The following is a 67807-nucleotide window of genomic DNA, read 5'->3' on the forward strand; positions in this document are numbered from 1 at the left end:
CTCCGCTCCGGCCAGCTGTGTCGGCGTCACCTGTGGCCGTGGAAGCCACACGTGCCCAGGCCTCCCCGGAGGTGCCAGGTGCAGGGAGGGACTCCGCTGTGTCACGTTCCCCAAGCCACTCTGCCGTGAGCCCGGGCAGAGAGCCCCTGGCCTGTGGGGCGGAGCTCGCCAGAAGCAGACTCCCTCACCAGCAGTTCATTTGGGAGGCAACCCCCGGCACATGGACAGAGGTCGGGGGGGAAGGAGGCGGGGAAGGGGAGGGAGCCCATGCAGGGTGCGCGGGCCGCCAAGAGCAGTCTTGCTGGGGAACAGTGGGAGGCGGCGAGGAACCCCCCTGAAGCGCCCCACCTGAGGGAGATGGAGACGAGAGTTTATTGGTTCCTTGAGGGCCGCTTCCAGGCCATTAGTTTCTTGGCACTTCCGCCTGGCCCCTGCGTGTCCGCGCATATTCCTGCTGCCAGAAACGGAAGCCTCAGGCACTGTCCCCCGTGTTCCCGGTCACCCGCCTTTGGCGTGCAGGGGTGAGCGCTCAGGGGACAGGGCAGGCGCCTACAGCGTCCGCTGCAAGTAGGCAAAACCGTGGTGAACCTCTGGTGCCACCCGTGAGGGCCCCGAGGTGCCGCATGTGTCACCGGGCTCATTTCTCCTGCAGCGCTGCCCGTCGGACTGCAGCCGGCCCGCTTTACAGCGGAGGACACGGAGGGGCAGAGGGGTCGTACCCAAGGCTGTGAGACACGGGGCCCACTGGGTTCCTCCCACGGTCCACCGCACATGGGGGCGAGAGCAGGTGGGCCGAGCCGTGTGGCGGCCGACAGGAGGCGGAGGAGAGGAACGGGCCTCGGGAAGGGAGAGGCTGTGGGGGCTGGGGGCGGGGGCGGGGTTCTGGCGCAGAAAGTGGCTTCCCTGTCCTCTGGGGCCTCCTGCTCGGCCTGAGGGTGCAGTTCGAGCCCCCACCCGCCCCGCCCACCTCAGTGCCCACTTCCAAGACTGCAAGGCCCAGAGGGTGTGGGTGGGGGACCCTCTCCCACCTTCGGAATTCTGGCTTCCAGCAGGGGGAAGGCCACACCGGACGCGGCCACACTTTGCCGGGGGGCGAGGGGGAGACCCTTCTCCCCTCCCCTTTGGCCTAAAATGCCAGCCAGCCAGGCACAAGTGCAGCCCCCTGAGCTGACAGGAGAGGGGTGCACAGTCAGAAGGGCCATTTCACCCCTTAGCGTAGAGGTGGCTTCTGCTGGGGTTATCACCACGGCATGCGGCAGGCATGGGCGCCCCGGCACCAGAGGTGTGCGGTTCAGAGCCGGGCAGACGCTCCCCCCCCCGCCCCCACCCCACTCTGGCAGTTCCTCAGCCAGCCTGCCCGAGACTCAGTTTCCCCACTGCCACCCGCCGCCCTCCCTCCCGGAGGTATATGGTCAGTGCGGCCTTGTTCATGCAAACCCGTTACCGCACTGGAGCGGCACGCCAGCCCGCCGGCACCGGTTCATCATCCGCTTCCCCACTTGCAGGGAGCGAGGCCGTGAGATCATGGGACACGGGACAGGAGGGTTTTGATGGAGAATACGCAGGGAAAGCTGGAGGGTGAGTCACAGCCGGTGGGAAACGGCTCAGAAGGGGGCTGGGAGGTGGGCTGGGCTAGGCCGGCCGCTAAGGGGCTGCGTGAGGGGACCTGGACCAGGGCGGGACGATCAGAGAACAAAAGCTTTCTCCTTGCCTAAGCCGGACTGTAGCATCATTGCCTGGGATGGAGAGACCCTCAGGGTCGCCGACGTCCTTTCACACTGGCTGGAGGCCGTGGGCTCTTCCCAGCCTGGGGCTTCCGAGTCTCCAGAAATGAGCAAGTGGAGGGGTGGGTGGGAGGAGGGCACGGCACACGGAGGGGGCTTTAGGGAGCTCCAGGTCCCTCTCGTTTCTTTGTGAAGAAACCGAGGCATGAGAATCCCCAGGACGTGCCCCCTCCTCCCCCGGTTATGGGAGGGTCCGAGACTAGATCTCAGGCCCACACCGTTCGAACTCAGATCAGTAAGCAAAGGCGGGCCGCAGCAGTTTCTGACCAGAGAGAGCCAGAGGACGGAGGAGGGTTGCACAGCGCAATCAGGGCGGGTGTGCCGGGGCCGGTGAAGGAGCCCACAGGGGCGACACCGGCAGAGGTGGGCGGGAAGGCCCTGGCAGCGGGCAGAAGGCACCTGAAAGCGGGGCCGGGTGACCCCGCCCCCTCTTCCCCAGCTTCTCGACCCCGGCCGGGAGAGTGCGCTGCTGGGCCTCCGCCAGGAGGTGGCGCCGACGCGCCGGGGAAGCGCGGCCGCGGTTCCACCGCCTCCTCCGAGGAAACAATGCGGCGCCTCCCCGCGTAGCGCAGCGCAGCGCGGCGCGGGCCGGACGCCGGACACCCGGGCGCACGGGAGGCAGGGCGGGCGCGGGGCGCCCTCGCTGGGAGCCATGGGCGCTGCACGGCGCCGCTGCGGGGCGCGGCGCGGCCCGGAGGCGCGGGGGGCCGGGGCGCGAGCCCGGGGCCGCCTCTAGCCGGCACCGAGGGCGCGGGCCCGGGGATGAGGGCGCCCGCGGCGGGGAGCCCGTCTGCGCGCCGCGGCGCCGTCCCGCCCAGCGAGCGAGCCCGAGCAGGCAGACGCGCGGCCGGCGGTCTGGGGGCGCGCCGCCTCCCGGCCCCCAAAATGTGAGGCGAGGAGGGCGGAGACGCAGAGACGGTCAGCCGGGCGCCCTCGCCGCCCTCCGGCAGCCGCGCCGCTTCCCGTTCCCCGCCCGGCGAGGCCGCGCCGACCCCGCGAGCCGCGCGGCCCGAGCAGCGAAGCCGCCGAGGCCCCGCGCTCCCCCGTCTTGCTCCGACTCGGCTTCTGCCCGGGGCCGGTTCGCGGCCCGGACGCGGCGGGACAGGGCCCCGGACGGCGCGTCCGGCCTCGCCCGTGGCTCCTCGCCCAGACAAGTTTGAACAATGATCACAGTGAGCCCCGATGGGAAGATAATGGTCAGAAGATGCCTGGTCACCCTGAGACCCTTTCGGTAAAGTTCTCTCCCGGTTGGCGCGGGGAGGTCGTTTTCCCGGAGGGGGCGCGGGGCAGGGGCGCACGAGGTCTGCCCTGGCAAGGGTGCGTGCCAGGGGGCGGAGCGGAGGGGGCGCTTCGTGCTCCCACCGGTGGGGCTGGGGAGAGGCATGGCGCTTGGGGTCGGCTTCGTGGGGGGGGGGGCGGCGGCGAGTAATCCTGGGACTTGTCCCGAGTTGGTCTAGTTTGGGGAGGACTCCGAGTGCGAAGGCGGGAACGAGGGCAGGTGGCACCCAGGTCGTGGTCCTGGGCTCGGAAGTCGCCCAGCCGGGGCGCGCCTTCCCTGCTCCCCGGGGTCCCGCCCCTCCTCGCAGAGGACCCCACGCTGGCGTCACACTTGGGGCGCCGCACCTCGGGGCCGGCCCGCCCACCCCGACCTGCTGTGCCGCCCCTTCCCTGCCCCCTTGGTCGAGCGCTCCATTTCTCGCCGCGGGGTGCAGGCTGTCTCCAACAGGGGGACCCCCGAGATTGGGGCAAGGAGCCTCTCTGATGGGGGTTCGACCTCCTCCCCGCCCATCTCGGTGGTGGAGAGGCGGGGGTAGGGGCAGGGGCGGCGCTGCGCTGCGGGGGCTGCGGGAGCCCGGAATGTGGCGGGAGCGCGGAGGCAGGATGGAAGTGGAGGCCGGTCCCTTCACCCAACCTCGGGCGGCCAAGGCCAGGCAGGGCTGGGGCTGGGCGGCGGGTCAGGCTCAGCGGGCCCCACCCCCGAGACCTGGGGAGTGGGGGACCGCGAGTGGGGGACGGAGGGCACAGAGGGAGCGGCCACAGGTGAAGGAAGGAGCCCTTGAGGCTCCCGAGGCTCGTGCTGTGGGGGGCGCTGAGTTGGAGCCCCTCCTCCCGAGGCCTCCCAGGGACCCCCTGATGTCCCGCCCTTCTCCAGACCAGGGGACGTTGGTTCACGTGGTGCCCGCCTCCCCAGCACGTCCAGCCCCTCCATTGGCCATGCCTGTCGTGTGGGGCTGGGGAGACAGCCCCCGGGCTGCAGGAGCCGCGCCGCGCCACCCCACCGCTGGCCGGAGGGTGCGGGAGGACCGCAGGGCCGGGCTACCCCGCAGGTGGGCCTTGACCGGCCCATGGGAGGGACTCGGAGCCCCAGACAGACACGAGGTTCCTGTGCGAGGCAGGCGAGTCTGGAAGGGGCCTTGCTCCTCCGGGAAGTCCTCCGATCTCCAGCTGGCCCGCACCGTGGAGACGGTCCTCACTCGTCTCATCTACCCCATGTCCGTCCCGCCGTTAGGCTGCAGAAGCCCAGCCTTGCACCGGAGCTTTAGCGGGACATTTCCTGGGGCAATGAGCGCGCCGGCGGGGCTCCAGCACCACGGACAGCGCCTGCGCCCCGTGTGCGTCCCTCTGGGCTCCTGCCCTGATTGGCAGGCTCTGGGGTCTCCCTAGGCCAGAGACCCACAGCCTGCGGTGGAGTCTTTGTGTCCCTTTCAGATGGGGGCAGGGGGCAGGCGACAGGCCCCCGACCGTATCGCGCCCGCTTGCCACGCTCCAGGGCAGTGGACTGGCAGGACTGGGGCGGGGCCGGGACAGGTGCCGCTGACACCGGCTGGGAACCCAGGCTCTGGGCTACAGGCTGAGGCGCCTTGTCACGGCAGGTCCAGTCGGGGTTTGCAGCTGCGAGTGCGACCCCAGCGCTGGGGAAGGGAGTGGGGCAAGGGAGGCACGAGCCACTGGAGGGGCCGCCCTCGTCCTCAGGCTGGGAGGACGCACAGCCGATGTCCTCGGGACCTTCCTGGGCCTGTGACCGCCTCTTCCCACACTGTCCCTCTGGCTGCTGTCCTGAGACCAGCCTGGCTTCACCTTGGGGACCCCTGGGCCTGGGCCCCACCCTGGGCTGGGTGGGATTCGATGAGGGGTCCTGGGAGAGGAGGGAGCGTTGTCCCCCGGTCCCCAGTCCTCCCCGTCACTTCCCGGAGGCAGCTCCCTGTCCCCTCCCTGCTCTTGGATTCCGCCCCTTCTCCGATTTCATCTCTAACAAGCTTCCTTTAAATACAAATACGGGCAGGGAATTTTGTTGTACTTTTATTTTCTTCCGCAATTATGTGTTTTCTTAATGGACCAGAGTTTAATTAAATACTGCTCTGCCAGTTTCAAATAATGAAGATTAAAATGCATGAGGCAAGTCCTGCAGGGAGAGAGACGGCCGGGGACTGGAGGCCGGGGTGGTGGTGAGGGGGCCGCAGGTCTCTGGTGTGACGGGGGGCTCCCTGCGAGGTGGGGTTCCTCTCCCTGATGGGGGTGGGCGAGGCATCCCCTGCCAGCGCTGCCGGCTCATCAAGGTCTCCGATCGATTTGAAGTCACAAAACAGCTGCCACCTCCGGCCACCCCAAGACTATGCCGGGGAGCTCAGTTGTCCTGTTTGGGGCCCGGGGTCTAGTACAGAAGCAGTGGAGTCTGGGGTTGGGGACATGAGGGGGGGTCCCTACCGTCCCCCCCCACCCCACCCCCCACCGGGGCTGCACGAGTGCCTGGCACCTGGTAGATGATCAGCAGCTACAGACTGAAGCCAGGTCTCCCGACCACAGTGACCCACGGCACCCACCGTGTGACACCCCACAGGCAGGCGCCGAGGCACCCTGACCGGTGCATGGCTCCGGCTGACCGCCTCCCGCGTGCCCGCCTGGTGAAGACGTGGGTCAGGGAGAGTCTGGGCACAGGAGGCGGCCACACGGCCCTGTCCTTCTAGATCTTACCATCTGTTAGTGACGGGGCGCACCCTGCCCCCCTGCCCATGCCAAGGAGGTGTCCCAGCACCCCATGACTGGAGGCTGCGGCCAAGGGCTGTGCACACAGGTGCCGGCAGGCCCGATGAGTGACAGGACTGGGCAGGCGGCATCTCGCCCTCTGCCTGGCACCGGGCTGGCACCGGGCTGGCACCGGGCCTGTCCTGCTGATTCCTTCCACACTGGCGCACCTGGAGAGCTCCTGAAAGTGCCCACTCTGGAGAGCTCCTGCCCCCAGAGTGTCCGATTCAGGAGCCCGGGGGTGGGGGCGGGGGCCCCAGAACCAACACCTCCAGCATTTCCGAGGGGGCGCCCGGGCTGCTGCTCGAGGGCCACCCTCGGGGGCCTCTGGTGGCGAGGCTCAGAGGCTCGGCCCTCACGCCCAGGTGCGTGTCCTTGTCCGTCACAGTCCGGGGCCGCTGCACCGCATCCCTGGGGGGTGGGGGTGGGGCTGTCTTTCTCCTGCGTGGATGAGAGACGTGCCCTGACCTGGGTTCTCTCACTCACCGCCCCGGTGGGTCCCACAGTCACTGTGCGGGCCCTCCCGGGGTGGGGGTGCGCCTGACCGCCCGCCCCGTTGCCCATCTCCGCAGGCTCTTCGTCCTGGGCATCGGCTTCTTCTCGCTCTGCTTCCTGATGACGTCCCTGGGAGGCCAGCTCTCGGCCCGGCGGCCCGGGGACTCGCCGTTCACCATCCGCACGGAAGGTATCTATCATCTCCCCGGGGACAGCAGCGGCGCCTGGAGTGGTGCAGGCGCATGTGGGGGAGGGTGGGGGGCCCTCGAGCCTCGTACAATCACGGCGTCCTGGCCACCTCGTCGCCGGACGTGTGAGTGGACAAGGGCCTTGGCCTGGGCTGCACGACCTTGCGTGGTCTTGGCCGTGGTCATCAGGGCCCCTCCCACCCGGGCTCCTGGGCCAGGGCCTCCCGGGCGTCGGAGAAGGCTGCCTGTGGGGCTGCTCTGGTGGGAGGGGCCTGACTGTGACACGGGTTTCTCTGGGATCCGAGTACTCTCTGCCTTTGGTCCGGGCTGTGGTCCCAGCAGGCTGTCCGTGGGCTCTCGTGCCTTATTTCTGGGCCCGTCTGGATCCTCACGGCCCTGCCCACGTGGTGCTTGCGAGGCCGTGGAACGGCGTGTCCGAGCAGGATGGTGGGGACCAGGGGGCCCCGGTTGGTGCCCTCACTCACTGTCTGCCGGCTGTGCACCGCTGGCCACGTCACTGCCCTTGCCCTCCAGGGAGGAAAGCCACGCCCGTCCTCAGGGGCTGGGTCTGGGTCGGCTGAGCTCACCTGGCGGGGCTGTGATGGGGCTGTGACCCCAGCGATGACCCTGCGCCCTGCCTCCTGGGAGGCCTCCGGCCCCGTGTCACTGGGCCTCGTCTGGTCGACCTCGGGGCAGGGGGGCAAGGGAGTGGGGAAACTGAGGCAAGTGGGGTTTCTGGAACTGTCCAGGGCTGGCTCGGTGGGCTTCCCCTGCCCCTCTGGGAGGTGTCAGCTGGCTGGCTCCCCCGTTTCAGGTGACGACCATACCCTCCCGTAGAAAGGTGGTCCTCCGTGGGGTGCTTGGGGGGCATCGCTGTGTCCCCCCGTGTCTCCTCATTAGAGTCACTCCGTCTCACACGCACCCCTGTCCACTCGCGAAGGCGAGCTCCCGCAGGAAGTGCACATCTGTTAGCCCGTCAGGCCGGAGTGCGAGCTAACCCAGGCCACCCCGCCTCGCGGAGGCCGCGCAGTCCCTGAGCCTCCGCGTTCCCCCCGCCCCCAACGGGGATAGCGGTGCCCGCGTCCCCAGCGCTGTCGTGAGGACGAGGACGCATTCAGAGAGCCCGTGCGCGCGGCCGCCAGCAAGCACCCGGCGACTAGACTGGGCTCCGTAAATCCTTCCTGGAGCGGCTGAGTGTGGGGTGGGGGCCACTGCGGGAAAGGGCGAAGGCCTGGGGGCCTGCCCGGACTTCCGAGAGGGGACACGTGAGGGCTGGGGCAGAAACGGCGGCTGCGCCCTGTGTGAGGGCGCCTGGAGGGGAATCTTGGGGGCGGCACCCTGGGGGTCCTGAGGGGTGGGGTGCGGGGAGTGATGCTCTAGCTCCCTGGGGGCCATCCCTGCGGAGGGGACATGTCTGTCTCTGGGGGATGCTACACATCAGGGGCTTGAGGAAGCTGGACCTCCGGAAAGGTCAGGGGCTGGGGCAGGAGGGGTGCACGGCTGGGCGTGTGGTTCTTCTGCTCACCGCCCTGAGGGGTTGGGGCCCGCACTAGGCCCAGAGTACAAGGGGCTTGCGGCGCCCCCCACCCAGCCCTGCACTCTGCAGTTTTGCCTGGTAGGTGGGGTGGGGTGAGGTGGGAGCCCGAGTCCAGCCTAAGCCTTGCGTCTCAGGGGTGGACGGAACCCCAGAGGGAGGAGGACTTGGCCGCAGCCGTGCAGCTAGACACGAGGCATTTGTGTGCGTGCCCGTGTGTGCTTGAACTCGCCGCTGGAGGGTAACAGGCGCGCGCGGAACCCGGCGGTGCAGCCGGCAGCCCGGATGGAGAAGGGGGCGCGCCCCGCCCCCAGAAGGCCCTCGTGACGTCAGGACGCTGCTCGGGTGGCGCCGGGAGCTTTGCCTGTTTGGGGACTCTGAGATCGGAGCCGTGCGGTGGTGTTCTCTGTGGGTGCCCTGCCCTCCGGGTATTCTCCGTCGCCGAGGTTCTCGGTCTCGGGTGGGGTTGGCATGGTTGTCACTGCTGTGCAGCGTTCTGTGGCGAGAACACGCCATGGCACGGGGTCGCCTGTAGGGGGCGCTCGGGGCGTCCCGGTGGGGCCTCTGGGAGTTGGTGCTGCTGGGCACGTTCTGGCGCGGAGTCAGGCGGGCGCGGGCGGACGGACGTGTCTGCCGGGTGCCCCGGGAGTGGGGTCGCCGGGGCTCCTGTTGGAAGCGAGATGCCAGCAACATGGAACCGGCAAAGGCTGGGGGGGGGGGCCCTCTGAGAACCCCGGAGAACTGACCCTGATTCGCTGCTTATCGCAGTTCTCACCGACTCCCAGTTTCTTTCACGACCTTGGGTTAAGTTGATTTGCTTGGAGAGGCACAAAGCAGGGACTTACTTGGAAAGAGCCCCAAGTTTATCTTGTGGGTTTGAAGTGTTGGTCCTGCAAGAGACACCCCGTCCCCTGCCTGTGGGGGCGGGCAGCTCTGGCCCGAACCTTGGAGCCCAGCAGGGAGGACTGGGGTTGGGGGCGGGGCGGGGGGGCGCTGGTGTGCAGGGGCCTGGGCGGGGATTCGGAGGGCATGGTCGCCAGGGTTTATTTAACGAGTCGGCGCTCAGCTCCAGGGAAAACTCCGGAGACAGAAACTCACATTTAGGAGATAAATCCTTGCATCGGTCAACAAAACCTTGTGAGCACAGATGGGGAAGCTCGCTCCCCTGCCTGTCGAGGCTGAGGGCGGTGGGGTCCCGCGGGGAGGCGCCGACGGCCGCCAGGACGGGGCCAGGAAGAACAGTGGCATCTGGAAGGGGAGGAGACCCCACCGCAGCCTCCGTGGCCCGAGGCCTCCCCGGGCAGGCTCCGGGTTCACCCGTGGGCGGTTTGTATTTCGTGGCAGATGCACTCGGTATTCTGAACGCTCGTCTCAAGACTCTCGGGGAGGAGGAGGAGGCGGCTGCGGGGAGGCGCAGAACTCGGAGGAGGTCTAACCCAGTTCTGTCTTGCAGCAGCCCGGCCCCCGGGGGTGGATTCCTGCGCGCTCCCTCTCTACCCCCGCCCCTCCCTGCTGCTTCTGCCTCTGCCGCCCTTTCCTGTCCTGGGGAGGACTCGCTTCCCCCTGCGACAGGGGATGTGAGACAGAGGATGTGACGTGTCTGAGGCCCCCTTTCCGCTGCTGCTGTGGCTCCTGGGGCACCTGAGGCTCTCTGTCTTTTAAAAAAAAAAAAAAAGATTTTATTTACTTACTTTTTAGAGAGGGAAGGGAGGGAGAGAGAGAGAAACACCAATGTGCAGTTGCTGGGGGCCGTGGCCTGCAACCCAGGCATGTGCCCTGACTGGGAATCGAACCTTCGATGCTTTGGTTTGCAGCCCGTGCTCAATCCACTGAGCTATGCCAGCGGGGGCTTCTCTGTCTTGTTGTGAAGAAGTAGAGGTCCCAGGCTGTATCTGGGGGAGGGGACACAGGTCCACAGGCTGCAGGTCCTTGGTTCAGCCGCATGCACTGCCCCGAGTGTCTGCTGGGGTGGACCTCCAGGCCCGGACCTCAGGCCACCGCTGGGCCTGAGCCTCAGCAGCAAAGGGCTCTGGGGCACTTGCCCTTGAGGCTGGCAGTGGAGGGACACGCCCGGGCCTGGGCCTGCCCCTGTGTCCCCCGTGGCCTCGGCTGGGTTCCGAGGTGGCCCTGTGCCAAGACAGAGGTGCTCACACCTCCAGCTGCACGGACAGCCCCACGTCCAGTGTGGGAGGTCGGCCTGCCTGTCTGTCTGCTCAGGTGCGGGCCTTGCAGCCTCCAGGACACAGGGGGAAAGGGCGGGGGTGGGGACAAGACAGGAGGAGGAGGGGGGTGGGAGAGACAGAAGCAGGGCACTCGTCTGGGGAGGGCGGGGCCTCGGCGGGCAGGACACACCCCCGTCTGTCAGCGTGAGGAGGAGCCATTAGTATCCCTGGCGCCCCAGCGGGCTTTGTTTACACCAAACGTGGAGGGAACTGGGGTGAGATCCGAGATGCCTGAGGCCTCACGTTAAGCACCTTCGGTTTTGCTGACTCCAGGAGCCCAGGAGCGGAGAGGTGACCCCGGGCGAGACAAGTCAGGAGCGTGCTCTGCAGACAGTCCCTCCGGCAGTGGCACCCAGGGGTGCGTCACCTGGGGAGAGTGGCGGGACTGGCTGTGTAAAGCCATCTTCCCTCCCAGGGACCCACCCCAGCCTTGTCCTGGGCAGAACATGCAGGGGGCTGCCTGCTGAGGCGTCAGAAGCTTCCGGAGTCTTGCGCTCCCTGCCGATGAGGGGAGCCGCCCCTGGGTCCCCGCAGCTGGGGAGGTGGCTGGGGTCTCGGTCCAGGCGGATGGAGGTGGCCTTGCAGGCTCATCTGCGGGCAAGGGGCCCTGCCGCCTCAGCCCACCCGCCCGTCAGCCCCCGCCTTCCGGAGCCGCTCCTTCCGTTGGTGTATTGAGGACCTGGCTTCCTCCCCCCGGTGCCGGGCCGTCCAGAACCTGGGCACCTCCGAGGGACTCTCAGGGGCTTACAGTCCCCGGCCACCTCTTGCTCCGGTCTGCTTCTGTTGAGTTATCCTGCTCCCCGTCTCCCTTCCTGCCTCCGCTGCCCCCTGACACTGACCGAGAGGGAAGGACACGGGCTTCCCTGTAGCGCCCCTGCCGTGCAGAGGTGGGGCGGAGGCCGGGGGCTCGCATCCCAGCTCAGCACCACGAGCAGATGAAAACCCCCTCTTGTGTCCTCTCCTTTCATAACCCCCCCCCCAGTCATCCCCACCCTGTCAGGCCCTCCGGCTGCCCGGCCACCTGTTCCTGTGCCCTGCTCTCTCTCCTGGTGTCCCAGGCCACCCCGGTCTTCCTGTCTTCTCTCGGCCTCCCCGCTCCGGGCAGCCGGCTCCGCGGGGGCCCAGCCAGGGTCTGAGCAGGACGGAGCGGGGCTCTGTCTCTTGGGGGTCCCGCCAGACCCTCAGGAACAGTCCTGTCCTGCCCCATCCCCCTGATCTCTGCAGGGGGTCAGGGAAGACACAAGCCTGCAGAGCCCAGCCCCCCATTGTACAGGAGGGGAAACTGAGGCCCAGGGGAGGCAAGTGACGTGCCCATCCTATCGGTGCCCGTTCTCTCCAACACCCAACCTCACCCTCCGTCAGTCTGTGTGTCTGTGGCCTGCCTGCCTGTCTGTCTCCCCTTCCCCGTCTCTCCCACCCCTGGCTCCTCCCCCAGTTCACGCCGGTTCTTGCTTCGGAGCCAGGACCCCGGCCCTTTAAGGAGATTTCGGCTCCTCCCCACTCCGGGTTTGGTGCCTGCGAGGGGGCGCCCTCGGCTCCCGTGGCCCCCTTCTGACCGCAGGCGGGCTCGGCGGGCCAGGGACCCGGCCGGGAGGCGACTGACTGGGTGTGAGAACCAGTGGTGCCTGCCGGGCTGGGCCCAGAACTGGGGGATGTGGGGGCAAGCGACGCAGAAGTGTCCCAGGGAGCCCTGTGACGGGGAGCCTCCCTGGGACCCCCCCTCCGTCCTCAGCCCAATCCCAGCCTCGGAGCAGAGGAGACCAGCCCCTCGGACTCCCCCATTCCCCTCATCTCTGCGCCCTGTCCCCAGGGGCCGGCTGTGCTCCCTCCTGACCCCCCACCCCCACGGCAGCACTGAGCCGCAGGTGGGGTCCGGTACGTCACCTCGCATGGGGACGCTGAGCTGGACAGTGTTTCCGTGACTCTCCCTCGGCCACACGGGGTGGGGGGTGCGGCAGAGGCAGGCAAGAGCCCGGGGGTCCATCTCCCCGCCTGTCCCAGCCTGCCAGGCCCTGCCCTTCCTTCACCCCGTCGCAGTCCGGTGGGTGTCACACCCCCGGGCCCTCCCCGTTCCCACGCCCACCTGTGGGCTGCCCTGGGGCTCTTTGTCCGGGGGCTCCCCCCCACCCTACAGCCCCAGAGCGCGGCTGTCCTGGGGGCGACCCTGAAACCATAACTGGCGGGAGATGGTGTCATGGGGTCCTGCTCCCTCACTCCACCCCCCCCCCCCAAGGACGTTACATCAGGTCCTCCACCTGCTGGTTTCCCAGCTTGGTGACACCCTCCACCCTCGGGGGGCGGGGAGCTGTCCCCCCTGTCCTGTGTGACTTCTGCCCCCAGCTGGGCTTTCCTTTGCCACCCAAACGAAGGACCTTTGTTTCGGGCTCTGCTTCTGAGGAGCCCACCCTCAGGCGCCCCCCTGCCCCTCCCTGGGAGCCCCGGAAACAAGCACTGGTGGGCGGGGGAGGGGGTCCATGGACTCAGCTCATTTGTTTTGAGAGGTTCAGCGCCCAGTCCTTGGGGGCCTTCGGGGAGCTGAGTGGGGGGCGGTGCTGGAAACCGAGCCCCCGGGCCCGTTTGGAGGGGCTGCAGAGACCCCTCCCGAGATGCCAGTACAGAGGTGTGTGCAGCGCGGACGGCAGGGAAGGGTTGCAAAGGAAACCTCGGAGCGTCTCCCGCTGGTTAATGGGATCTGGGGCGAAGCACCTCGTTTTCATTTTAATTTGATTCTTCACAAGGTCTCCCCCGCCTGTCAGCCCTGGCGCTGGTCTTTGGGAGCCGGAAGACCAGCCCGGGAGCCGGGGCAAACTCAGGGGGGTCTGCCACGGGGGTGGGGGGGTCTGGGGCGGGGGTGGGCTCGAGCCGGCAGGAGAACAGGGCCCCGGACCCCTCGGACACGGGTCTGCGGCCTCTGTGTGAGCGAGCCACGTGGGAGAGCAAGCAGTGCAGGGTCCGGGGTCCCGCACTCCAGAGGTCCGAACACACAGGTCGGGAGCAGGGCCCGGGAATCTGGATTTGAACAGTCCGCCCAGGCCATTCGGGGCGGGGTGCGTGGTTGACGGTTTTAGAGCCCCGTCCAGGAGTTCGGTCTGGAGCTTGGAGGGAGGGGCTTTGAGGCCCCTGCCCCACTCCTGGGCCCTCCCTGCCCCCTCGCAGACCTGAGAGTCCGTCTCAAGCTTGATTTCCTGGGCCGCCAAACCGGGGCCCAGAAAGGTGAAAGGGCTGTCCCGGGGCGCCCCGCCCGGAGGGCCAGGGCCGGCTCCTGCTCTCTGGATTCCTGTCCCGCAGGTGAGGGGTGGCCAGACTCCCTCTCCCGCCCCCTCCCCCTCTTCCCGGGAAGACAGGAGTGGGCGGGGGCCTGAGCTGCCCCAGCCTGGGGACCAGGTGGCCTCCGGCGGCCTCCCTCCGGGCTGCCTGCCAGGGCCTCACCTGATCGTGGCCCCGCTCTGCCCGCAGTGACCGGCGGGCTGGAGTCCCGGGGCGTCCTCCGCAAGATGAGCGACCTGCTGGAGCTGATGCTGAAGCGCATGGACGCGCTGGCCCGGCTGGAGAACCGCAGCGAGCTGCACAGGGCCGCCGGCCACGGGCTCTCCGCCCCGGACAGGTGAGGGGGCTCGGGGGGGGGGCGGGGGGGGAGACAGGGGTGGCACCCGGGGCCCAACGGGGGGGTGGGGTGTGGTCATCCCGTCCCTGCTGGTGGAGAAAACGGCAAGAATGCAGAGAGCCGCCCGGTAACTGGAGCTAGCCCACTGTTCTACCCCCAGGGTCAGAGCTATTAGCATCCTGTCCCTCTTCCTTTTCTTAACAAAGATTTTATGTATTTATTTTTAGAGAGGGAAGGGAGGGAGATACAGAGAGAGAGAGAAACATCAATGTGCGGTTGCTGGGGGCCGTGGCCTGCAACCCAGGCATGTGCCCTGACTGGGAATCGAACCTGCGACGCTTTGGTTTGCAGCCCACGCTCAATCCACTGAGCCACACCAGCCAGGCCTTTCTCGTCCTCTTTAATAACACATCACGGGTGAAAGCTGAAGGGTCCTTACCCGCTTCCCCCCGTGGAGACAGGCACCTTCCTGACACATTTCACCCATTCTGGGCGCTTTCACGCCTGCGTCTTGCACGCCTCTGTGTTGTGAGCGCACAGTGCGCGGTTTCCACACGTCCTCCGTGGGTGGCGTCGTGGTAGCCGGGAGCGCTGCCCGTTGCGAGGGGCATGCGTGAACGTCCATGCAGACTGGTGGCCACCTGTGCACCTGTGGACTGCATCATCTTTGCCGAAAGGGTTTCGGGTTTATTTGTTCTAAGTACCCCCCCACTGAGGCCAGAGTGCGCGGAGATTCCCCAGGCTGGCGTTGCTGTCCCGTGCGCCTCAGCGGCGCGCCCAGGAGCCTGATGGTGCACACCTGGCTGTTGTGATCGGTACGTCCGTGGCCTCCGGGCCCCAGAGGACGGAGTAGAGTGTCCTGGCCTCCCCACCCCCCTCGCCGATGTAGCTGTGGGGGAGGGCGCTTGGACCCCACTGTCCCTGGGAGACCTTTGGGGTCTCGGGGTCCTTTATGAGGGGGTTTGTGCGGTGTGTTCTGGCTGCTGAGGCATTAGTTGGAGACCCACCGGTTGACGACACCGTTTGGGAAGAGCTGTCCCTCCGCCAGTGTGATCTGCTGACAGCGTTCTCCCGCTAAATAATGTATCTGAAATCCGCACTCGGAGACAATTTGCCGGAAAGCTCCGTCTCCGCCAGTGCGGGCGATGTGCAAGCCAGGCCCCAGACGCTTCCGGAGGAAGAGGCCGCCACTCCCCAGGGGAAGGAGGCCAGCTGGAGGGGCGGGGAGCTTCCTGGGGAGGCTCGTCTTGGGTGGGGGCGACGAGAGTGGATCTCCCCCGCCCGCCGGAATCTCGGGCGGTCTCGGGGGGCCTTCACGGGCGTCAGTCACGTGCACCGTCCAGATGGTCCCGGCGAGACCGTGTTCCCCCGAGGCTGCACCCCGCAGGCAGCCCCCAGTGTGGGATCGGCAGGCCGGGCGTGCCTTCCAGGGGCGGGGGGTGGGGGTGGAGAGAGGCCGGGGCCAGCTCTCTCAGGCTGGACATGGCCTTGTCCTCCATGACCTCCTCCAATGAGGCGGAGACGGAGGCTCAGAGGAGTGCGGGCAGCCGCTGCCAGGTGCGCGGGCTGTGAAGGGGCTGGGCCTGGCTGGGCCCCGGCTAGCTGGCCCCAGAGGCCACCTGTCCAACCACGTGCTCAGCAAGTGTGCGGCTCGGGTGGGTTCGTCCCTAACCCTCTGGCAAGACTTTCTTTATCAGTTCGTGCACAACCCCGGGAGAAAGCCCTTTGTTCCACTTTGCTCTGGTTTTTTTGTTTGTTTGTTTGGAAAGTGTAGCCACCAACATGACAGCCAGCAGCCTGGGGTCCAACGTGTGACAGGGGTAGAGGGCCCAGCACAGTGCTGGCTCCTGGTGGGGGCTCGGTGCCCGCGGGAAATGGGGCCCCTGGCGGGCTCCACAGGGCCCTGTGCTGGGTCCCCGCTCCACGCTGCCCCACCCGCCAGGCCCGGGCGTCTGACCGAGTGAACTAAACAGATCCCCTCACGGCATACGTACCGGACCTACTAAGCGCAGGGCGCTGCTGCTACCGGTGCTGGGGACCAGTGAGGTGAAGTCAGACCCTGACCCCCACTCTGAAGGATTGGGGGGATGCCTGGGAAAGGGCTGTTCAAACAGGGGGTCTGGGAAGGCCCTTCTGAGTTGGGGATATGGGAGCTCGATGCGGAAGGAAGGGGGGAAGGAGGCAGCCACGGGGGCAGGGCGTTGAGGGAGAGCAGCGAGCGCAGGCGCCCTGGGGTGGGACCCCGGTTGGCACGTTGGAGGTAAAGGACCGGCGTTGGGGCCTGCACGGCAGACGGGGGCGCGGGCGGGCGGGAGAGGCCAGCAGGCAAGGGGCACAGGTGGTGGCGGCCCTGTCGGGACACCATTTTCAGAGCTGCGGGAGGTTGCAGGAGGGCTCGAAGCCAGGCACTGAGGGGATCTGCCTGCTTTGCTTTAAAAGACCCCGGCTGCTACGTGAGGAATGGCTCGAGGACTCGGGGAGGCAGGCGGAGGGGCCGGTAGCAGCGACAGGAGACAGCAGCGAAGGCCTTGGAGTCCCCTGGAATTTCCCTCTCTGGGGGCACGAGACCACTTTCTTCTCCGTGGCCACGGGTCAATTTGCTCTGATGCCGCCGCTGTCCCCTGCGACCCAGCCTCTCGCCCCCTCTCCCGTCTCTCCCGCTCCCCGGTGTGCCCCCAGCTGTGAGGCCACCTCTCCGGGCTGCTGACCCAGCCCTGCCCACCGATCTGTTCCCCGGGGCGAGGGCAGAGGACCCAGCTGGCTCCCTGCTGTGGGCAGAGAGCGAGGGTCAGGCGGCCCTGGGCTCCGGGCACTGTTGCCGGAACATTGCACGCATCTCGGATTTCTTCCCGTTCCGGCCTCTCCCTGTCCCGCCCTCCCCTGTCCTTCCTCTCCTTCGGGGGCAGCACACGCCACCTCCCAGCCCGACCAGTGGGGCCCGCCAAGCCCCCCCCACAGGCAGAGCCGAGCTGCCGCTCCGGCCTCAGAGACAGAAGCGGAGGGTGTGCCCAGGGCTGTGGGCCATGCCTGCGCGCCCCTCCCCACGTGGTTGCCGTGTGCCGCCTCTGGGGCTCTGGGCACCCTGGGCGCCGGCTGCAGTGGGTGCTGCATCGTGAACACGAACACGGTCACACCCATGACCTGGTCATCGAGCCCTGGGGACCCGCCTCAGGGAAAGAACCTTAGCTCCAGACACGGCTCTCTGACGCAGTGGTCGCTGTGGCCTCTGTAGAGGTGGGAGCAAGTTCAAGCGGCAGTTTCCAGGGCGGCCGGCGAGGAAGCACTGAGACTTGGCGCCTCTGCGCACGGGCTCAGGCCACCGTCAGGAAGTGGGTGGACGGGGGACCACGAGGATTTTCCCGTTCGGGGGGGAAATGCAAAAAAAAAAAGCAGGTATTTGATTATGCATAGGGTTGGACTGCACAGCGTGTAAAACTCAGTAAAAATAAAATACTGCAGCAAAGACGGCGGGACAGAGAGACACCAAAATTCTCGTCTGTGGGTAATGAGAGGAGGGGCTTCCCCTCCCCATAAAAAAATTCGTTTTAAAAAGCAGCTTTGTTTAAAAGTGCAGAAAGGCTTCCGGACACCCCAGCCTTGGGGGCCGCGGGGCCTGGAAGCGCAGTTTCCCTGGGGTGCGTGTTGTGTGGGTCGGGGCTGGAGGCAGGGCAGGGCACCCTCTGTCTGCTCGGGCGACTTCGGGCTCAGTTTTAAAGGACACACCGCATTTCCCGCCCCCCCCCCCACACCGGGCCCAGCCCAGCCCCGGGGGTGCCCCTTTGTAATGCGACAGCCTCATGCTGAGCTGCTGAGCCGTCATCTGGGTGCTCGTCCGCCTCCTGGGCCAGAGAGAGGCCAGGCTGCCGCTGGGAGGGTGGGCGGCTGGGCGAGGTCAGCCCGTCCTCCAGAGTGGACGCCCGTCACATGTGACAGTGACCGAGATTGGGTCACACGTCCCCGACAAAGACACGGGTCTGCCGCCCGTTGGGAAGACGGGCCCCAACCCAAACGATGCAGAAACCGACGGCGAAAGCAGAGGAAGGCGAGTCTGGGACACACGGGCGCGGGGAGGGCAGGCAGGGGCGTGGCCATCGGGCCAGAGGAATCGGAGGCGAAACGACGTTGAACGGGACAGAGGACGTGGGAACAGCGTCGGCCTCGCCGAGACCAAGAATTCCACTTCCAAGAAAGCAGTCGGACTGCTCCAGTTGGCACACACGTGTTAATCACACAACTTTGGTGGCTGCAAGCGCAGCCACGGAGACCCGACCGTGCGCACGCCACTGGGAAGACGGTGACCGGGAAGGGTCAGCACAGAGTGGACGCCCACGACACGATGCAGCGTAACCCCCGAAAACCGCATTAGAAACAGTTAATGAGCTGCCCCGGCTGGTGTGCCTCAGCTGGTCGGAGCGTCGTCCCGTAACCGAAAGGTTGAGGGTTCAATTCCCGCTCGGGGCACGTGCCTGGGTTGTGGCTTCCGTCCTCCATCCCCGACCCTGGTGCAGGTGTGCGCAGGAGGCAACCAGTCCATGCTTTCTTCTCGCTTCGCTGTTTCTCTCTCTCCTTCCTCTCTCTGAAAACAATGAAAGAAATGTCCTCGGGTGAGGATAAAAAAAATGTGTCAAAAGAGGCAAGATACAAGGCATATTCAGTGAGATCTCAGTAAACAAAATGCACATGGGACACGTTAAAGACATCCCCCAGGAGAAGGCCGGGCCCTGGGGTGGGGGTGGGTGGGGGTGGGCATTCTGTCCCCCGGCCCGGTTTCAAAACATTCTCGGGCACCGACCCCTTCCCCACGCAGTGAAATCCCACCCAAGGCGCCGCCGGCCCCACTCCTGTCAGTGGGGGTAAGGCGCCTGTTGTCTGCCGTCTGTCCATCATCAGCATTCACACGGGCACGGTTGCTGGCGCTCTGGCCTGGGGAGGGCTGGCCGGTCGCTGTCACCTGCTCAGAGCCCCCCCCCCCCCCCCCCCCGCGCTGGACGGCAGGGAAGGGGGGCTGAGAACGGAGCAGGGAGAGTGCAGGGAAGGCTGGCCGTGAGGGTGGGGGCTCCCCATGTCCCGTGTGCTGTGTGCGAGGGAAGACGGACAGACACTCGGACCGGGGAGAACACGCATCCCGCCTGCGGCGCTCCGTGTCTGGCTGTGCCCGCTTGTGCCTCCCGGTCCGTGTGTCCGTCTGCAGGCACCCGTGTGCGGGAGTCTCTGTGTTTTTAAAGCAGAGCTCCCAGCGTCGTAATAAAATAGCAGCTCCCAGCAAGCGCGCTGGCCAGCTGTGCGGAAATCGATGCCCCGTTAATTGAATGCAGCCCTCATAAATCATGGGAGGAGCTCGAACCCGACATCCAGCCTCCTTCCCCCGGCGTCCTGGACCACTCTCCCCCGGGCCAGGGGCGTGGGGGCCGGAATTGCTGATTGCCTCCAGGGGCCAGCAGGGCAGGCCGGAGCCTCAGGGGGCGTCTGGGAGCCGGTGCTGGGAGGGGAAGCGGCCACCGGCCTCGGGCAGGAGCCAGAGTTCCCTGCTCTGCCCTGGCCCCTGGCCCTGAGTGGGGAGCAGAGTGTCCTGTGGCTAGAGGGGGGCCCCGTGGTGTTGGCTGCCCCCAGGTGCTGGCTGCTCCAGGTCAGCCTTGGGGCCAGCCAGCAGCGGGGGGGGGGGGGGGGGGTGCTTGTGGCCTGTGGGGTGCTGGGGCAAGGGGTCTTTGAGTACCAGGGATACTGAGACCACACCCAGGCTGGCCCCCCGTGAGAGTGGGCGGCCCAGAGCCTGGCCTGGCCTTCTTTTACTTAGTTAAGCAGTGATGGTGGTGGTGGAATTTCTGGTGCTTAGGTGTGCAGAAAACACGAGGGCCTGGGGTTCACGCACCGGGTATGTCTGACTACTCTGCGGAGGCTGAGGGACCAGGCAGGGGCTGGCCCCGGGGGCCCTGGTTTCATCTTCCCCGGGGCGGGGCTGGCGGGCATGTGAGGCCCTGACTAGCTCAGGGGTCCCAGGCTTTGGGTGTGCTCACCCCTGAACCGGGCCGGTTCTGCAGGCCCCAGCACCCCCAAGGAGGGCAGTGTGCAGGGTGCAGCACACTGAGGGGTGGCTCCGCCAGCAGGGCAGGTAAGAGCCCCCCAGGGGGGCACCTGTCAGCCCCCTCCCATGGGGCAGGGGCTGCAGTGGCCTCCTCAGGAGGCGCCGGCCGATCCCAGCCCATCGCTCCCCTCTGCCCCTCCCCCCGCGCCCTGCCCAGGGCTGTCTGCAGATCCTGGTGTCCCAGGCTGTCCCACGTGGGCCACTGTGGGCGCCCCCCCTCCTCCCGGACCAGCCCTGGGGCTTCCTTCCCGCAGCCCCACCAGGAGCCCGCCAGTTCCCGCTCTTCTGCGCCGACCACCTTCCGCTTTCCTAACGCACCCCCCAAAGATAGAAAAGGGAAAAAATGACAATAAGCGACGAGCTGGGAGATCGAAGGGCCCTCCATCGTCTGCGCCGGCGGAAGGCAGACGGGAGGGGGGGGGGCGTGCTGGGAGGCGGGCGCAGGGCAGACGGCGCCCCCCCCGGTGCCCCCCCCGGGCAGACAGAGCTCCAGGTTTGCGCCCCGCTGACAGGCTCGGCGCGGTGAGGGCGGATGTTGCCAGGGAAACTCCTTCTGCCAGAACTTTTTCCGCCTGGACCATCTGCCGCTGGCTGCTGTCCCAGTGGGACCGGTGCGGAGGGTCCCACCCCGTGACGTCACTTCACGGGGGGCGGGGCCTGCGGCCTTCTGCTCAGTCTCGGCCTCGGTCCCGCCGTCCTGCCGCCCGGTGCCCCTGCAGGCACAGACGCCTTCCAGGGGCACTGCCTCACCCCGCCCGCTACGGGCACCGCCCACCCGGGACCGGCAGCCGGTTGACCTGGGATGACCCTGCTGCGCCCCAGGGCAGCCTTCCCTGACTGCTCGAGCTCAGGGGCGCCAGGCTGCTCCCCGGGCAGAGGTCACGGGACCGGGGCCCTTGTAGGGACTGTGACCTCTGCACGTGTGTCCAGGTGTCTGTCTGGGAGGCCGAGCCCCTGTCCCCCCGCCGCCATACCTGTGGCTCGGCCTCCCCCCAGGAGTGGCTTCTCCCACCCGCCCCTCCGCAGCACGGTGGCCGTCTCAGCAGGCACCCTCGCCCTGCTGGAACCCGGTTTCCCGCGTCATAGCTGTGTGACCCTGAGCGGGTAACTCGACCTTGCTGTGCCTTGGTTTCTGCGCCTGCGCAGTGGGGCCGTGAAAAGGGGTCCGGAGTCGGGAGAGGAACTGGGATGGACACGTGGGGAGTTTGGCCAGGGAGGGGCCCTGTGGCCATGTTAGTGTCGGCGTCATTTTCGGTGTGCCCCCCCCCCCCCCGCCCCGTCCTTCCCGGGACAAGCCCCGCCTCCCTGGGCCACCGCAGCACTTCAGGGAGCTTCCCCTGGGGAAAACGTCACACGTGGTCTGAGTGTCCCAGGGCTGCTGTGACGAAGCGCCCCGCCCCAGGCCTGGCCCCGCAGTTCCCGAGGCTGGGAGGCTGAGGTCGGGGATCCGCGGGGTGTCCGCAGGGCCGAGCTGTCCTCGAAGGCGTTGGGGAAGGCTCTGCTTCAGGCTCCTCCCGTGGCTCAGGGCAGCGGAAGGCCAGTCTCCACCCGCCCCACCCCCACCCCCGCCCTGCTCCCCGTGTGCGGGTCGGCGTCCAGCTCCCCCTTGTCACGAGGACCCCGGGGGCATGGGAACCGGGGCTTGCCCTGCTCCAGTGTGACCTCACATTCGCGTCCCTGATTCTATCAGAAATGGCCCTGTTTTCAAATAAGTTTGCTTAAAAATAATAAAAAAAATAGTTACTGATTTTAGAGAGAGGAAAGGGGAGAGGGACAAAGACATCGATGTGAGAGAGAAACACGGATTGGTTGTCTCTTGCACACACCCGACCGGGGCTCAAACCCACAACCCAGGTCTGTGCCCTGACCCGGGAATCGAACCCTCAACCTTTCAGTGTACAGGATGATGCTCCAACCCACTGAGCCACCCAGCTGGGGCCAAATATAAGGCTATCTTTTGAAGTGTCGGGGGTTAGGACGTATAAATTAGGAGGGCACAATTGAGCTAATAGCAAAATTATAGTTTATGACTGTGTTGCTAGAAAGACAAATATATTATTAACGTTACATTTAAAGCACGTCTTTGACCTTCACCTTTCCCCCTGACTTTTAAAGCAATGGAAACACTTCCATGAGCCCCTGAAAGCATTGCGGGTCCTGGTACCGCACCTCCTGGGCCTGCTGGAGAAGTCAACACTGCCGCCACCCTGACCCCACGGTGACCCCACCACGGCCCTGGGCTCCTGTGGGCCCCATCAGCGGGAGGCGGCTGCTGGCTGCCGCCCCAGTCCACACCCTGTTCTTCTCCTCCCAGGTCACAGATGTGCCATGGTTTGAGGTCTCACGGCGTCTCCTTTTATCATCATTAAAAAAAAACAAAAAACCTCCTCACGCCCTGGCTGGCGTAGCTCAGTGCATTGAGCGTGGGCTGCGAACCAAAGCATCGCAGGTTCAATTCCCAGTCAGGGCACATGCCTGGGTTGCAGGCCACGGCCCCCAGCAACCGCACATTGATGTTTCTCTCTCTCTCTCTCCTTCTTCCTCCCTTCCCTCTCTAAAAATAAATAAATAAAATCTTTAAAAATAACAATAAAATTATATATAAAGAAAAGCTCCTCAGAGAGAGAGGCCTAGTCGTGTATTATTTGCAGATAGAAAGCGGGTACCCGTGCTAGGTCCGGTGTGATAACAGGACACCGAGATTCTGTTCTGAACGAGTTGAACCGGCTCAGCCGGACAGATGCCACCTGCGCTATTCAAAGCCAGAGCTCACGCTCTGTTTGGTGCAAAAACGCTCGTCGTGTGAAAATTGCTGAATCCCCCCCACCCCAACAAGTAAAGTTCCTGGCTCTGTGATTAGACTTAGACCCTCCCTCTCGGGGATGAGGCGACAGCTGTCAGGGAGTGGCAGCGCCTCCGGCATTTATGGAGTGCCTACTATGTGCCGAACATTGTGCCTTCAGCCTGGGGTCTAATCCTTACAGCAGCTCTGTGAGGTGCTTGAGATGCTTCGGGTTTTGTAGGAGCCGACCCCCGAGTTCAGAGAGGTCAGGGAACTCGCCCGAGGTCCCGGCTGTCCAGGGGAATCGGGGTTCGAGTCCGGGGCCTCTGACTCCGAGGCCCCTGTTCTTCCCAAGACGCTGCCAAGTGACGTGGGGCCACTGTGGAGTGGGGTCACTGGCCAAGGCTGGGGAAGGGCAGCCCGCTGCACACCCCCCGCCCTGGCGGCTCTTCATCTCCGGCGAGGGGAGGACAGGTCGGAGGGAAGTTCAGGGGCGGGTAGAGGGGGCGGTAGGGGGGACCTGGGCTCGATTTCCGTGACCGATTAATAACCATCCCCTTTCACTTCGGCGGATGGTGATTGTGAGGGTGTCCTGGGGCCAGTAAGGACACACTCTGAGGTTCAGGGTGGCTGTGGATTTTGGGGGTCACTATTCAACCCAACACAGAGATGGAGCCCTGGGCACGAGGCCCGTGCCAGGCAGCGTCCAGCTCCCCTTACGAAAGGTCGTTCCCGTCCTTGAGGACTCGGGGTCCCCTGGAGGTTTAAGTCGGTCACTCACACTCACACCCCGAGGTGCAAGGGCTCAGAGACCGGGCCGGCTCCCTTGGGGTGGGTGGACCGGAGCCTGGGGAGGGGAGGCGCCTTCAGGAAGTGGGGTGCAGCCCCTTCCAGTGTCTCTGGGTCCCTGGCAGAAGCTCGGGCTGGTCCCTGGCTCCAGTTGGAAGTCAGGAAGGGCACCTGGCCCTTCCCTGCCCCAACCCTGACCCAGCAGCTGTCTGGCCCTCTGCCCTGGGGCCACCTCCTTCAGTCGGTCACCTAAGTAACCCTTCCTGCCAGAGCAGTGCCCATCCCGTCTCCCTCGGTGGGTGGGGACACAGCCCCACCGCCCTCGGACGTCAGGGTCGGCCCGCACCTTCACCGGCCTGACCCAGGTGTTGTCGGAAGGTGCGGATCAGCCCCGAGCGGGCGAACGTTGGTTCTCGGGGGGCAGGACTCTCGTACATACCACAATGGCCCGAGGTTCTCCGTGGGCCTGGCGTGTGAACAGACAAGCAGAATAACTATGGGGTTGATGTTCCAAGGGTCGGGGGGCCAGTGGGTGGGGGCGCAGCATGTCTACAAAGGGCAGCAACAATGCAGACAGGCTGGGAATGCCCAGTCAACTGAAATTCCTTTCCAGCCGCAGCCGCCACCAGCCAGTGCGGGCGAGCACATTCAGGGCTCGCTTCACGGGGCGCTGCGGGTCGGGGCTGTTCTCGCTCTGTTCCGAAAGAGGGGAACACCGAGGCCCAGAGAGGGTGGGCGACTTGCCCAGGGTCACACAGCCCGCGAGAGGCAGGCCTCCAGCTCTCCTCCTGGGGCGGGGCTGTGAGCCGAACACCCCCCGAATGCGCTCTCCCTGACGCGTCTGAAGACGCACCCGCGCTTCTTCCTGCCCGGGGGCCGCCTGAGCGGAAGCAGCATTTGTCTTTCAAGTCTCCTCGTCTGGAGTCTCGTGGGAGACCTTGAGGGCCCAGTTGTCTCCCAGGAAGGGATGTGGAAGCCCCCCCCCCCCCCCCGCCCCGTGCCTGCGAGCAGTGTCTTGTTTGGGAACAGGGTGTTTGCAGGTGCGACCCAGTTATGGTGAGCAGTGCCGGGTGTGGCCGTGTAGGAAGAGGGGGTCTGGGCACAGGGAGGCCCCGTGAAGACGGAGACGGAGGGGGGTGACATGGCCACAGCCAGGGAGCCCCAAGGACTGCGGCCCCACCAGGAGCTGGAGTGAGGCCTGGAACAGACCCTTCCCGGAGCCTGCAGGAGGGACCGGCCCTGCCCAACCTTGACCTCAGACTCCTGGCCTTCCTCGGTGGGCAAGGTCACCCGCCCAGAACAGGAGGGGAGGGGGTTTTCCAGCACCGAGAGCCCGAGTCGGAAAGAAAGATCCTTCTCCGAGTAATCCCAGGTCTGTGTGGCCAGGAAGACCCGGTTCTTGTAAAGGGATAAACGGAGATTAAACCGGGCCTCGAAGCCAGAGGACGACTCGAGAATCAAGGAAACGGAATTAACGTGCTCGGAACGGCAGGCGGCCTCTCCCGGGGAAAGGCCCCGGGGTCTTCCGGGCGCCGAGCCCCTGGGCCGGCAGAGAGCCAGCCGCCTCTCCGGGAGCCTTTGCGAGGAGATGAACGCCCGTGGGCGATGTCTCCTAAACCTCCGAGTTCAGGGCCAGCCCGTCCACACAAGGAAATAAATCCTCCCCAAACGCAGGCCGCGCGAGTGCTGGGGCAGGGGGAGGCCCTTGGTGTTCGTGGCAGAAAATACAGTTCAGACCCTGGGGGGATCCCTTCTCAGAACCCAGCGGCCATTGGCTGGAGGATTAACGGCCGGCGGGTCCCCAGGCTGCTTTGGGCGGCATTTATGTCGGTGTGATATCGTCCTTCCGGGGCAGCTGGCGGTGCCGGACGAGGGCCTCTGTCACCGGGAGGCCCCTGGAATTTCCCAGCTGCCTCAGCTTTGGGCTCTGCCCCTGGGCGCGGGCGCTCCGCCTGTGCACCGTGGGTGGTGGCCGCTGCAGCCGGTAGGGGTGGGCAGAGGGCTCCGCTTCCAGCCGGGCTGTATCCGTTGCTGTTGCCGCTCAGTGCAGGGGGGGTGGGCGGGATCCCTGCAGTCCTGATGCTGTCCTCGCTGGCCGAGACCCTCCTGGGAAGGCCCCCGGGGAGGCCCGGCCTCTCAGCCCCGGTTTCCCCGGTAGGTTGCCCCCTGGGGCCGGCCTCATGGAGCGGATCCAGGCCATCGCCCAGAACGTGTCGGACATCGCCGTGAAGGTGGACCAGATCCTGCGCCACAGCCTGCTCCTCCACAGCAAGGGTGGGCACCGGGGCCCCCTGCACCCCTGGGGCGCTGGGGCACTGGGTGGGACGTCCGGGGAGGGGCCCCGGCTGCTCCCACAGTAGCTCCCCAGGCTCTCAGCGGGGGGGCGACTCTGGGTTCGCTCACCCCGACTCGGCATGAGGAGCCGAGGACCTCGGAGACCCCCGGGGACTCAGGCGGCCCCCTCCACTCCCTGTGATGTGGGAGCGGCAGTCTGGGCTGCAGCCCGGCCTCGGCCCCCCTGAAAAGGCAGGGGTATGTTTGGGTGGGGGTGTGAGGCCTTCCCACCCAGGCTGCTGGTCCACAGTCATTCGAGCCAGCTCCTCACTGGGTCCGAGCCCCCTGAGGAGGGGGGGGGGGCAGCCCCAGCTTGGGGACACCCTGGCGAGTGCCCTTTCGGGTGAGAGAACTCCGGCCGCAGGCTGTGCCAGCCCCTGCCCACCCCTCCCACCCCAGCCAGCCGCTCCTCCGTCTTCCGGGCTCTGTCCCTGCCCCAGACCCAGGTGCTCAGCAAGGGGACCTTCTCCCCCCAGTGTCCGAAGGCCGGCGGGACCAGTGCGAGGCGCCCAGTGACCCCAAGTTCCCTGACTGCTCCGGGAAGGTGGAGGTGAGGCCTGGGGCGGCAGGGCGGGGGTAGCGGTGACCAGGAAGGGGGCTCCTCCTTGGGGGCTGTACCCCAGATGAACTCGGGGGTTCCACTGCTGGTGGGGCTGCCTGCCAGCTAGGGCCTCTCAGCCCAGGCCGCTGACCCTGACCTTGACCCCCGCGCCCGCTGGTGGAGGCCAGCCTCAGGGACACTGCTGCCCTGCCTGGCCCACCCACCATTCTCAGGACGTTTTTATAGCAAACAAGCTATCAAATATGCGCCACCAGTGGCCTCATTCCCAGCAAACTCAGACTCGGGCTGACTTAGTCACTCTGCTCGTCCCTTGTGGGCTGAGCAGCTGGACCGAGAGCCCCTCGGGCCCCACCTCCCTGGCCCCACGGCCGCTTGCAGCCTGTCCGCCAGGGGCCAGCGTGTGGCAGTGAAAGCCAGCTCCTCACTGGTTCTTTAACCCCCGGATGGGTGGGGTGGCGGCCCGGCAGACCACTTCCTATGTGACCACGAAGGGTCGCTGTGGGTGGGGCCTGCACCCGCCCCAGCCCTGGCCTCCTCGGAGGCTGCTCCTGACCTTGCTGCAGGCGAATCCAGCCGCCCCCGAGCCCCTGCACCTCCCCTGGTGTCCTGCCCTGGCCTTGTTTCCCCGGGGCCTCCTCCTCCTTCTGGGCCTGGAGGATGGTGGTCCAGCCGGCCTGCCCTGAGGTTCTCGGTGGCCAGGGCAGGGGGTGTCTCCAGGGTGGGCCCCAGAGGCCCCATCCTGGGGGACAGCGGGAGCCCCGGGGTCCCGCAGACAGGGGAAACACCAAGGGGGCGGGTGGCCGCATGGGCTCCCTGGCCCGGGCTGGTGTCTCTACAGTGGATGCGCGCACGCTGGACCTCGGACCCCTGCTACGCCTTCTTCGGGGTGGACGGCACCGAGTGCTCCTTCCTCATCTACCTCAGCGAGGTCGAGTGGTTCTGCCCCCCGCTGCCCTGGAGGAACCGGACGGCCACCCAGATGGCCCCCAAGGCCCTCCCCAAAGTCCAGGTAGGCCTGGGAGGTGGGGGGTCAGTGAGGGGTTGGTGGACGGCTCCAGGTGGACACCCCCTCGCCCCTGGTACAATGAGGTGGCCAGCTCTGCCTGGTGGGTGGGCCGGTCCCAGCCTGCCCTGCAGTGCCCGTCCACCTCCTGGGGACGCTGCAAAGCCGGACCTGCTTGAGGGATGGCAGGGGCCCTGCAGGTGCCCCCATTACAGACCAGAACACCAGCAGTAAGCGCTGGCACTTCTCGAAGACTCCTTGTGCCTGGCACTTTGTCCCTGAGCTCCCCACTGTCCTCACGAGACTGTGTTTAACAGGATCTCGAGAGCTGAGCTGGTTCGAGGCGTAGTTGCTCCGGCTCCCCTGGAAGGCGGCCCGGCCTCCCTGGCTTTCAAGCCACTTCCTTGACCACTAGCCTCCCAGCCTGCTTGCTGGGAGCCTCTGGGATCGCTGGGCGCTGCCGGGCACCTCCTTAGAGGGCTGGGGCCGGGCCGGCTGGGCTGCAGGGAGAGAGCAGGGCTCCCCACTGAGGGGGCCGGCCTCCTGCAAAGGGCGAGGAGGCTGCAGCGGACCCAGCCTCACGCGGAGGGCGCCAGCCCCTGTCCCCGGGGCCGCAGGTGCCGGCAGTGGCACAGCTGCTGGTCTCCGAGTTTGAGAGCCGGGGACGGGCCCTCCCTCCAGGCAGTGTTCCAGAGCAACCTGTCCCACCTCCTGGAGCTGATGGGCAGCGGGAAGGAGTCTCTGATATTCATGAAGAAGCGGACCAGGCAGCTCACGGCCCAGTGGGCGATGGCTGCCCAGCGCCTGGCGCGGAAGCTGGGCGGCGTCCCCCGGGACCAGAAGCAGGTACCGGGCCCTCTCTGTGCGTCCAGGGAGCTGAGCGCAGAGGGCTGAGGGAATGAGCCCAGAGCCCCGGGGTGTCCAGTGGACACCGGTCTGCCCTCGAAAGAGTTTCAGAGAATTTGTCTGAATTTGCGCCAGAAGGGGGAGGGGAGGCAAAGACAGGCTAGAGGCAGGTGGTGGCCCTGGGCCCTTGCGGATTTGGGAAGGAAAGACAAGCTCCGCCCCCTCCGTAGAGGCCCCGCCTCCTGCAGACGTGTCGTTCCCACTGGGCGGAAAGGTCATGGCGTTTGTCTGGGGTGCTGGGGATGATGTAGCCTGTTTCGGGAGGGCTCGTTGGTCCGTCCGTCCGTCCATCCACCCATCCAACAAGTACTTACCTGCCTCTCACATCGCCCTGTCTGTTTCTTTCAGAGCCCCTCTCATTTCATGAAATTCTCTCTTGTCTGTGTTCACTGTTGTCTCCTCTTCCATCCGGAACGTAAGCGCCACGAGGGCAGGACGTGACCGCCCTGCCCACCTGCGCCCGGCGCCGGCGCGGTCACCCCGCCTCTCGGTCCCCTGCGCTGTGGCCAGGGAGTGCCCGCCCCGGCCCAGCTGGGAGACAGTGTCCGCCACAGGCCGGGTCCCCCCTCCTCCCCCAGGGTGGCAGGGCCGCGTGAGGTCGCTCCTGTGTGCTGACGCCCGCCCGCGCCCCCGCAGATCCTCGTCCACATCGGCTTCCTGACGGAGGAGTCCGGGGACGTGTTCAGCCCGCGGGTGCTGAAGGGCGGGCCCCTGGGGGAGATGGTGCAGTGGGCGGACATCCTGGCCGCGCTGTACGTGCTGGGCCACGGCCTGCGGATCACCGTGTCCCTGAAGGAGCTGCAGAGGTGAGTGCCGGGGCGGGGAACCTCCCACCCCTCCCCTCCCCCGCGGGGACTCCGGGTTGCAGCTGGGATGCACTGAGGGAGTGCGTTTTCGTCGAGCTGCTCACGGCGTCCAAGTCTCCACCTCTGGGCTGACAGGTGCCTGGAGTTTGGGCTCGGGGGCTGACAAACACGGGCTTGTGGAGCTGAGCCACGTCGTGGGGGTGGGGTCCCCTCGGCCTGCCGTCCTGGTGGTCTTGGAGCAGCCTCAAGGTGCTCTGCTGGGACTGGGCTCCTGCCTGGGCCTGTCTGGGAGCCGGAGGCCAGTGAGCCCAGGACGGTGGGGGGGGGGAGCTGGCGATGCCTGTGCCCCTTTCTCCAGGGCCCATCTGAAGTTGCTGGAGGCGGGAGACCGACTGGTGCCTGGAGGGCGGGGCTGCATGTGCACGTGCATTACTGCAATTGGGTTTATTTCTAACTTCCAGATCTGTGAGATGTAGAAATATGCATGATTTTTCTTCTGTTATTTACTAATGTTTATAATTGGGTACCTCCAAAAACACATGTAACGTGTGAAGCACAAGGATAGAGGGGCATCCTTGGCTCCGCCACCCACCGTGGGGAAGAGTGTCACCGGGGCTGCGGGTGGCCTGGGGTCACCTGTTCTCGCCCATCTCTCTGCCTCCCCAGAGGGAACCTGCAACTTGGATTTTGTGTTTGTTTTCCCTTTGCTTTTTAGAAAAAGTTTTTTTTAGATTTTATTTATTTATTTTTAGAGAGGGAAGGGAGAAAGAAAGAGAGAAAGAGAGAGAAACATCAATGTGCAGTTGCTGGGGGCCGTGGCCTGCTTCCCAGGCATGTGCCCTGACTGGGAATCAAACCTGCGATGCTTTGGTTCACAGCCCGCAGTCAATCCACTGAGCTACGCCAGCCAGGGCATAAAGTTGGTTTTTTAACACACTCGTGTATCCATAAATAACACGTGGTTCGGCTGCATTCTGGTGTGGTCTGGGGCTTGGTCAGGATGGCGGCCACCGCAGGTCGTCTCTGAGACTTGCCTTCCTCGCCCAGTGCTGCGTCCCGTGGTGCATGTCGCAGGGAGCTCCCGGCGGCTCACGTCACTGCTGCGCAGAGCCCGTGGTGAGCCATCCGCCCTGCCTGGCTGCGGAGGGTTTGCCCTGGCTTCACGTGTCCTGTGGACGACCCTGTGGGGGACAGGCACTCTGGGACGCACTGTGCGGTGCACCTGAGTCAGTGTCGCTCTTGGACGTGGACTTAGGTGAATGTCTGTCCCGAGGCAGGCTGTGGGAAAACTCGGCTTTCCCCCCGGCGATCTCGCCAATTCAGTCCCACCCATGGGGCTCCCACCCGGTGGGCCACCCCTGGCCCACACTCAGTGTCACGAGGCTCCCTGACGGAGGGCCCCGGCCACAGAGGAGACCGGGCACCCACCGTCTGTGTGTCCGTGTTCCTTCCTCTTGAGGAGATGCCCGCGGGTGCCCCTCACCCACGCCCCCGCTGTGTTGCTGTGTCCTTATGGAGCCGTAGGAGTTCTTCGTGCATTCTGGGTTTAAGTCCTGTGTGAGCGACGTGTGTGGAAAACTATTCTCATCTGTGGATTGTCTCGGTGATTTCTTTATTTTATTTTGTTATCCTTCTCCAAGGACATGCCCATTGGTTGCAGGGAGAAGGGAGAGGAGGAAGAGAGAGAGGGAGAGAAACATCGATGTGAGAGAAAAACATTGGTTGGTTGCCCCTCGTATGCCCCCCGACTGGGGACTGAACCTGCAGCCCAGGCGTGTGCCCCGACTGGGAATCGAACCGGTGACCTTTCCCGTTTACCAGATGACACTCCCACCAACTAAGACACACCGGCCAGGGCAAGGCCTTCATTTAAAAAAAAATTATTTATTTATTTTTAGAGAGGGAAGGGAGAGAGAGAGAGAGAGAGAGAGAGAGAAACATCAATGTGCGGTTGCTGGGGCTCATGGCCTGCAACCCAGGCATGTGCCCTGACTGGGAATCGAACCTGCAATGCTTTGGTTCACAGCCCGCGCTCAATCCACTGAGCTACGCCAGCCAGGGCAAGGCTTTCATTTTAATATCACCAGAATTGTCCGTCTTCTCCTTTATGGCTGAGGAGTTTGTGTTTGGTGGATTTCTGTTCCCCTTTTATCGGCACCTGGCGGGGAGTGGTCCAGCCTTGCCCAGGGCACACTGAAGGATGTTGGGTGCTGTTGGCCTGGGGGTTGAAATCATCAGGCCACCAAGCTCCTCGTGGGTGGTCTTCAAGTGAAATGGGATTCCTTCCCAGAGCCTGCCCCCCCTCCCAACGGTCTGTTGGTTCTCGGTGCCTCCCTGTCTCTGGTCAGCATTTCTTTGCGGCTGCACAGCCGAGGCTCGGCAGCACAGGGTGTTGGGGAGGGGAGGCTGCTGCTCTGGGGACACAGCCATCAACAGTCTCCGGGCAGGAGTCTGCCAGTCCTCGGGCGACCTGCTCCTGACCTCAGTTGGGGGGGGGGGGCACTGGGACTAGCCCTGTGGAGCAGGGGCAGGAGGCGGAGACCGGGCTGTGCCGTGAGAGGCCACAGAGGGACCTGGTGATTTGAGGGTTTTCATGCCCGTGGCTTGAATTCACACCGTGGGAGTCATCCTTTTAAGCTGATGCGTGTGAGGTGGGTGACAGGGACTGATGAGGGGCTGCACGGTTGTGGCAGCCTTGGGAAGCACAGTTCCGGGTTCCGGGAGACGCGGTGCCACCTTGAGATGACACCCGCGGCTCCCCATCGGGCTGACGGCCGCCTGAGCTGGAAGGAGCCGGGCAGGGAGCTGTCCGGCGGTGCTGGTGCTGAACCGCAGACCCGCAGACCCGCCGCCCCGGGGCTGGGAGAGGGAACCCGCGGCGCGTGGCTCACGCCAGCTCTCACCCCGCCAGCGTTCTGTTGTCAGACCAAGCTGTTCACGTCGTGCGGGCCATTTCGGAGCCGTGCGCCCACACGCCGCCCGCCCGCGCACCGTGCTGCTCTGCGGCAGTGCCCACCCCCGGCTCCCCCTGAACAGAGAGCGTCAGTGGCAGCCTGTGGAGCAGAGCCCTGCACGGCCAGTGAATGGTGGCCTCTCTCTGTGGCCTTAGAGCCCCTCCGGGAAGTGAGACGGGGTGAGCATGAGGAGGAGGGGGGAGAACAGGGACCTGGTGTGTGAGAAGCCAGAGGAGTCTTGGGCAGCTCGTGGATGACGCAGCCAGAGGCCATAGTCCAGACCTGCCCCGGGTGGCGGAACAGCAAGCAAGGGTGGTGCAGGGGCCCTGTCCCCTGGGTCACCAGAGACCCCATGATGCAGTGGGAAGAGCCCTGGGGTGGGGCGGTCCAGAGCCGTCATCCCAGGCCCTGCCACGCACGGAGTCCCCAGGCAGGTGCGGAGCATCCTTCAGTCTGTGTCATCGACACCTCGCTCCGTGCCAAGGTTAGCTGAGCTCACACTGACCGAACAGCGTTCAGGTTGGCCCCTCCCTTCCAGCCACGCATGTTCCGGGGCCAGAGAGGGGAGAGCTTCGCTCCTTTCCTGCTCCCTCGGGGAGCGGGAGGGCTTGTCCCAGGCTTGTGGCAGTTCAACGCTGTGCTCAGAGAGTCCCCTTTCCTGAGAAAAGGGGAGGTGACCAGCTTCCCTAAGAGGCAGGAATTTAACTCGGTTGTTCCACTTCCCAGCCCACGCTGGGGTGGCTCCTCCCTCAGCCTGCACCCTGAGTCCTTGCCTGCCCAGAGTGCTCCCTGCCCGTCGGGCCACCCCGGGGCCCGGTGAGGAGCTTCGGTCGGCGAGGCTGTCATTGCCGCTCTCAGGGCCAGAGCAGGGAAGGGGGGGTCGTTGCACTCGGGAGCCCTGAAAGTGAGGCCCTGGCAGAAGTGCCAGGAGCTGAATACCCCCTGTTGCCGCTTCTGTCAGCGCCCACACGCACCCACACGCGTGCACATGGGCACGTGCATGCACGCCACTGTGCAGAACCACTTGTGCACACCCGTGCTTGTGTTCACGTGTGTGTGCATATATGCGCTATGCATACCCCATGTGTGACACACACACAAGCACTCCCTGCACACCTTTACACACTTCCACACACATGCAGGCACACGCCCTGTGCATGTCACCCACCACACTGCACATGTGTGTGCACGCACAGGCACACATCCCACATGCACACACACACTCATGCACACTCCGCAGGGAACGTGCATCTGCCTCCCAACACATCGCTTCCGGCCAGGCTCACGTGGATCGGACACGCCCGGAAGCGGGCGCCCCAGGGAGAGGTCATCCCGTCCCCCGTGTGCAGCGCGGGAAGCGGCCAGGCCACGGCTGTGCCCAGGCAGCTCTGCCCTTGGCCCCCTGTGGGGGAGGGCAGGCACAGGAGGGCGCTCTTGCTCAGCCAGGGCAGAACTGGGAGAACAGCCCAGCTCCCTCTGGGGACAGCCTCAGGAAGGTGCTTTTGGAATCTGCTATCAGGTATAATTTTAAAACAACTACAACAGTAAACAGAAAAAAAAGAGAAAACCACCTTTCCCAGAGGACATTGGGGAGCATCAAGCTACGGAAGCTCCTGAGGTACACTCAGGAGCGGGGAGGGTCGAGGCGGGAAGGGTGGGGGCGTGGCTTCTCTAAGCCCCTCCCCCTCATGTGCAGTCCTGTGGGGCGCCACCTCTGGTGTTGGGACGTTCCTTGTAGAGCGTGTGAACCGGCCTGCACGGCTTGTTCAAAGGCGTGTCCTCTGTGTCCCCAGTGCAGGTCTGAGGGACAGGATGGGGACCTGGAGCGGGGGTTCAGGGCCCCAGAAGATTTGTGGAAAGTGTGCAAGTTGCTCCCGAGCCTGCATTTGCACACCTGAAAGCATTCAGGACACCCAGGGCTGCAGGGGTGGGGCCAGGCGGAGGGGGCGGGCCGAGGGGGACACGGACTTTGTGCCACGCCCTTTGCCCTCTTTCCCTGAAACGGGTGTAGCCCGGGGCTCGGAGCTCCTCCAGCTCCTGGTACCCCCCAGGACCGCTGTCACGACGGTCACACACAGTCCATTCCTCCCGCGGAGATCCCAGCACTGACCCGCATTAGTTTGCGGGAGTTGCTATGGCGGCGCACCGCCGGCCGGGTGGCTTAGACAACAGAAACTTGCTGTCTCTGTGAGGAGGTGATGTCTGAGACCCAGGGGTCGGCGGGGCGGGGTCGGCGCCTTCTCAGGCTGCGAGGAGGGCTCCCCCGCTGCCGGCGGTGTGTAGGTGCTCTTCGGCGCTCCCTGGCTTGTAGGTGCACCACCCGGATCTCTACCCTCGTCTTACCCGGCCTTCTCTCCGTGTGCCATCTGTGTCCAGATTTCTCTTATTTTTTCATCATTTAAAAAGAGATTTTATGTATTCATTTTTAGAAAGCAGGGAAAGGAGGGAGAGAGGAAGAGAAGCATCCATGTGTGGTTGCCTCTCGCATGCCCCCTACTAGGGACCTGGCCCGCAAGCCAGGCGTGTGCCGTGACTGGGAATTGAACCGGTGACCCTGTGGTTCGCAGGCCAGTGCTCATCCACTGAGCCACGCCAGCCAGGGCCCAATTTCTCTTCTCGAGGACACCTGTCACGTGGGGTGAGGGCCCACCCTAGAGACCTCACGTCAACTTGCCTGCCTCTGCAAAGACCTCTCTCCAAATGTGTCCCATTCTGGGGTCCTGGAGGTCAGGGTGCTAACCCATGGATTTGGGGCGGGGGATACCATGCAGCCCACAGCACGATGGGGGCCGTTGGAACCAAAGGGGGCTTGTGGGCAGAGGGACCGTGGGACGCACACCTTTGTCGCCGTGGTTCTGCAGGAGGAGGCAGAGTCCCGGCAGCCTTGCCTCCCCCCAGCCTCGGGGAGCCATTCCGGGCGAGCGGCGCCAGGTTAATTTGAAAATAGGTCAACGGGACGTGAAGGTAATCTGAATTCCGAGAGTCGCAGCTTGGCTCCTGCCACAGAAACGTCTCCCCGGGCTGGCGAAATGACCCGTGCGGGGGAGGCCGCAGGACACAGGCGCCGCCTGTACATTTGTTGCGGTTTATTCACAGATGTTCGCAGCAGATGTCCTGGCCGCTGACAAAGCGGCGGAGCCGGACAGAGGAGCCGCTTTGCTCTGCTCCTCGCCTCTCGGTGTTTTAATTAACTGGCTCGCCGGAGTGGTGTCGGGGGCGATGGGCAGTGCCCGCAGCTGGCTTTGCTGCTGCGTGAGGTCTCCAGGGTCAGAGAGGGGATGTCGGACAGCCCCCCCCGCCCGTGACCACCCGCTCACGGCGGTGAGGAGGGACGAGGCCAGGGCCCTCGGCGGCAGCGGCAGCACCCCGCGTCGTCCTTGTGAGCGCCCCGATCCATAGCGGGATTTTAAAATTGAGCCCTCCCTTTCCTGCCGGCTCAGAATTGGCTGTGCCCATCAATTTCATTTGCATAATTTCAGGCATCATTAATAGTACATGGCACCAGGAAAAATTGCTGCGCGCTTCCTCCATCCATGAGTGAAATTGGGTTTAGTAGAAAATTAGTTGACTTAACTGGCAAATGATGGAAGCTGGCGAGGAGAGCGGTTCAGGGAGGGGGACGAGGGGCGGAAACTCCCGGCTGTCACCCCTGCAGCCCCTGTGGGCACCCGTGTCCTGGCCTTTCCGTTTGTTCGGCGTTTGCTCAAGGGGGACACCGCTGAGGGTCCCCAGAGAAGGGGGCAGGCAGGGACCACACGCCACTCAGCCTGACGTGCCCCAGCTGCCGCCGGCTGAGCCCTCTGCAGAGCCGGCCCACGCCAGCTGCCGGGTGTGCGCCCCCTGGGGTAGGGCTGTGACACGGGCCAGAACCAGGCTGCAGCGGCCAGCTCCAAGCAGCCACTGGGTGGATGGCACAGCCATTCTCTGAGGAAGGAGGAAGAGAAAAGCGTTGGGTTTGGGGGACTCCAGGGAAGACCTCGAAGCAGGGTTCAGACGAGGTGCCCACGTGGAGGCAGCTGGGCGAGGGGCCCCAGGCTCAGAAAGGACAGGGCGTCTCGGCAGCCGGTGGCAGCTGCACTCAAGTGCCAGTGAAATTGCCAAGTGATGGGAAAAATGGCCCGACAGCCAAATCTGCAGAAACCGCAACATTCCTGGGCCTGTTAGTGATCCGACCCCATTCCTAAAGCGGCTCATTAGCTGCCCACTCGAGTCCCCGGCCACCTTTATGTCCCCTCGTGCTGCTGGGAAGAGGCAGTGGCTGCTCCAGTAATGGGCCATGGGGACAGAGGCAGGGCGGTGCCTCTGTGCTCAAGGGACCGGCACGGGCAGGGTCACAGGCACAGCAGCTCCCGCCCTGAGACAGGTACAGGGAAGCCGAGGCCCCCTGGGTGCACGGTGGCACCTGGAGCCGGCGATCTTGGAGGCCTTTGCAGGGATTCTTTTTAATGAGGCCCTTCCCACGCAGAGGAGGGAGAGAGGGAGGCAGCCGTTTGTTCTAGAATGTGAGCACTACCTGGAGAGGTTGTTTCCAGCCGCAGACCAAAGGCACAGGGAGAGATAAAACCGGAGGACGTTTAGCCGGGAAGGGACGGTGCAGACCTGCCCAAGCATCGCCGGGAGGGAGGGGGGTCAACACAGGGCAATTCGGTGCCTTGTGCAAAGCCACCCACCTGCCCACGCTGGAGCCCGAGCTCCCCTCCCACCCAGGGCTGCTTGCTGCATGGTCCCTGGGGGGCCTCTCCGTGGGGGGAGGGTGTCTCGTGGACGTCTTCCTGTGGGCATCTGGACCACGAAACCTGGGGCGATGAGACTGGGGGAGGTGGGCGGCTGCTGTGGAACCCCCAGAAAAAGAGAGGCTTCCACAGGGGCCCATACCATTCCCCACCTGGCTCAGGGGCTCCATACAGACTTTTTAAAAAAAAAGATTTTATTTATTTATTTTTAGAGAGGGAAGGGAGAAAGAAAGAGAGAGAGAGAGAAACATCAATGTGCGGTTTCTGGGGGCTATGGCCTGCAACCCAGGCCTGTGCCCTGACTGGGAATCGAACCTGCGACACTTTGGTTTGCAGCCCGCACTCAATCCACTAAGCTACGCCAGCCAGGGCCGTACAGAGTTTTCACGAGAGTGACCTAAAAGAGTGACCTAAAAGCCCGACCATCCCCTGCAGCGGGTGGGGGTGTCAGCAGGCTACTGGCGGGGGCGGGGATCCCGGGCAGGGACGTGTACTGGCGGCCGTGGGCATGTCCTCCGGGCTCCGGTCAGACGTCCAGTGGCTGTGGCCCTGAGGCAGCTGTGCCGCAGGTGAAATTCTCCTGCGAGTGATCTGGCGGCCCGGGGCCTCCGTGGGGGTGGGGGGCGTTGCCGGGTGACTTGGCTACGGGCCGGTCAGCAGCACAGAAGGACACGGCTGAGGCGGACGGGGTCTGGGCCACCTCGGCTGCAAACGCGGCCGCTGCACGGAGATCCCGGGGGCTCCGTGGCCCCTCAGGAACTGAAGGCGGACACAGCCCTGCAGGGGGTGCGCTTGTGGGAATTAGCAAAAGGCGCCACTTCCCCCGGCCGGAGGTCCCGGCCAGGGGCTCGGCGTGGTGGGTGAGCCCGCGCGGGATCTCGGCGCCACCTGCCCCTCGTTGGAGCCCCTCGTGCGGCGAGGAACCCGCCCACTGTACACAGCCGCCCCGCTCCCCCCCTTCGCAGGAGTCGGCCCGTGTGGGGTGCCAGCCTCGTCTCCTGCAGGCCCCCCATGACCATCCTGGGCTGTAGGGACGGGGGGGGGGCGGGGGGGGGGGCTGTGGTTCCAGGTCCTCCGGACACGGGCTGGGTGGGAAGGTGGGCTCCCACAGCCCGCAGGCCCCCTGGGGGCTCAGACTCCGAGGGGCTCTTCTCTCAGTAACTTAGGGGTGCCGCCAGGCCGGGGGAACTGCCCGCTCACCGTGCCCCTGCCCTTCGACCTCATCTACACCGACTACCACGGCCTGCAGCAGATGAAGCAGCACATGGGGCTGTCCTTCCGGAAGTACAGGTGAGCGCGAGGGCCGCGGGGGGCGGGGCCACTCACCGCAGCCCCGCCCACCCCGCCCCCACGTCTGGCCGCTGGAGGGCGGGGACGCTCACCGGAGCCCCGCCCACCCCTGCCCCGCCCCGCCACATCCCTTCCCCAAGGAGCCCCGCCTCCCAGTCCACTCGGACGACACGCCATGGGGAGTGGCCCCAGGGCTGCCTGGCGGGCTGAGGGGCAGGGGTCAGAGAGGAACGGTGAGGAGGGGGAAAGGGGAAGGGGACAGCGGGCGGCGGCTGCGGCCTCTGCTGTGCTGGGGCCCACCTCCCCCACCCCCGAGGAAGGCCAGTGCGGTGTCTCTGGTCTCCGCAGCCGGCAGGACTCGGCGACAGGGCAGCACCGAGAGCCCTGCTATTCATTACATTTGCTCCTGTCTCACTGGCTCTCCCACATGATTCTATTAGGGAGGAAAGTGACAGGCGGCGTTATTGCTTTTATTATTAATGCGTGTTCTCCACGCGTGGCGCCTCCCCGCTCCCTCCCCCGGCCCTTCTCCGGGGCATAGTGCCGACCTCAGCAGTCTGCAGACAGCGCTGGGCCCTGGGAAGGAGGCGGGGTGGGGGGGCTCCTTCTGGGGGCGCCTGACTGTCAGGTGCCCACTCCTGGGGGTGGGACGGGTGGAGGGGCTGTGGCCATTGGGACAGAGCCTCTGCCCAGCTGGGAGGTCCACCTGAAGTGGCCAGACTTGCAGAGGGACTTGGAGGCCCTGCTTGCTCATGTGCTGGTGACAGTGGCTGCCACCCACACCCCACCTTGGGGCCCTGCCCTGCTGCATCCCAGCTGGCATCATTGGCCAGGCCCGTCCTGGGGGTGGCAGGCTCCTGGGCTGTGGACTGGCTGCTCCCGGGACAGTGCAAATCATACAGGTGACCCCTGGGGCAGTGTGGAGGGACCCCACTCTAGGCAGTGCCTCCCCTCTGAGGCTCCCTGGGCACTGTAACCATAGACAGCTTCTAAGTTAGGGGTTCATGGCCCAGGTGTCTCCATGCAGCCCCGAGGTAGCCGTCTGCCGTTCTCCCCGCTGGGCAGGTGGGGAAGCTGACCCAGAGAGGGTACGGCGCCTGCCTGTGGCCACACAGCCAGGTGGCGTCTGAGCCTGAGCTCCGGCCTCACAGTGCACCACTCTGACCAGCCGCCGGCGGTCACAGCGCCCACTCGGGGGCGACCCCAGCCCAGGGACACACTGCGGGTCGCTGACTCTGGCTCCCCGTGCCCTGGGGCAGGTGCCGAATCCGGGTCATCGACACCTTCGGGACAGAACCGGCGTACAACCACGAGGAGTACGCCACGCTGCACGGCTACCGGACCAACTGGGGCTACTGGCACCTCAACCCCAGGCAGTTCATGACCATGTTCCGTGAGTGTCCCTCCTGCGGGGCCTGGGGGGCGGGGCTTCGGGGCCGCAGTGCAGAGAGGCTCCCTGCCTGACCGTCCAGCACCAGCAGGACCTGGCCTTTGCCCTCCAGGACCGGAGGGTTCTGTGGCCTTCCAGAAGGAGAGGCTGAAAGTGGACTGGGCAGGGGCAGGACCGGCAGGCTCTCCTAACCGGAGGGAACAGAGGTAGTGGAATGGATGTAGAAAGCAGTGGAAGGTTCTGGAAATGCAAGTGCTCCAGCATTGGGGATAATGGGGCAGGAGGCCGAGGGTGGAAGCTGGGCCCCTTTGCGTGGAAACCACCGGATGCTGGGCTTCAGGCCCCCGATGGGATCAGAGCCGAGTCCCGGTCTCCCCAGTGAGACTCGGAAACACTCGTGCACACACTGACGTAGCCTCTGGCGTGCAGCGCGCGGAGAATTCGTCAGCCTTCTCCTGACAGCCCAAGGTCAACGCTCCGTCTCCGGGGCGCGGGGGCCTGCCCTCTGGGGACAGCCGCGGTGTGGGAGCCGGCTCCCCTGGCTAAGTGGTCCCTGTCTCCTGTCGCCGTTGGAAGTGGCGCTTTCCCCTCCTTGTTGGGAGGCAGGGCTGTCACTGCTCGTTGTCGTCAGCCTGTCTGCCTCCAGCGGCACCGCTCGCGTCTGATGTGCAGCTCTCTGAAGGCTCGGGTCAGAGAGCCCGGGGAGCGCCCTGGCCAGGACCGGGTCCAGGTGGAGAGCAGGCCTGGTTCTGAGCGGGGTCCCCAGGAACCTGCTCTAAGAAAAGTAGCCGATCTTTCTTTTAAGCTTGTATTTGTTTATTTATTTTTACGGAGAGGGGAAGAGAGGGGGAAAGAGGAGGAGAGAAACATGGATGTGAGAGATACATCGACCGTTTGCCTCTTGTGCGCCCCCTACTGGGGACCTGGCCGGCAACCCAGGCTTGTGCCCTGACTGGGAATCGAACTGGTGACCCTTTGGTTTGCAGACTGGCACTCAGTCCACTGAGCCACAGCAGCCGGGGAAAAAGCATTTGATCTTTATTTGGCCTGTCCAGTAAATGCATCTCTCCTGGGTGCAGGTCTTGGTTGGACCTGCTGTCCAGGTGCAGGCTGTTGGAGACAGAGGGGGTTTCTGGGAGCATGAGTAATGGCTTGACTGGATCCCAGACGGCTGGGAAGGCGGGGACATTCCTTGGGGCCCAGATGAGGAAACTGAGGCTCAGAGAGGCCGAGTGTCCCAGCTGAGGTCACACAGCCTGTGGGGACCAGACTTGCAGGGCTGCACGAAGCTTCTCTGAGAGAAGAGTGACTGTCCTAGCAGGTGGTCCGGTGGCACTGTGCTCCTGGGAGAATGGCTGGCTCGGGGTGGGTCCCTGGAAGGAAAGGAATCGGGGGGCAGGGGCATGGGGTTGATGCGCCAGAGGCGAAAACAGCATCAGTGACAGCAGAGAGGAACCGCGGAGGCGAGAGCCCCGGGTCGCCTCCCTCCTTGGAGGGAAAGCAGTGAGCTAGGAGGCTGCTAAGAGGGGCTTGGAGGCCCGGGGAACGGGGGTGGGGGTTCTGTTAGCAAAGGATCCCGAGTGGACATGGGATACTGCAGTTCAAGGTTCACTGCAGGTTCCAGAGCTCGGAGACGGCAGGCAGAAAAGGTTTTCTGAGACACAGCGTTCTGGCCGGCTGCCGGTGGCCGCGCGGGCCGTGGCGGAGATGGGTTATGAAGCTTCTGCAATAATCTCCACTGAGCACTTGAGGGCTTGTCCTGGGGGCAGCCCTCTGGACGTGGAGGCCCACGCCTGGCGAACTCCTACTCATCCTCCAAAACCCCAAGTCCCATGTCTCCTCCGTGCCGTCGCTCTCACCGGCCCCCCCATCTCCTATCCAGCAGAATGTTTTCTATAACTCCTGAGTACGGCCAATTCTGTGAAAGCGTGTATCGAGGTATACGAGAGCTGTTTGCTAGTGCATTTACTTCCGCTGATAGACTGTGAACCACTGGAAAAGGAGCCACTGACGGATTTATCTTTATTTCCCCAGAGCCTATGGAGGTCCTCAGAAAATGTTAATTGGTTGAATAAATTAAAGAAGGAAAAACCAAAACCCAGAGAGCCGTGCCGGTTCTAATGATAGGCTCAGTGCGGGAAGACTCCTCTCACAAGCGGAGGTCCTTCCCCGTCTAGCCCGACGGCTTCCCCAGGGAGAGCCGGCCCTGGGCGGACGGTGCTGGCTGCCTCTCCCAGCCTGACCCCTGCCTGGGCCCTGAAGCTCTGCCTAACACAGGGCCCTGCTACTTCAGCTGACGGCGGTACTTCCCGGGCCACGCCCACGAGTTACTTAGCTCGTTATGTCCTAAACCTGCCCCTTCTGGTGGGGCTGGTGGCATGGGGGGGTTCTCCAGCTCTGAGAACAGGCAGGAAATGGCCACTGGGAAGAGAGGTCAGGGTGGCAGCCCCCATGGGAGCCAGAGGGGAGGGAGAGAAGATGGGGGCGGGGCAGGCACCTGGCATCAGGGAGGGTCTGGTCCATCTCCTGGGCCCTTTCCCTGCCCGGGCAGAGCCTCCTGAGACGGGGGAGCTGCCAGTGCTCCTACCATCGCAGAAATAGCCCCTGGGCCCCTGCGAATGCCTCTGAGGCTCTCGAGAAGAGGTCTGTCATCATCCTGTGAGCAGCAAACACCCCACCACTCGGTGGGTGGCCAGGTTTTCGTCCCAAGAACCCAGGGGCTTTCTGGGCACTTTGACCGGGGACTGTCCCCTCTTCTCAGAGGGGCCGGATATCGGGTGTGGCTCTTTGTGGGTGTCGGGGTGTTGGGAATGTTACGCGTTAAATCTACAAGTTTGATTCGAGCATACGTCCCAGCTTCGGAAACGCCAGAATGTGCATACCGTGCGTCTGAAGTGAAGAAATGGGGCGTTGGGAATCAGGGCCCTTCTGGGCAGGCGGCGCGGCTGCTGCCAACCTCCTCGCCGCCGCCCCTCCCACTTGGAAGGCAGAAGAGATTTAATGGGCTCCCATAAACATTCTGTTCACAGTCCTCTGTGCGGAGGGAGGGGCCTTGTGCCTTGCAAATGGCGGCACTTGTCCTACGGGGCCGCGCCTGCCACGTGGGGCGGGCGCTGGTCAGTGACCGCGCTCCCTGTGGCCGAGCGGCTGGAGCAGGAGCTCAGACTCGGGGCGCCCGGGGCGCTGGGTTCCGGCACCAGGACGTCAGGATGCGCTCTGCCTACTAGCAGACACCTGCCCGGGGGGAGGGGCCGGCCGCGGAGGGAGGACCCAGCCAGGGCTTCCAGGAGAGGGGAGGGCCTGGCGTGCGAGTGGGGCCCTGAAGGCCCAGTAGGATGGTCTCCCCCAGGAGGGGGCGGAGGGCACCCCAGGCGGAGTGACAGCAGGGGCAGGCGATGGCAGGTGTGAAGGGGGAGGGGTGTGGCAGTCGGGAACCAGCGGGGCTCGGTCCTCCCGGGTGCCCAGGACACAGACGCGAGCAGAACAGAGCTCCCCGAGCTTGTGGGGCCCGGAGTCTGGCCACAATAGTGAGCAAGTCAGCGTGTAACACACAACGTGGGGCAGTGAGCACCGTGGCAGGAAAGAGGAAGGGGGCAGAGTGAGGGGACCAGCAGAGACCCCTCGGCAGGGCCGTGTGAGCAGAGACCTGGGGGAGGGGGAGCCCGAGGCGGGGTCTGGGTGGGGGTGGGGGCGGGGGCGGGGGCGGGCCGATGCTGTCCAGGGGGCAGGGGGCAGATGCCACGGAAGGCTGTGGGGACTTGGGCTCGCAGGGCGGGCTGCTGCACGGCTTTGTGCTGAGGACCGACCTGATTGCATCTCCACGTGAGAGGCTCAGGCTGGAGAAAAATGACGCCCGAGAGAACCCCAGAAATGGGGGGCAGCGGCCACAGCGGCGGGCCAGGGCGGCATGAGGGAGGTGCTGGGTGGGTGGGCGGAGCGAGAGAAAGGGGAGGAGCCTAAGCTTCCGGCCGCGGCAAACTAGCGAAGGCAGACTCTGCTGAGCGCAGGGGCCCGGCTGGGTTGCGCTGGCCCTCGGCCGCACCTCAGTTTCCTCGTCTGAAAACAGGCAGGGGACTCAGGCTCCCTTCTGTCCCCGAGGCTTTGTGACCGTCTCTGGGAGAGGGAGACACCCAGGGCCAGGGGTCCCATGGATAATCTACCCCTCTCCCCATGACACCCTTCACCCTGCAACCCCCTTCCCATCCCTGCCAACGGGGACCCTCCCATGGGGCCAGCCCCGGGAGACCTGGCCTGTGACCCCTGGTGATCAGAGACCCCTTCTGGCCTGTGGTCTGGCTGCAGCGCACACCCCGGACAACTCCTTCATGGGCTTCGTGTCCGAGGAGCTCAGCGAGGCGGAGAAGCAGCTCATCAAAGGCGGCAAGGCCAACAACATGGCCGTGGTGTACGGCAAGGAGACGAGTATCTGGAAGGTGAGCCGACCCCGGGCGCCCGCCGCCCTGCCTGGCCCCCAGCGCCTGCCCCCTCCAGGGTTCCGCTCCCACCTGCCACCCCTGCACTGCATGGTGGGAAACGCCCCCCAGTGATGGGTCAGAAAAAGAGGCCCCCAACTGCCACTGGAAACACCAGCCTGGGGGCTGGTAATTTGTCCCCCTCCCTGTCCCTACTCTGCCACCAAGGCAAATGTCCTTTGTCGAACTGTGACTCAGCCTTCCGCCTCCCTAGGACGGGTCAGCAAACACTGTCAGCCCGGCGGAGGGGGTTCAAGCCAGGCTTGGGGATGCTGTGGGGTGGGGGATGCCGTGGAGAGGGCAGGAGAGGAGCAGGGCCTGGACCCCACTTCCAGGGCGGGGTCCCCGAGAAACGCTGCCCGTGGGGAAGGTTGCCTGCTCACTGACCTGTTCTCTCTCTTCTTTTCCCTGCGCCCCTGGCAACGAGGCAGCTGCAGGTATGTGACCGTTTGCCCCGTGTTCCTCCTCTTCCTGCCCACCTGCACTCATACCCCCTCCCCAGGGATGCTCCTGATGGGGCTTACTGGGGTTCCTGGCTCCTGTGGACAGACCGAGGTCGGGGAGGGGGGAGGGACGGGGTCAGTTTGGCGTGGCGCGGGGCAGCTCCTGGGGCAGGGGGTTGACCTTAGGCTGCACGTGAGGCGAAGGTCAGTGGTGACCGTGGGAAGCGTGGATTGAGCGGCACCAGCCCCCTATGTCAGCCCCTCCTGTCCCGTGGTCTTCTTATTTAATGGCCCTCCCGTGGCGCTGCTTGGGGTCAGGCTCAGTGAGCCGTGACTTAGGCAAGATGGACATCTGGGTTCCTGCCTGTTCACCAACCCCAGAGGCATCGGGCCGGGCCGGGAGGACCTCCAAAGCTCTTCTCGCCCGGCTGACCCACCCTGCTTAGTGCCCCCGCCCCCCCCCCCCGTCCTGCCTCGTGGCTCAAGAGGGCCACAGACGCGTCAATCACTCCACGTGCCCCCCAGCCAGCGAGGGGGAGGAGGGGCCGAGAAGGGCCAGGTTTGGGATGTCCCATGCATCTCTTCCCCACGCGGCTCCCCGGCTGGATCCAGCCCTGTGGCCCCACCCCGTTTTCGGGTGACACCGGAGCTCAGCTCCAGTTTTGTGTGACTGAGGAAGGAGGAGAAAGGAGAGACACCTTTACCTGCAGGGGACACACACCATTACGGGGACGCCTCGTGGTCGGTGCCACGACAACCTTGCGGGAATACGGTAGCTAGTGTTCGTCCGCCCAGAGCTCACTAGTGCTCACTTACCTGCCGCACGTGTGCTGGTGCCCCTTTACAAATGAGGCCACCAGGCACGGGGAGTTAGGGGGACAAGCTAGTAACAGGTGGGACTGGGGTTCGAACCCTCATCTAACTCCGGAGCCCGGACACGTAATCCTGACCCCACACAGCCCCGCCCCGCTGCAGTCAGGAAGCCTTGGGTGCTGGCAGGGCGGAGCTCCGGAGGCATGACGAAAGGGCCCGGACCTGGGCTGCGACGAGGGCGCCCACCGTGGGGTGCGGGGCGTGGGACCGGAGGTCCCCCTCTAGGGTGGCTGGCGAGCTGGCTGCCACGGGGCGCTGGGGAAGAGGAGGGCGCGGACCCTCTGCTTGTGCCAGAAAGCGCCGTTAGAGACTCCCCCCAGAGGAGGAGAGCCCTGCCGTCGGGAAGAGAAGGTTTTCTCTGCGGAGAGCTCCGAGGCTCTCTGAGAGCCAGGAGAGCGCCGGCCAGCAGGAGGCCTTGAGGAAGCTGCTCCGCGCTTGGCTCTGGCCTCCGTGGCCCAGGCATGTCAGAAGCGGCCTGGTGGGGGACAGAAAGCAGCATCCAGGACCCGTGCTGTCCAGAGTTCAGGGACGGGGCAGCGGCCGGAGGGTGGAGGGGGCAGAGGGAGGAGCCAAGAGTTGATCGCGTCCTTACTGGAGCGCCGGAGGGTTGGGTAGCGGGGGTTTTGGCGGCTGCTGTGCCAGGAGGCCTGTCCTATCCTGCACCCGTGGGACGCAGCGCCGGCTGGCGGCCCAGGCTCAGGTGCTGCTGTTTTATTGGAGCGTGAGGTCCCTGGGGGCAGGAACGAGGGACTGGACAGAGGCCACTGGTCGGCACAGGGTGGGCCCCGCTCTCTGCTGGAGCAAACGTCCAGACCTCAGGGAGCCGTCTGCCCCAGCCAGACGGTTTCCAAGCTGCAGGTCGCCGCCCGGGGGCAGGTCCTGACGTCCGCCTGGAGCTCTGGGCTTCTGCTGCTCCGCTTCACCGAGGAGTGATGGGCAAAGGAAAATCGTGTGCACCGGCGGTGCACGGCATGGTGGCTTGATACACTCGAGTGCTGCGGAATGACTGTGCAATCCAGCTGCTCGGGGCGCCCAGCAGCTCACGTAATCACCTTGTATCTGGGTGTGGGGAGGCCACTCCAGAACCCCCCCCCCCCCAAGGGAACTCCAGGTGCGCGGTACCGTGTGATTAACCGCGGCCACCGCTCGTGCTGACCCCCGCCCGTGACTGTCTCACAGCCGGAATGTGCACCCTCGACCGGGCCTCTCCGTCCCCTCCGCCCCTCGCCGCCGCCCCTGTCTTCTCTGTTTCTATGAGTTCAACTTTTTAAAAAATAAATTTGTTTAGATTTTTTAAAGATTTTATTTATTTATTTTTAGAGAGGAGAAGGGAGGGAGAAAGAGAGAGAGAGAGAGAGAAACATCAATGTGCAGTTGCTGGGGGCCGTGGCCTGCAACCCAGGCATGTGCCCTGATTGGGAACTGAACTTGCAATGCTTTGGTTCGCAGCCCGTGCTCAATCCACTGAGCTACGTGAGCCACGGCTCATTCTGTTTTAAAACAAACAGTCCTTTTAGTTTTAGCATGATTACTGGTGTATTTGTCATAGAATCGACCCTCCCGTTAGCCGGTTTCCATCTCTTTTTCTGGCCTGCTCTGTCCTTTTCCCTCCTGTCCCTCATCTTCTCTTACGCCGATGCACGTTTTTAAGCCCAGTGCCCGCTAGCTGACTGACCGCACTCTTCCGCTGTCTTCGTGGCGGCCCCAACGATGCTTCCTTCACCTGCCAACGTCTAATATAAATCAACACTCTCACTCTTTATGAGGTGACGAAGAGAACCTTAGAGTACTTTAATGGTGTCCCTCTAGCTGAGTGATTTTTCAGCTGGTGCACCACGAGACGTTTTAAAACATGCAAACCTGACTCATTAGTCAGGGGCACTGGCTTCATTTTCCTTCAATTGTCAAACTCAAAAATGGCCACAGCCCACACGACAGTGGCCACCGATGTGAATGAATCAAAATGATACCTACGTTTTCGTCGCATCGACAAAACATACTTTTTGGTGCGCCGCCGAGTTTTGGTCATTGGTTTGCGTGTGCCGTGAGACCGAAAAGGCATTGAAAACCGCTGCTCTAGTGTATGGGCGCCTGTTGTATTTCGAGTTTCTAAAAGTCTTCTAAAGATGCCCCATTGCACCTCTGTTCCTGGAGGGCCTGTTTGCCATGTACAGAATTCCGGCGTGGGGGTGACTTTCTTTGGGTGTCGTGGACGTATTCTATTGTCTTCCGGCTCCCATGGTGTCCCCTGAGCAGTCGGTGTGCACCGTGCTGGGGCTGCTCCGAAGGTGACCGTCTCTCCTCCTTGCCCACCACCTCTTGTTGGGTTTTCCGGGGAGTCACCGTGACGCCCCGTGTGGGTGTCTTTGGACGCACTCCGCATGGCATCTGTCGCTGTTTGGGAGTCTGTGGTTTGATCTTTCGCTACTTTTGGGAAACTCTCAGCTCTCCTCTTTAAATGCTGCCCCCGGCCCCGCTCTCGCGCCTGTACTCCTCCGACGGCATCCACACACCTGTCAGAGCCCATGTGTGCATCCCTGTCGCTTCCTACTCCCCCTTCGCTTTCTCTGTGCTCCGTCGTGGGTGGTTCCTTTTCTTCTTTCCCGGGGCGAGTCCTCTTCAGCTGCGCTTAGTCCGCTGCTCAATCCATCCAGTGACCTCTTCCTTCCAGTCGTCGTAGTTTTAACTTCTGGTGTTTCCATCCGGTTTCAAGTCCTAGCTTCTATTTCCTTGACTGGATCCAGCAAATTGTCTTCAAGTATCCGGTAACAAACGCCAGCTTCCAGATCTCCTCCGGACCTGTCCTTACCGTCTGCTTCTCTTGGTTTTTGGCAGTATAGTCTTGTCTCCTCGTGTATTCGATTCTTTAAAACCAAGGCATTTATTTATTTATAGATTTTTTAAAAGATTTTATTTATTTATTTTTAGAGAGGGAAGGGAGGGAGAAAGAGAGAGAGAGAGAAACATCAATGTGCGGTTGCTGGGGGCCGTGGCCTGCAACCCAGGCATGTGCCCTGACTGGGAATCGAACCTGCAACACTTTGGTTCACAGCCTGCGCTCAATCCACTGAGCTACGCCAGCCAGGGCTTAAAATCAAGGCATTTAAATTTTTTAATTAAAAAATTCTGTTTTTATCAGCTTTCTTGGGGCATAATTGATAGCCAGCACACTAAACGTGTTTAAGTGTGCAATGTGAGTTTCTAACCTGTGCTCACATACACCCGTGAAACCACGACACAGCCACGACGGGGACTGGCGCCGCCTCCCCGGAATTCTTCTTCTCCCCGTCTCTCCTCCTCCTCGTCTCCCACCAGCCGGTGGCCTGCGCTCTGTCACTTACAGGTTGGTTTCCACTTCCTGTCGTTTTACATAAGGGAAGTCATAAGTCATGCACGCATTTCCGTGTGGATTTTCTCCGCGAGGACAGTTATTTTGCAGTTCGCCCGTGTTGTTGCCTGTTTCAACACTCCATTCCTTTTCACCGCTGAATACTATCCCCTGGCGTGGGTACACCACACTGTGCTGATCTGCTCACCCGAGAGTGGACATTTGGGTTCTTTCCGGGATTCGGCTGTTAGCAAGGAAGCTGCCACGAACGCTGGTGTGTGTGTGTCCCTGAGTGGAGGTACGCGTCCGTTCCTCTTGGTCAAGCACCCAGGGGCAGGGCGGCTGGGTGACCTTGCAGAACTGTGGAACCGTTGGACTTCTTAGGAAAAGCGGTCGCGCGCTTTTGCAACGCTACCGGCGAGGCGGAGGGTTCCCGCGCCCTCACACATCCGCGGTGCGTGGTGCGGTCCGCCTCTGCGGCTCTAGCCGACCCGATGGGTGTGCGGCAGCGTCTTCTGTTCCTCGACTCCCCCGTGACCAGCGACGACGAGGATGCTTCCGTGTGCTCATCTGTCCTCCACCATCTTTTTTTTTTTTTGGTGAAGTGTCTTTTCAAAAATGTTGCCCGTTGGAAAAATCGGTTTGTTTATTTTCCTGTTATTGACTTGTTCGAGGTCTTTACATTCTGGGTAGGTCCTTTACCAAGTACCTGCTTTGCGAATATTTTCTCAGCATCTGTGGCTTGTGTTTCTCTCAACGGCATCTTTGAGAGAGCAGAAGTTCTCCATGTTAACGAAGCCCGAAGCTTTCTTCCACGGATTGTGCTTTTGGGGTCGTCTCCAAGAAATCTTGGTCTAACCCAAGGTCACAACGATTCTTCTCCTATTTCTACTTCCGTAAGTTTTACAGTTGTAGGTTTTACAGTGAAGTCTATGATCCATTTTCAATTCACTTTTATACATGATATGAAAGAAGAAGTTATTTTTCCTTTTTTTTTTTTGCATATGGTTATCCAGTGTTTCGTGACCATTTTTTGAAAAAACTGTTTCTTTTGCTACTGACACGCCTTTGCACCGTTGTCAAAAATGAATCGACCGTACACACCTGGGGCTGGGGCTGGTCGCGATGTTCGGTGCCACTGACCTGTCCTTTCCCCTGGCACCCCGCCATGCCAGTCTCGCGCCGTCGGGATTACTGCAGCTTTGTAATCAGCCCCGGAGTCAGGTAATGTGCCTGCTCCCTTCTTCTTCTTGTTCAAGGCTGTTCTGTGTAATCACGGTCCTTTGCATGTTACCGTGGATTTTAGAATCAGCTTGTCAATTTCCATAGAAAAGCCTGGCAGGGTTTTGACTGGGGTTTCATCGGTGACTTTTTCTAATGTCTCGGAGTTCTGGGACGTGAGTGTGAAAAATTGTGGAGGTCATCAGAGGTGTTTTCTTTCAGAGAGGGGTCACATTTACTCTGGACTTGTGGCCTCCCTGTCCCGGGTCACCTCGGTCAATGGCGGTGGTTGGGATGATTTCCAAAGGGTTCAGCCCCCACAGGGGCCACCCCGGCCCTGCCGCACCCCGTCTTCCAGGTGCGATTCCTCGGAGCTCCGATGGAGTGCGGGGTCCCTCTCTTTGTCAGGCCTTGAACTCTGCCTTTTGCCCACCCCCCAGCTCTGCAAGGCGAGCGGAAGCTCTGCTCCCTCGTGTAGGGGCCACCCCTGGAATTAGCAGGTGTCCCCAAGGGGGGCATGCTGACCCCCGCACTGGCCTCAACAACCTCCTTCCCTTCTCCAGATCTTGGCCTCGGAACTGTCACTCTTGTTAGAGTCTCAGGACCCTCGCTGCCGTGTTCCCACGGCCCCACCTCTCCTGGCTGTTCGCAGAGGCTGGGCTGATCCCCATTCAGCAGAGTGGGGCCTCCTGGTGAAAAACGTATCATTTTTTAGTTTCATCATGTGAATTATTAATTGTTTTGATGTCCGTTGAAAACATTCCTCAGGCGCTGTGGTTTACCGGCCAAACCCAGGCAGGTGCTCCCTGCTGTCTGCGCTCACGGCCGGCCAGCAGGCCGGGGGAACCCTGGGTTCCTTTCCTCTGAGCCGCCCCCCGCCCCCCACTTCCCCGTGACCTGAAGGTCCTCTCAGCTTCTGCCTCCGAGCCTCAGCCTCCCCCTCCCAGCCAAGAACCAGACCCCAGCAGCAGCCTCGCGCTTCTCCCTGGTGAGGTCCTCCACTGACCGTGGCTCCGGGCCCAGGGCCCTGGACGTGAGGTCAGCGGGGGGCTGGGGCTCTGAGCTGTCACCTCTTCACCTGTGCTCCGCCTCCCTCTCCCCCTCTCCCCTGCAGGCAGGTCTGGTTCCAGATTCGGGGCTCTCGGCTCTAGAGAGGCTGGGCCTTTGCTAGCCTGAGGGTTTCCACTCCAGGTGTCCTCCGAGAGGTCAGGGGCTCCGTCCCATCCCTGCTGTGCTCCCGGCACTGAGCTCGGTGCCTGTGCATAGCGGGTGCTCAGTCACGTGCTGCTGGGAGGGAGGGGTGGGGGAGGGAGGGAGGGAGGCAGGGATGAGTAGGTGGAGGGTGGACCCATAGATACTGGATGGACAGAGGGAAAGGTGAAGGGATGGGTGGAGGAGGGATGTACGGACGGATGGGCTATCTGGGCCCCGGAGAGCCCCACACCTCCGCAGAGGTCCTGGGAGGCCGCCGGGGGTTCAACGGAGGCCAAGCGGCTCCACCCGGATGCATGTAAATGCTGGTCCCCACGGGTTCCTCGGGAAAGAAAGCAGTTCCACAGCTAAAAATAGCCCTGCAGCCTCTGGGCTGGCCCGGCTTCCGCAACTCACAGGGGCAGAGAGGAGAGGGGTTTCACCTGGGGCACACGGTGGGCTAGTGGCCGACCTAGGACTGGCCGCACCTCTTCCAACTGCCAGCCCAGGGTGGTGGCCCCTGCGGGCCCTGCCGTCCAGGGCTGGGGTGAGGCTCTGCTCCATCCCCCCTTCCTCCTCCAGGGCAAGGAGAAGGTGCTGGGCATCCTGAGCAGGTACATGGAGGTCCACGGCACCGTGTACTACGAGAGCCAGCGGCCCCCCGAGGTGCCCGCCTTTGTGAAGAACCACGGCCTCCTGCCGCAGCCCGAGTTCCAGCAGCTGCTGCGCAAGGCCAAGGTGAGCCCGCCCCTCACCGGCTCGCCCAGCCCGGCGTGGACACCGGGGAGGCTGCCCCACATGCCTGCCATCCCCACTCATGGCTCTGTCCACGTGCGGACAGGCCCCAGCTCACTCTGCCGTCCTGGGCTTCATGTCCGGGCCCCCTGGGGGCTGGGCAGAGCTGGGGGCGCCCGCCAGGCAGGAGAGGCCGCACAGGGACAGGCTCAGTGACAGGGAGGAGGACTTGGGCTGCCCACCTGCCCCCTGTTGGTACCACCCCGCCCAGCGGACCTCTGAGCAGACCTGGCTCTGGGCTCGGGCGGGAGGGCAGGCCAGGGGTGGGGGCTCCTGGCTGGAGAACCTCAGGCCCTGAGTTCCGACCCACTGCTCTGGAAGTCCGAACTGCATCCGGGGAGCAGCAGGTGGTGTGGGGGCGGTGGGGGGCGGGGCAGGAACCTGTTGGTGGGCCCTGAAGTGAGGCTGAGGCTGGAGAGCCCCCAGCCGGCGGCCAGGTCCTCTGCGGATCTCACCTCAGCTTCGGCCCCTGGCGCCTTGGACCTTGCGTGTGTGGGCGTGTGTGGGGTGGGGGTGGGGAAGGGCGCCTGTGTGCTGGCGGGCGCTTGCGCAGCCCAAGCTGCTCCGGAGCCCTGTACTGAGCCCCTTCTGGGGGCACCCAGTGGGGCACTGGGCTTGTGAGTGTGGGATGACTGAGTCAGGGGTCCGGGGGTTCAGCTGCAGGGGTGGGTCCTCCCCCACCTTCCAAGCCTCAGACCCTGGCTCTTCCCCCTCCACTCCGGCACCGGAACCCCTTAGGGCACGAGGAGGCCGTCCACCCTCCCCCATCTGACCCCCTAGTTTCACCAGCGGGGCCGCGGCCTCGCGAGAGGAGTGTGTGCCACCTTGTCCAGCCAGTCAGGCTGTCTTCCCGGCCCCTGCTGCCCCCGGGAAGGACTGTCCCCACCCGACCCTGCCCCGCCTCCCCGGGGCGGGGGGGCTGCTGCGAGGTGCCCCCCTGCCCCGGCTGACGGGCCGCCCCGCCTCTTCAGCTCTTCGTGGGCTTCGGCTTCCCCTACGAGGGCCCCGCGCCGCTGGAGGCCATCGCCAACGGCTGCGTCTTCCTGCAGTCCCGCTTCAGCCCGCCGCACAGCTCGCTCAACCACGAGTTCTTCCGCGGCAAGCCCACCTCGCGGGAGGTGAGCCGGTGGGCGGGGCCCCGGGCGGGGCGGGGCGGGCGGAGGTGGGCACCCGCGGTTCCTGGAGGAGGGGGCGGGGCACAGAGGGCACCCGGGGGCGGGGCGCCTCCCCCAGCCCGGCCCGGCCCGCGTGTGCGCCCGCAGGTGTTCTCCCAGCACCCCTACGCGGAGAGCTTCATCGGCAAGCCCCACGTGTGGACGGTGGACTACAACAACTCGGAGGAGTTCGAGGCGGCCATCAAGGCCATCATGAGAAGCCAGGTGCGCCTCGGGGCCAGTCCGGCCGCGGGCCGTGCGGCGGGTCTCCGGGACAGCGAGAAAGGTGCCCCCCACCACCGAGGGGAACTCAGACGCACAGGCCTGGGTGGGCAGATGTGACCGTGGATTCCCCCTCACCAGTGTGTGTGCCTGCGCGTGCACACACGTGTGTGTGGCAGGGGTGGGGGTGCCTTTGTGCTCAGCCAGCAGCCTGCACACCCTCACATCCGCCCCGGGTCCGCAGTCCTTGCCCAGTGCCTTCAGACACCGCGCGGGGGCCCTGGGAAACAGGTTAGGTGCTGCGCGGGCGGTCGCAGCTGGGACTCCGCCGGCCGTCCCATCCCTCCCTGCGGCCCTGGGCTCCCAGCAGCCCCTCTGCAAGGACACTGGGCTCTAGACCCTCCGGGCACCTCGTTCAAGCGCCCATCCAGGCTCCTCCCGTCCGGGGTGGGGCTGAAATGAGGTCTCCCGGGAGCCACCCTCTGGGTATTGGGGGTGGAGCGTTCTGGGCTTCCGCCAGCGGGTGTGTGTAGGTGTGTGTGTCTGCACATGTGTGGACGGGGGTCTCGCCCTCTGCTCACCAGGATCCCGCTGGACCCGCTTCTTGCTATAGCTCAGACCCCAGGTTGAGCGATGACCACCCCTCCTGCCGCGTCCCCTCCCCTGCCCATGCCAGGTTCGCTGCGTGCCCCCGCCCTGGGTGGGGGTGATGCCGGGGGTGCACGCGTGGGCCCGAAGCAGAACTGGAGAGACTGGACTCGCGGGGACAGGGGCCTTCACAAGCCAGTGACTGGATAGGTTCCTTGTGCAGGGGAGAGGCCTGCCCGGGGGACTCACAGCTGGCCGGCGTGGCTGCCGGCCTGGGCTCCAGGACAGAGGCCGCAGGGCTGGGCCCCACTGGGGCAGGAGGGGCTGTGCTGGGGCCCAGAGCCCTCCCCCCACCCCCGGTTGTCCTGCTGCACTTTCTCAGCGCCCGCACTGCGTGTATCACCCCTCCCACTGGGGAGCCCCAGCCATAGGCCACGCCCTCAGCCAGTGTCCCCCCAAATTCTTGACCTGCTCCACGCCCACCCTTGTCTTTCCTGCCTTCTGTCTGGGGGTGGGGAGCATTTCTCTAGCGAAAGCACCAGGAAGGACATTGCCATGTCCCAGCCTGCACCCACCTTCCGCTGGGACAGACGCAGCCAGGCCGACCTGCGAGGCGGCCGAGGCCTGGGCCCTCGGTCAGCGGTGGGGGGAGCCCTCTGGGGCCCTCTGCGGCCTCTGCTTCAGCGGACCTCTGCTCTTAGTGCCTCCGGGTCAGGGAGTGTCTCAGACTGGGCTCCAGGAGGGACCCCAGGGCACGGCTTCAGCCTGAGGTGAGCTGGAGGATGGCCCCGGAGTGACGGGGCGAGACAGAGCTCTCGGCCTCCGTGGCTTTCCAGCGGGTACCTGTCTGTCCGGAGCGAGGTCGTGCGAGGTGAGAGGGGAGGAGGCCATACCCCCTCTCCCCGCCCCCGGCTGCCTCTCCGCTCTCGTTCCGCAGCTGGCGATTCCCGGCAGGGCTGGCACCTGCCATTCTGTCAAGACTGGTCACCGTATGCCCCTGTAATTAGACCTAATGGGGGCAATTTCTAGACAGGCAGCCTCCTGGTGGGGGGGCTCATGGCAGATGGGACACGGCTGGCTAAGTGCCCCTCACTCGGGGGCCTGTGGATCACCACGTGACACGGACTTGCCGTGGGGGGGGAGAGTGACACTGGGAGGACGGACCTCTTCTCCAGGGGTTTGTTTACAACCGGGGCTTGAAGCCTGGCGGCGCCTCAGAGGCGTCTCCCAGGGGTGCGCTGGAGCGGCCGGGCCTTCCTAGGGCCCTTGGCGGGCAGGTTGGACCCTGGCTGTGCTGGGCTTAGGGCCGGAGGCCATCCTACTGACCAGCTGTGACCGTGGTGGCTGGATTTGGGACCCGGGGGTCGTCGGGGAGTGCGGGACTGCCCCGGTCTCAGTGCAGGTGAAGTCAGAACTGGGGACGAGGTCGGGCAGCTGGGGTCCCGTCCCAAGAAGCAGTCTGGTGGCCAGGGTCAGGGTCAAGGGTGGCGGCAGCTCTGGCCTCGCGGGGACCCTCCTCCGAGTGAGTGTCAGGGATGTCCCGCCGGCCGGAGGGCCCAGGACAGGCCACCAGCTCTTGGAGGCGGGGCCATCTGACACCACCCACCTCTGACGAGGAGGAAGAGGGGCGACACTCTCCTGGGGACACATGTGTTGGGGGCTGAGGGGGTCAAAGGCTAAAACAGACCGTCCCCTGAGCTCAGGACAGGCCACCCCGCGTCCTCGTCCCGCGGACGGTTTCCTCCAAGGTGGCTGCATGCTGGCCCTCGGGGGGCGACGTGAGCAGGGAGGGGGCTGCTCAGGTAGGGCATGCGGAGGAGATGGGGGGCCCCCGTCATCCCCTCTTCCTGTCATTCCCCTTACTCCTCGGCCCCCGGCTACTCCTCACCCCCCCCCCCCCCGCCGCACCTGCCCCCAGCTCGGGCTGCTTGCACACCCAGACGTTCTGACGGTCTGTGGCTCCGTCCGGGGTGTGTCGTGTGGGCCTGCCTGGACGGGGCAGGAAGCTTCGCAGAAGCCGTCTCGCTCCGTCGGCGGGGAGGTGCCCCGGGCTCCTGTGCGCGCCTGTTCCAGGTCTCGGGCAGGACACAGGCAGAGCCGGGGCCTGAGCACCTCACCTGCTGTATACCAGACACTGTGTGTGCCAGACAGTCCGGGCTCTCAAGGGGCTCGTGGCCTGGGACACGTGAAGGAATGGTGACGCAGGTGCCGGGGGAATCTGGTGTGTCCGAAGGGAAAGTGGGCCCGTGACTAGGGGTGGGGGCGGCTCAGGGGCTGCCTCCTGGAGGTGGCACCCCCTACAGGGGAAGACAGGTCCGGCTGGGTGGGCTGTGGGAGGAGAGGCTTGGGAGCCCAGGACCAGGTGGAGGGCTGCACTTACCGCGTGGGCGGAGCTCAGGGAGACTGGGGCCGGCAGGGAGCCGTGGGGGGAGTGGGGGGCATCTGGGCAGAGGGGCCCGTGGATGGGGTGGCTGGCCCCTGCTTGTGGGAGCCAAGAGCCGCCAGATCTCTATCCCAGTGCTGGGCGGGGCTGTGCCCCTGGCAGCCAGGTCTCCTCATGCATCTGCCTGCGCCTCCCACAGGTGGACCCCTACCTGCCCTACGAGTACACCTGTGAGGGGATGCTGGAGCGGATCCACGCCTACATCCAGCACCAGGTGTGTGGCCCCACCCCAAGCCCCACCCACCGCTGTCCAGGCCTCCCTTTTCCTCCTTCCCACCGCAGCGAGTGGGGGTAGGAGGCCAGGTGGGGCTCAGGGGTCTGTGTGTGCTGCTCTGCCAGAGGCCTGGCCTGAGGGCCCCCCACCTTTGGAGCCCCAACCCCACAGCACAGCACGGAGACACAAGTTCTTTTCATATTTCTGTAAGAGAGTTTGTTTAAAAGATTTGCAACTGATTAAGTGGATGGAAGTATGGAAGACTTCCCCACACACACACCCAGGTCATGTGGGTGGGACTGGCCTGGTGGATGGAGACCGCTGTCCTGAGAACCAGGGAAAGGCCACTGCCGCGAAAGCAGAGGTCCTTCCCCTCCCCCGCCGGGGACTGGAGCCTCCACCAGGGCCCGTGGGTGACCCAGGCGGAGCGTGGCTCCAGAAACCAGCTGCAGTGCCTGGCCAGGTGGCTTATAAGTGCTAGATGCTGAGACAGGTGGTGTGTGGCCCCGTTGCTTCCCGGAGGGTGCTGAGGCCCCCAGCGGGGAGGGCTGGGTGGGGTCGGGCCGGGGCCGGGGCTCGGCCGGGTCGTTGTCAGGAGCGCACAGATCCGCAGCTGCTGGGCTTCTCTGGCCCCTGGACGTGGCCCCTGCCGGGAGGGCTCCTCGGGCCGGCCCTGTCCACCCTGGGTGCCACGGTGAAACCCTGACCGTAACCCACGAGTGACCGGCCAGCCCTGGGGAAGCCGGCGGCCCCAGTGTCCCCTGGGCCCCTCTCACACTGCTCCTCCCTGGCAGGACTTCTGTGCAGCCCCGGGCCCTGCCCCGCCGGGGGCCCAAGCCCCGCAGAGCCCCTTCGTGCTGGCCCCCAACGCCACCCACCTGGAGTGGGCCCGGAACTCCAGCCTGGCCCCCGGGGCCTGGCCGCCGGCTCACTCGCTCCGGGCCTGGCTGGCCGCCGCGGGGAGGGCCTGCACCGACGCCTGCCTGGACCGCGGGCTGGTCTGCGAGCCCTCCTTCTTCCCCTTCCTCAACAGCCAGGACGCCTTCCAGAAGTGAGTGAGCCCCGCCCGGCCCCTCCCCTCCCTCCGCTGGCCTCCTCACCCCCACAGCCACGGGGGGGCCCCCGCCCCGCCATCCGTGGGGGGTGGCAGGGGGCTCTCTTCCGAGTCAGGGTCCTTCTGGGCAGGTGTGCGTGTCCGAGCCGCTCCACTCCTGGCCACGCCCCGGCCCCAAACCACCGAGGGAGGCTCCCTGCGTCCCTGCCCATCTCCATGCCTCCCTCACCACCTTCCCAAGGTTCTTCCTGAAGGGTCAGCCCCAGCCACGCCCCCCACACTCTCCTCGCCCCCTCTCTCAGCAGGTGGGAGAAGGGGCTGCTGGCGGGTGGGGGGTGGGGGTATCCCCGGGCAGCCCACGCCCTGCCCCTGGCTGAGCGGTGGCTGCCCGCGCTGCCGCCCAGGCTGCAGGTGCCCTGTGACAGCGCCGAGTCGGGCATGAACCACCTGTACCCGGCGCTCGCCCTGCCCGGCCGGGAGTGCTTCCTGCAGAAGGAGCCCCTGCTCTTCAGCTGCGCCGGCGCCAGCACCAAGCACCGCCGCCTCTGTCCCTGCCGAGACTTCCGCAAGGGCCAGGTGGCTCTGTGCCAGGACTGCCTGTGAGGGTGACCCGGCCGGCCGGCCGGCCAGCCCTCCCTCCTGCTGCCGGAGAAAGCACCAGCAGATTCTAGCTCCAGCCGCCGCCCCCGCACCCTTCAACACTGACACCGCGGGCTGGAGTTGCCTCGCTCGGCCGGGACGTGGGCAGAGTGGGCACGGGTTGAGGGGGGAGGCAGCTCGCCCCAGCTGGTTCAGGCTCTTCCTCCTCACCCCGGGGGCTTGGGGCAGACAGGGCCAAGCAGCTGTGGGGCGTCAGAGGGTCCCGGTGGCCCCGGCGCAGGTGGTCTGAGGCCCCTAGCTTTTTGCAAGGCCAGACCTGGCCCAGGTGGAGAGCCTTTCCGGGGCCCAGGATGGGGCCTCTCGCTGCACGGGATGAGGAGCAGGCGCGATGCCCGCCCGCCCGCCCGAGGGCCCGCTGAAGGGTCTGGGACTAAGGGGTCGGCCTTGAACCTCTGGAGCCGTTTGGGGTGTGGCCAGAAGGGGCAGGAGACTGGAGGAAGGCCGGGCTGCGGGACCCTGTTCACACCCCCCCCCCTTAGCTGGGCCCCTCCCTGCTGCGCTGGGAGCTGCCCTGGGAGCTTGGGGGTGGGGGGGACCCTGGACCTGGGGCTGGACTGTCTCCCTCTTCTCCTTGTCCCGACCCTTCCCCTTGGACGCCTCCTGGACCCCATCCCGGCGGCGGGACTGCGATTCCAGACCTCGGATTTGTTCCCCAAACCTCAGTTGCCCCGCCCCACCCCCAGCCTCTGAGAACGGGCCCTCAGACCCCTTCCCGGCATCTGTTGTGGGCAAAGGCTGGGGGCCGAGCCTCTGCCCCATCACACCCCTGGCCTAGTGCCTGGCCCCCAGGTCGCCCCCACCCCGTCTGTGCTTCGTCTGCGTCCCTCCAGCCTCACACCACCTCCAGATCCACGTGTCCATCTGTGTGCGCATGCCTGCCCCCGCGCCCGGAGCCCGGCCTGACCGAGCCGGCCGGGCCCTCAGACACACTGCCACCGGCCCTGCTCCACAATCCCACCCCCTCCCGGGGCGCCCTCAGTCTGCCCTCCCACCCCCTCCGGGGGCCCGCCTCGGGGCCCTGGGAGTCCGGTGGGCGGCCCCGCTCTGGGCTGAGGGCAGGACACCTGGCCCCACGGGAGCCCTCTCCCTGCCCCGGCTGCCCCAGCTGCCGGCCCTGTGGCCGCAGGAACACGGTCGTCACCGAGAACCTGACCCTCGGGGGAAAGCAATAGAGACTCTTTTCTCTCTTTTTTAAAGATTTATTTCTTGAAATAATAAATATTTTATTGGGATGCGTGGTGCAGAGGAGGGGCCGCTCCATTTCTCCTTGTCTTTGCCTGGAGCGCCCGGGGCTGCGGGGGCGCGGAGGCGAGGGCACCGGGGGTGCTGCAGGGGCGAGGGGGTGCGAGCGCCTGGGTGGGGGGGGTGGGGGGGGGCTGTGCACCAGGCTGCCCCCAGGAGGGCCCTGCAGGGACTGGAGACCCACTGCCCCTCCTGGTGCCCCGGGCTGTGGCTGCAGGGCCCCCGCTTGGCCAGCAGCGGTCCTGGGTCCCGTTCACAGCGGGCCGGCCTCTCGGGCCCTGGCAGGGAGAGGTCAGAGCCCACGTGCATTTGGAGGAGGTCCACCTGACCTTCACTGGACATCGGACTGGGCTTCGGGCCCCAGGCTGGGAATGTGTCGTTTCATGTACTCAGCTGTCCTGTTGGCTGGGTGTTATCACATCCCCAGTTGACAGAAAACTGAGGCACAGAGAGGTTAAGCAACGTACCTATAGTCACACAGCTGGCAAGTAGGGAGGCAGGCCTGGCTATGAATTGGGGATCGTTTCGAAGTTGTTGTGCAGACCAGAGTAGATGACCCACGAGGGTGACAGCCCAGCCCAGCCCAGCCCCCGGGGCACAGGAGGCGCTGGCATTTCTACGTGACCCTGTGTTTGAGACACTGCGTACTCAGGGGCTTCCTGCCGGTGGGGGCAGCCGAGCGCCCTGGGGGGCAGGTGGCACTGTCTGGAGGTAGTGTGGACTGTCGAGGCGGGGCGGGGGGGTTGAGGAAGTGGAGCGCTGCCGGTGTCCCAGAGGAAGAGGCCGGGGACACCGGGCAGCACCCCACGGCGCACCAGCACGAGCAGCCCGGCCCAGCACCAGCCGTATGAAGGGCAGAGCCCTGCTACCCCCACCCCCAGGCTGTAGTTCGGCAGGTCCGGCCGGGGCAGGGCCTGGGAGTCTGGTCTCACGAGGGTGCTGCTGCGTCAGGCCCAGGGGCCCCTGGGCTAGGCCCCGGGTGCAGGGGGTGGGGTGTTGCAACTGGCTTCAGTTGATTCTCAGTTCGTGATTCCCCGATGACATGGGGTGTGGAACGTCTCGTGTGTTTCCTCGCCGTCTACCTGTCTTCTCCGTGAGATGTCTGTCTGGGTCTTTGTCCATTTTTTAAATTGGGTTGTTCTTTTGGGGTTTTAAGAGTTCTTTGTGGAGGAGCAGGGTTTTAAAAGAGCTGGCTTTTGAATCCTGTCTTGAACTCTCAGGGAGGGAGGGTGTAGAGAGGGTGGAGGGCAGGCTGGTAGCCAGAGAGAAAGGCTGACCCGCTGGCCAGATACAAGGGCAGGTGGTGATGGGAGGACCCCTCCACCCCCTCCTCCCTAAACCAAAGCTGGCCACCCCACTTCAGCACTCCCCCCACCCCAAAACCTAGGGCATCACTTACAGGTGAGCAAACAGGTCTGATGAAGCCCCCGCCCGCCTTTGGAAACGCCTGGGGAGCCACCCCCACCCCCAGGCTGCCCCCGGACCGGCTCCTCCCATGTTCCTGAGCGGGCCCGGACGGAGAGCTGTAGAAAGCGCCGCACCCGCGGCTCCAGTGAGTGTCTGGCCTGCGGCACTGGCCTTCCTCTCGGTCCCGGCTCTGCCCTCGGAGCTGTGGGGTCAGGCTGAGGACCGCGGCAGGGGCCTGGTGGAAGCTTGCCCCTCCCACTCCCAAGGCCCGGCCTGGCCAGAAGCAGCCGCCCCCACAGCCCAGGGCCAACAGGCTGCAGCTGCTGATTACGCTGGGCCTGGGGCGAAGAACCCAGCTCTGCCGGGGTTCAAGGGCAGGAGACATGCTAGAGGCGGGAGGGCCCCAGAGGGGCCGGGTCTCCTCCGGGCTTGGGGGTGGCTGAGAGCCTGCCAGCTCGGGCCCTTCTCTTCGCTGGACTCCCTCCCGGCCTGGCAGCTTCGCCCTCCCTGCATCCTGGGACCTCAGCTGCCCCCTCCCTTTGGTCGACTTCAAAGGCCCCTCCAGCCCTGGCTGCTGTGGCTAGGTGGACTCAAGGGTCGTGGGTTGGAATCCCAGTCCAGGCACAGGCCTGGGGTGCAGCCCGGGGCCCAGTGCGGGGCATGTGAGAGGCAACCACACACTGATGTTTCCCTCTCGCCCTCCCTTCTCTTCTCTCTAAAAAGGACACAATGCTTCAGTAGACACAGGAGCACATATATCATTCACAAAAGACCCCTCGGAACCCCGACCTGTTGCCGTGGGGCCCCACCTGATTTTGTACTTTGTTCTTCCTGTGCAAAAGAAAGGTCACCCCAGGACATGTCGGGGTGGGGGACTGGTTGAAGTCCCACAGATGCCAGTCAGGGTGGGCCGTGCAAGATGACCCGAGTGCTGAGTAACTGGGGGCCATGGGCCAAGACCTCAGGGCTGCCTCCCCGTGCCTCCCGGTGCCTCCTCGTGCGTCCTCGTTCCTCCTCGTGCCTCCCTATACCTCCAGGTGCCTCTCCGAGCCTCCCCGTGCCTCCCCAAGCCTCCCCGTGCCTCCAGGTGCCTCCTCATGCCTCCTCGTTCCTCTCTGTACCTCCTGGTGCCTCCCGGTGCCTCCAGGTGTCTCCCCGTGCCTCCCTGTGCCTCCCCGTGCCTCCCGGTGCCTCCCCGTGCCTCCCTATACCTCCAGGTGCCTCCCCGTGCCTCCCTGTGCCTCCCTATACCTCCAGGTGCCTCCCCAAGCCTCTCTGTGCCTCCCCGTGCCTCCCTATACCTCCAGGTGCCTCTCTGTGCCTCCCCGAGCCTCTAAGTACCCCCCAGTAGCTCCAGGTGCCCCCCACCCCCCGTGCCTCCACGGTAGCTCTAGGTGTGAGGAGCTCCTCACTGCTTCCGGGCAGGTCAGGACGGTGAGGCTCCAGGGAGAGTGGCTCCCAGCCTGCCGCTGCCCAGACCGGACACCGGATACTCTGACCCCAAAGCTGCCTTCTCCCGGCCACAGCTGCTGGTGGCAGGGTTCTCCTTGCATAGACCGAGCTGGGAGGTGTTATGAGTTGAATTATGTCCCTAAAGAAGACATGTGGAGGTCCTAACCCCGGTACCTGCCTGTGAATGTGACCTTACGTGGGAAGTGCCGTTGCGGATGTAACTAGTTAAGATGAGGTCGTGCGGGACGCGGGCAGGCCCCAAATGCAGCGGCTGGCGTCACGAGACGAGGGGGCTTTGCACACAGACACACACCCAAGAGAGGGCCGTGTGGAGACAGAGCAGAGACTGCAGGGGTGCGTGCAGAAACCGAGGACGGCCAAGGACACCAGCCACCCCAGGAGGGACCCTCCCCCAGACGGGGGAGCGCAGCCCTGCCCCACCCCCACCCCTACCCCGGTCTCAGGCATCTGGCCCCCAGAGCTGTGAGAGAACCAATTTCTGTAATTTTAAGCGGTCTGATTTGTGAAAATGTGTCGCAGGAAAGATGCCCACTGCCTTTAAAGACACTAACCCGGAGGGTGAGCTTGCGGGGCCACGAGCTCCCGAGCCCCGCGGCCCCTGGGCCAGGCATCTCGGTCCGTCCTTTCTCGGGAAAACGGGGGCTTGCTCAGTACACCCCCAAAGGAGGAGGAACACCGCCCCCACCCTTCCTGAATAAACACCCCAATGCAGCCCTCCGGGTGGCCGGGAGCAGCAGGCGGGCAGTGGCGGAAGAAGGGGGGACAGTCCCTCAAAGCCGCCTGCGTGCGCCTCCTGGGTTGAGCCTTCCGGCGCCTCCCGCTGACGTGGCTAAAAATAGCCCAGCCCCGACTGCTGCATACGTTTGCCTGTTGGGCCCCAGAGACTTGGGGTTCTGGGGAGACAGCGGCTGACTCCCCCACATTGTGAAGCCAGCAGAGCAGCGAGCACTTGTCCACCTCTTCCTTCAAGAGCCTTTGAGGGGGTGTCCTCCAGTGTGGGGTGGTCCCAGGGCTGGCATTGGTCACCCGGGGTCTGGACGGCTGGGGTCTGGCACCAGACTCTACCGATGCTCCGTACCGGGTCCTAGACCCGCCTTGGTCCCGCAGAACCCCTCCCCTGGGCCGGCTCCATTCTGGGGTCCTCGGAGGGCGGGGGGGGGGAGGGGTGGGTAGAGATGGCACATTCCCAACCCTGTCTAGAGCTGCATCTAGGCATCCTCACTTCCCATCGTGTTCCCTCCCATCACTCATTCATTCAACAAACACACAGCACAAGGGCGTGGTGCAGGGCTGGGCGCAAGGCACAGAGTCCACCTCGTTCCCCATGTGCTGGGCACCAGTGTCCAGGGCCTGGGCCTGCCGGGACGCCCCGGGCTTCCCGAGCCTGCTGACGCTGGCTTTTCGTCAGTTCTGGAAACCGCCCAGCCAGCACCTCCTCTTCCGCCGAAGCAGACCAGCCTCCCGGTCTCTGTGCTCCCAGGGCGCCTCCCGCTCTGCACCTCCCCCAGCCTGTGGTCCATATGAGGCCTGGCTTGGTGCAAGGGTCCGGGTGGCCCACCTCGGTCCCCGGGGCGTGGTGGTTAGGTTTCCAGGAGTTTTTAACCAGCCAGGGGTTCCCTGGGGGCATCTTGAAATCAGTGGGGGCGGGGGAGTCTGCACCCCAGAAATTGGCACGTGTGACAAATCAGGGCTTTGGTTGTCTCATCTGCGCTCTGTTTTCCGGAGACCAGGTTTATCCCGCAGGTGAGGCACCTCGTGTGGCTCAGTGCATGGTGATCCTCTTCCCCCTCTGCTGAAGAAAAAAGTCCCGCCACCCCACCCGATGGGGGGCTCTCTGCATGTGACATCTTGCCCACGAGAGGGGGCTTTGTGACGGCATGGCCCTTGCCCTGAACCTCTGCCCTTTCCCCCCCACCCCCCGCCGGACCTCCACACCCTGCACCGGCCCGCGGAGCCTCACTCGTCCCGAGTTTGACGGCTGGAAGTCCACTGCGGGCCGTGTGGGGCCCTGCCTCCCCAGCCACTGCACAAGGAAATAATTAATAATCATTAATGAATAAACCATGTTTATCGAGAGCCATTTACCACAGAAAGCCTCAGGGCACATCACACTCGAACGTAATTAAAAGTGGCACCTTCTAGACCCGGAGCGGAAAGCTGCCGCCCACTGCGGTGGCCCGGTACCTCCCTCCGCTCCGCCTCGGCCGCCCGGGCTGGGCAGGCGCGAGGGGCCTCGCCGGGGGTGAGGGTGCAGCCGGAGAGTGTGGGCGGGGCCCTGGGGAGTGGGTGCCTGAAGATCGAGGTGTGGGCCTCCAGGTCTGAGGGGGTGGTTGCAGCTGCGGCCACCGGCAGGGAGGGCCACCAGCAGGGAGGTGGCCCAGAAGCAGGCGGCCACCGCGGTAAAGGGGCAGGACATGGCCCCTGTGTGCCAGCCGAGTCCAAAGGGAGGTTTATCGCTTCTTAGACCCCGTACCCTGTGCTGTTTCCCTAGCCTAGGACAGTCATTCATTCATTCATTCATTCATTCATTCAGCAAGTGTTTACTGAGAACCTACGACGTACCTAGCACAGCCGAGACCCAGTTGTGCAGCAAATAAGCTCTCATCGAGCTTGTATAGCAGCTGGTGGGAGACAGACGATAAATATTTAATGTCTGCTGTGGAGAAGATTATAGCTCGGAGGAGAGGGAGTGTGGGCGGTGGGACGGTGGTTACCGGTGGTTACAGACAGACTCTCGTGGAGGTGACATCTGGGCAGGAAGCTGGAGGCAGGGAGCCACATGGAGAAGCAACCCGGGCCAAGGGAGCGGCCCGTGCAAAGGCCCCGGGGCAGGTGCTACAGGGAGGGAAGAGGCTCGTGTGGGCGGAGCAGAGCCGGGGAGGGGAGTCGTGGTCAGACTCCTTTCTCTCTACAGAGTCCTGGCTGCAGCCCAGTGCCCGGCCCTGGGCTAGACGTCCGAGGGACAGTGGTGGTTGACTCTGAAATGGAGAGGCGTTCGGAGGGCCGAGAGAAAGAGACGCCCCAATAGGGCCAGGGCTTCTGGTGATCACAGATAGGTGGGGCCCCGCCCTCTGAGGAGGCGGGCACCCCAGGCGTGAACAAGGCCGCTGAAGCCTGCAGCGCCCTTCTCCCCACACCTCCCAGCTCTCCAGCCTCCCACCCCAAGGGGGCCCAGGAGGTAGCTTCCCTGGGGCCCCCCTTCCACTCTGTCTCCCTCCCTCTGGGTCCCTGCCTGCTTCCCTGGCAGCATCAGCCTCATTCTTTCCCTGTGGAGACCCCACTGGGACTCCCCCCTCACCATGTGAGGCTGCAAGTCACTGCTGACTCTGGGGGGGCCGTGTCCTTCCCCTTCTGCTGGCAGACCGAACAGGACCCGCCAGGGTGCCAGCCTGTTCCCAGAGGGTCAACCGCGAGAACGCGGGCCAACCACAGCCGCCTGCTGTCTTGCTCTGTATGGTGCTCTAAAATCAGGAGGCGTTGTCCCTCCGTACCCCGAATCAGGCTGAGAGCTGCACTGGGCTGCCACCGGGGACCCCAGCTCCTGCCAGGAGCAGCAGATGGAGTAAAAGGGAGAGAAGGGTGTCTGCCTGCTGGAGGGGCCCCCGCAGACTGGACCTCCCCACCACCCACCCACCCCCACCAGCAGGCGTGCCCTGGGCCCGGGACCAGGCTCTGCTGTGTTAAGAGTCCAGCCTCCCCCAGAGGCTGCCAGGGCTGCCGCAGCTGGACTTAAGGTGGCCTGGCGCTGGCCAGGACACAGAGGGAAGGCAAGCCTTTTCAGCCAGGAGCTTGGCCTCTTGGTGTTCTGCAATTTCCGTTTCATTTTACCGAAAGAAACAAAGTTGGCTCTAGCCCGGAAAACAATAGGAGTGAACCCTAATTTTGGAAGATTCTAAAAACGCTGGCTTGATCTTTGGGGTCCTTGTTTCCATCTCTCCACCCCCTCCCACTCCATCACCCACTTATCCACCCATTTACCCCCCACCCATCAATTAAACAGCAGTGGCAGAGTGCTCGGGCTGGGCCAAGCACAGGGTTTCCAGCCCTCTGTCCCCTCTGTCCCCGGAGAAGGGCACGCTGCAATGTCTAATGATACAGTGGAATTACAATGATGAAAAACGCACACATTGCAACTCGGGCTTAGGTTGAAAGTATTAATTTCCTGGTTTTAATTATTCAATAGGAATTAATGGGAATGTGAAAGGAAGCTCACAGGAGCCTCTCGAAGCAGCAGGGGTGGGGCGGGCAGCGGACAGTTGCATAACATGGAGTCTCGGAAAGTGTGGTGAATGGGAAGGCCAAGGCCAAGGCCCAGGCCCAGCCCCGGCCCCCAACGCAGCCAGGCTCTGAGCTTCCCACGGGCAGGGAGCCTCCTGCACCAGCCCAAGACCTGCAGTTTCCTCGCTCACCTGCGGGGCTGTGCTGCCGCCCCCACCCGTACCAGGCGCTGTGCCAGATGCTAAGGAGATGAGTATGACCCACCCCTGACCTCGGGAGCTCACGGCACGGCGGTGCCTCTCCCGTTCCGGCACTGCAGGACAGAGCTGTGGCCCCGGCGTCCCGGCTCACCCGGGACTGGGAGGCAGCAGAGAGAGACCTGAGCTCAGCGGGGGTGCCTCTGCGGGCTGTGCGGGGTGGCGGTGGCATTTTAGCTGTGCCGGGTGTGACGGGACCCCGGGTTCACCGTGCACCAAGGCAAAGGGACACGGGGTTGCGGGGAGAACTGGGGCTCCATGGAGAGCAGACCCTGAGTTTGGGTCCCAGCGGCACCCCAGATGACCCACCTTCTGTGTGTCTCAGCGTCCCCAGCTGGACATGGGGACATTTCCATGGCCTCCGTGGCTGTTGAGCGGACGCTGGTATTTTTCTGGTGACTCAGCACTCCAGTTTTTCTTGGGAACTCACCTTTTTAAAAAAATTTTTAGATTTATTTATTTATTTTTAGAGAGGGAAGGGAGGGAGAAAGAGAGAGAGAGAGAGAGAAACATCAATGTGCGGTTGCTGGGGGTCATGGCCTGCAACCCAGGCATGTGCCCTGACTGGGAATCGAACCTGTAACACTTTGGTTCGCAGCCTGTGCTCAATCCACTGAGCTACGCCAGCCAGGGTGGGAACTCACCTCCCTTTCTTGCTGGGTCGTCTTGGTGGCACATGACCCAACTTACATCAACAGAACGCACCCCGTCCCCAGGGGGCCCTGTCTCCAAGAGTGACGTGGGACAGAGGCAGGTTTAGTCAGGTCTGGGGCTGAGCCCCTTCTGGTTCCTGTCCTTGTCCCCCCCGCCTGGCTCACCAGCCTCCCCGCATGAGCTCCCAGTGCGGTAAGTTCCCGATTCCGCTCCAGCCGGTCAGACACGGTCACTGGGCGTCACCCATGACTATCAGTCGGTGCAGTGACCACTGATGGAAGGTTCCAGTGTGTCAGGCGCCGCGGTAATTGAAAGACAGGACATACAAATGGGCCACGGCCAGACCGTGCGTGGAAGCAGACCTGTGCCTGCCGCCAGCAGGACCCCTCGCGCAGCCGCCTGCCCGCTGTCAGTCAC

The 67807-nt window shown here is 64.5% G+C and overlaps 1 protein-coding gene across 2 annotated transcripts; it reads left to right on the top strand.

The window, feature by feature from the left end:
- Positions 1–2399: 2399 nt before the first annotated feature.
- On the top strand, positions 2400–59124 carry MGAT5B (alpha-1,6-mannosylglycoprotein 6-beta-N-acetylglucosaminyltransferase B). Of its 2 annotated transcripts, XM_028520584.2 has the most exons (18): positions 2401–3015; positions 6380–6492; positions 13703–13850; positions 25662–25777; positions 26314–26387; positions 27238–27408; positions 28084–28248; positions 28945–29114; positions 37960–38091; positions 39351–39484; positions 43784–43914; positions 44385–44390; positions 51592–51747; positions 52776–52922; positions 53067–53183; positions 56351–56425; positions 57220–57476; positions 57884–59124. In XM_028520584.2, the coding sequence occupies exons 1-18, from the start codon at positions 2948–2950 to the stop codon at positions 58080–58082; spliced, it is 2379 nt and encodes a 792-aa protein (XP_028376385.1). In that variant the 5' UTR covers positions 2401–2947; the 3' UTR covers positions 58083–59124. The 2 variants fall into 2 exon arrangements, with proteins under 2 accessions (XP_028376383.1, XP_028376385.1); XM_028520582.2 differs by lacking the exon at positions 44385–44390 and having other exon boundaries at positions 2400–3015.
- Positions 59125–67807: the final 8683 nt, after the last annotated feature.

The sequence above is a fragment of the Phyllostomus discolor genome, chromosome 8 (assembly GCF_004126475.2).
Source record: "Phyllostomus discolor isolate MPI-MPIP mPhyDis1 chromosome 8, mPhyDis1.pri.v3, whole genome shotgun sequence".
Taxonomy (NCBI): domain Eukaryota; kingdom Metazoa; phylum Chordata; class Mammalia; order Chiroptera; family Phyllostomidae; genus Phyllostomus; species Phyllostomus discolor.

Coding starts and splice junctions, on each gene's coding strand:
- MGAT5B (XM_028520584.2), top strand. CDS start 2,948: ATGATCACAGTGAGCCCCGATGGGAAGATAATGGTCAGAAGATGCCTG. Junction 3,016..6,379: donor GTCACCCTGAGACCCTTTCG/GTAAAGTTCTCT, acceptor CCATCTCCGCAG/GCTCTTCGTCCTGGGCATCG. Junction 39,485..43,783: donor GCAGTTCATGACCATGTTCC/GTGAGTGTCCCT, acceptor GTCTGGCTGCAG/CGCACACCCCGGACAACTCC.